Here is a 72,089-nt window from a genome sequence, read left to right as displayed (position 1 = left end):
AAGAATCAAGCAGGAATGAATTGGTGGAAACACTACCACAGAGAGCCCCCTGTCTGTTACTTTTTCTTCCCCTTTAGGCAGCTGAGTCCTACACAGCAGGACTTATATTTTACTGGTTCCTGTGTCCCAAGTACTCAGTGCATGGCTACCACTCAGGATCCAGCCATTGCTAGGCTCCTAGACCTCTGTGTGCAGATCATACACACAAAAAAGGTTTCCCTGTCTGAGTGAAATTCATCTTCATCTGTGCTTTATCATGGGTCGGATGCATCATGAAAGGCAGAATTCACACATCTGTGCGTGGTATCTCTCTGGCCTTTATAACTGCTCCTAGCTAGTGAGGCTCCGGCCTGTGACTGGGGAGAGAACTGTTATCAAAGTGCTTGCCTTGAGCTGAAGACTTCTGAGTTCCATCTACAGAACTAATTTCTGTAGTGGAAAATACCATCGTCTGCTAATACCCCTGGCACTGAGAAGCAAGCATAGAGCCTTTGTGCTCTCTGGCCAGCACTTAGCCAGCTTAGACAGTTCCAAGCTAATGAGATTATCTCAAAAAAAAAAAAATGATGGTATGCAAGGAATGACAGCTGATGGTATTCCCTGGTTTCCATATGCACAGTATGCACATGCTGGGGCTGGAGGGATGGCTCAGTGGTTAAAAACACTGGCTGCTCTTCCAGAGGACCCAAGGTCAACTCTCCACAACCACACAGCAGCTCACAGCTGTCTGTAGCTCCAGATCCAAGGGATGTGGCACCACCACACAGACAGACATGCAAGCGAAACATCAATGCACATAAAATTAAAATTAAATAAATAAAATCTTTAAAAAAAACAAAACAAGTAGACACATACCTAGACACCCGTACACACACATATGAGCGCATTTGCACATGCGCACAAGAAGAGTAGATGCGAATGACCTCAATCCCTTCTAAGGATCTGAACATTCAGTTCTCTAGTGAGTTGCTTATACTCTCTGTTGCTGAGTAGCTACCTACAGGGCTTAAGTTTCCAATGCATCTTCATTTTAAAAATGAATCCTCCAATCCTCCAATGACCTCTGGCCTTGGAAGCTTTGCTAGCCACATATACCTAGGCCTTTAATTTTTCTTACAAAGTCAAATAAAAGGTCTTCCCAACAGAGCTTGAGAACTACTGGAGGACTGTTCAGTGGGGAGATGATGGCAGATCTCAGGAAATGTGACATCAACTGGAAAAACTTTGAGAGGAGGTGTCGCTGTGCTGGAGCCCTGCGCTGTGCCAGGAGGGGAGAGGAAGCAATCTCTCAGAGCCGATTCCGCAGGGGAGGCAGCTCGAGGAGGTGTTAATGCTCCTGCAGACATTCAGGTTTCCAGCCCCCTCCTTAACAGCACCTCAATATGCATCCTGTCCCCCACCCCCTGAGAAGACTGTAGGTGCAGCATTGTGAGGCTGCTGCCTCTGCAAAGTGTCTTGGAAGGTCTATTAGTTCATCTTGGCCTGGAAAATGGAAAATTGGAGCTGCAAAAACACACCACGTGGTCCAGTTTCGTGCCTGGAATGGTATACAAGGAAAAACGTTACAGGGTCAAGATGTGGGTGGCTGTGGGCTCCAGCCAAGTGGAGGGTTCATCAGACCCCATGGGGGAAGGAAAGAGGAGATAGGAACAATTAAAGCTTCAGTAGTCATGGGTTTGGGGGAAAGATTACATTACTAGATGTAAGTGCCTTAGACTCAAATCATGGCCGTCAATGGCATAACCACCCTCGTTGTTGTTGATCAAGCCACTCATTGAGAAGATAGCTCAGTTACAAGCTTGTTCTCCTAGACACTTTTCTCACTGGACATGATGATGATACACCTCCTGTTGTTCCAACTATTAGTAGGTTAAGCCAGGAAGATCATGTATTTGAGGTCATCTTGGACTATATAATGAAACTAAAATAACCCCAATCAAAAGCCAAAGTGTTGTCTGGAGGGAATCCACAACTGGTCTTACTATCTTCAGTTTACACACCACACACTTTTCTTTAGATTCGTTTGGCACTCATCTACCATCCTAAGCTGAATGTTGCTATGGTCAGGCATGCAAATATACCCCACCACCACCACCACCTCAGGCTATTTCCCCCTGGAAATCAAGCACTGTCTCCATGCCTACCACCAAGGTTTGGAGACTCACTCCTCCAGATGTTTGTCTCCCCTTCAGTTCCCACAGCTACGATCCTCTATGTTGGTATCCAGACCTTCTCTTGCTGGTACCCATCATGTTTCACCAGTCCCTTGAAACTCATGTGGAAATCTACCTACCCAAGCTGAAACACCTGGTGGCCCCACATACAACTTAGCTGTCACCACAAATATGGCAGGGAAGTACGACTCACTACCAGACCCCATGGTTGACAAAGAATACACAGGAAGCTCTAAGCTTTAGCCAGGGGCTGCAGCTACTTTGTCTCTCTGGTTTGTACCCTTAAGGCACAGCTACTGCTATTGTCTCCCAGGAGACAGAGAACTGGGGTGCTGGGAATCAGACCAGCTGCAGCCACTCACTCTACACAGAGACACTCACTCAGCAGACATCCCAAGCTTGCTGTATCTCAGGTTCTTGGTTAAGGCATGGAGACACAAAGATGGCCAAGACAGTGTTTTCCCCAGTGTGACCTCCAAGATAAATAGATAACAGATAAATAAGTGCTTCCATGCACTAGTCTTTGTACAGACAGCATATGACCTGGGATTAAGAGATCAATAGACAAGGTAGCCCATGTGTGTACACACATTATTTCATCCATAGAGAGGCAGATTCCTAAGAATTACCAACACCACCTCTCATGTAACAATTGCATTCTTTGTATGATGCCTTCCAGAGTGGGATGAAAACATGACATCAGACTGGACCACTGAGAACACAGGAGGGAAAATCTGGCTGGAGAGTCAAAGCTGGAGCTCACAGCGCCCGAGGTCTCTGAGGAGCAAGGAATGGGCCAAGTCCCTGTTGAGTTTGGGAATAAGAGGGAAAGTCACACATGAAACAGAGGGATGGCTAGGTGTTAGGACACAGACCTGAGTGTGTACCGGGGCATGTGTACCAAGACCATGAAGTACCAGGGAGCAACTGTACCAGCTGTGGCAGGTGAGCCAAATCCTCTGTGGACTGGGGAAGTTATCCAGTCTAACCACACCATGTCCCTGGTGACCTTTGCAAGATTGTTTGGTGGAAATGTCTGGAGATGATCAACTCTGAGCACCCTTGTGAATGGGAGGAGGGTGGTGGCACTGCAGACAGGGAGCTCCCTCAGAGGAATTCTGGGTAAAGCAGAAGCAGACCCATAGCAACATGAAGTAAAAAAAAAAAAAAGCTTGGTCTACGGACTTTGTTCTAGGTTTGACCCTGTGCTGGTGGTGAATAGGAGGTAGGCTAGTTTATTGCTGGAATTTTTTTTCCAGGGTATGTCTCTGTAGCCAAGGCTGACCTTGAAATCACAAGAGTCCTCCGGACTCAGCCTTTGAAGTGACAGGATTGTAGACGTGAGCCACTTACTCCCAGTGGGTGTTTTTTAACATCTGGGTAGGATGGAGCCCAAAGAGATGGGAACTCCTCAGGAATGCAGAGGAGAGCCTGGCAGTTGAAAGGTGGGGGCACTCAAGTGATGTGGGGAAGGGCTAAGCAAGGAGCCTGGGCGGCTGCTCCACAGGAGCAGAGACTGGGATGCAGGCACAGAGGGGAGGGCAGGTGGTGGACATGCAAACGTTCCTTTCCAGGAGGAGGTCAGTTTTCCTGATACTTGACCTGGCTAGCGATACCCCCATGTCTGGTGACACATGCGTTATTTCTGTGCTCCGTATCTGAGTGTGTGTACAAGTGTTTGTGTTCTGTATATGTCAAGGAGGATGTTTAAGAATGCTTATGAGCTAGTGTGTGTGAATGTGGGTAGGGCTGGGAATGTGTGCAGTGTGTTGATATAGGTGTATTTGAGGGTGTGACTGGTTATTTGTATCTATGTTTGAGTGAGAGGGTTTAGGGTTACGTGAACATGTGAACGTATGCTTATGCAGGGATATCATGTGAATGTATGCTTATGCAGGGATATATCTATGAGTCTGAATATTTGGGTGTGTTCTGACAGTATTGACTGCATTTGTGTGTGTGTGTGTGTCTACGTGTGTGTTTCTGAGTATATGCTTGAATGTGTAGATTTATGTCTGTGTGTATGTTTGAATGTGACTGTGTGCTTATGTGTCCGAGTATATGAACAGGTCTGTTTGTGCATGTGTAACTGTCAGAGCTGGTGCAGAGGATATTCAGGGTTAGTGGAGTAGAGGGTCTGGGTATCGAGAGGTAGGAGCGTACCTCATGGAATTCTACACCTCCCACGCAACATCCGGGAGGGGCACTTAGAGCACAAACATGGGAAAGGCATAAACAGCAGGAAGGGCAGTTGCGCCTGGCACAGGAGTATCATGCAGAAGTAATGGGGCAATTAAGGAAAGGGAAGTGCAAGTTGCATTGTCCAGGAAGCTTCCTGAGCGCCTCGGCCCATGGTGGGCGTCTGCCACACCCTCATCCCAGGCCAAAGGGATGGAGAAAGAGGGATGGAGGACCTAGAGGCCACTCCCAGCCCAACCTCATCCCTGGACCTGACTGAGAAGTACTGCTCTGTGCTGTGCTGAGGCTCTGCTGGCTGGTCTGGAGAAGCAAATGACTTCCAGAAGAGGCAAATGGAGCCAAGATACCACCATCCTGCCACTGGCCAGCTAGTTCTTTACTTTGAAGGGAAAAAAATTGGACCAGATCCTGAGATGCTGCCCTGCTCGCCCCAGGAATCTAGTGGCTCATGTCTGAACATCTGTACCTCCATCTACAGTGGTCTTAAAGTACAACGCTGAATCCATCCTGCTAGATAAAGGGCAATGATAAAGTGCAGTGAATGGTTAGGCCTCCCTGCCTCTACCCTTGACACACCGTGCAAGAGAGGTCAGGCTTTAGAAGTGTTTAACATTCCCTTGATAAGTCTCTTTTTAGTTGCATAAGATAAAATAATTTTTAGGGATGAAGGCATTGCATCTATACATTTATTTACTGAGTTTTCAAGCCAGGGTCTTATCATGTAGCTCTGACTTCAGTTAGCCAGAGCTTCAGAAACACACCACAGCTTTTTCATGGCACTCCCCAGGCCATTGTCCTGATGATGCTCTATACCTCCCTCCCAGCCACCAGCCGTTAGAAACTCATCAAAGGAGAAGACGGCCATAAGCTTCATCACTCTTCATGAGAAGTGAGGGGCCACAGAAGTAGCTGCTGGGGCTCTGGGTGAGGTGTGGGTGGGAGGGTGGTGTGGTTCAACCAGTGGTGAGAATGACAAGGTTTTCCCATTAAGCAAGGTGGCTAGACCCTGGCAGAATGACCTGCTGTTGGTGAGTAAGAGTCATTATGTATAGACCAAGGAGGACTAGAGAGAGGAAGCACAGGTCTGTTCAAAGATGCATTGTGGGTATCAGTCTGAGAGTTCTCAACTTGATTATTGCAGAAAGGAAGAAGAGAAATGAAGGAAGGAAGGAAGGAAGGAAGGAAGGAAGGAAGGAAGGAAGGAAGGAAGGAAGGAAGGAAGGAAGGAAGGAAGGAAAAAGAAGGAACAGAATAGGATAGCAGGATGGTTTATATATGCTCAGCCCAGGGAGTGGCACTATTTGTGGCCTTGTTGGAGTAGGTGTGTCACTGTGGGTGTGGGCTTTAAGACACTCATCCTAGCTGCCTGGAAGCCAGTCTTCTCCTAGCAGCCTTCAGAAGAAGACGTAGAACTCTCAACTCCAGGACAGTGCCATGCTCCTACCTTGATGATAATAGACTGACCCTCTGAACTGTAAGCCAGCCTCAATTAAATGTTGCCCTTAAAAGAGTTGCCTTGGTCATGGTGTCTTCTCACAGCAGTAAAACCCTAACTAAGACAGATAGAATAAATAGAATGGAGAAGAAGAGGATATTCCTAGACTGACAAATACAGCCATGCCTCATTGGTTAGGGGCCCAAAAGGGCTAGCAGCATCTGAAGGTTTTTCAAGCTCTCTAATATGATATCAGAAAGTCCCCAGACAAAGAGGGCAGGACCCTCAAGGCTGAATCTCCCAAGATTGAGCATCTTGCTACACGATGTCCTGCAACACGAAGGCTGAGCGATTGCTCTGAGGAAGGAATGTACTAAGAAAAATGAAGAGGAGGCTGCAGTATGCTAAACCTTTGGTCAAAAGAATGAAGGATGCCAAAGGAAAATGCCAGGAACAGATCACCAAGAGACATAGGTTGTCCTTGCTGGGAGCCTCTACTTCATGCCTGAGTCAGGTCAAAATAAGGCTTTAAGAGTAAAAAATAAAAGATCAGACCTTCAAAACAAGCAACAGTCAACAGGTACTGTGTGTGCAAATGGAGGTTCAATAGGGAGGGATGGCTTAAACTATAAGGATCTGTCTACAAATGGAATATCACTGACCTTAACAAGAACAGGGAGGGTACAGACCAGCTATCCTAACACCCATAGCACTGAGAAGGCTGAGGCAAGAGGAGTCTAAAGAGGGAGGGGAATGCTAGAACATGTGTGCCCTAGTGAGATTATGCTGGTCATATAGGGGCAAAAGCTCTTCCACAGGAAAGTCCATAAGTGAACATGAAGTGTTTTGTTTTTTTCTCTGCCATAGTATGTAGGCAAAGTGTATATTTATGATGGCCAGTCCTGACTGTCCCCTTGGTTGTCTTGATGAAAGATTCATTCATGAAAGACTAAGAAAGCACAGCTTTGGGTGTGTCAAGAAGAGAAACCCCACCTTGAATATGGGTGGTGCCATCTCTGTAGGCTGGGAGTCCAGATAATCAAACCAGAAGGGAAGAAAGCTGGTAGCACCACATAGACCAGGTTACCCTAGAACTCAAGAAATCCTGAAGTGGAAACTTGGTTTCTTTAGAAAGTCAGTTATGTCAAATGATGTTTTGTTAAGGTATCCAGGTGAAAAAATGTTTTGCTAGGGTACACATGTGAAAAAAAGTTTGCTGAAGCAGATATAGGTGAAGGAATGTTTTACTAAAGCAGTCACATAAAAAAAAGTTTTGTTGAAGCAGACACAAGTGAAAAGATGCTTTGCTAATGTAGACATGTGAGAGGATGCGTGATATTTAAAAGAAATGTAAATATAACCCAATGGATAGTGAACAATGCTGGATGGTATTGATACGCCTTACCATTGTTTATTGGTCATTGTTTGTCTCAACTCCATAGAGAGAAACACAACAACAACAACAACGTTTGGTCATGTTCTGATGGCTTTCTGCCATTTCTTTGGACTCAAGGCAATTGACAGAATAAAATAGAAGTTTCTAGATATGTCAGCTAATACAGATTCAAGCAGAGTTTTACTAAGGCAGACTTACATAAAGTTTAGCTAAGACAGACTCATGTGGTGTTTTACTGAGGCAAGACCCGTGGGAGAATACATGATGTTTGGAGGGAGAACAGGACTAAATAGAGACGGCTGACTTACATAACTAGATTTACAGTGTTGGTCTCTTGTCTTCACTGATCTTCACCTAGTTGAGAGAGACATGGCAGAGTGCTTCTCCAGCATCCCTGCTGGTCCTGATAACTCCTGCTGACTCATGCCAATTCGGCAGATGTTGAGCTGTTTCTGCAGGGTCATGCCACCTCTGTTGATTCATTTTTACTGTCCTGAAACCACTAAACTAGACTACTGATACCCAGACAATTAGAGATTAAAATTGCCTCCCAATTGCCGGGCAGTGGTGGTGCACACCTGTAATCCCAGCACTCTGGGAGGCAGAGGAAGGCGGATTTCTGAGTTCGAGGCCAGCCTGGTCTACAGAGTGAGTTCCAGGACAGCCAGGGCTATACAGAGAACCCCTGTCTCAAAAAAAAAAAAAAAATTGCCTCCCAAAAACTCCTTCTAAACAACATACAACTAAGCCTTGCAACTTCTTCTAGATCAAGCTGCCAATACTATTTCATGTAAACTAAAATGCTAATATCCGGACAACACAGATTAGATTTGTGCCCCACCCCCAAAAAAACCTATTTCTAAACAGGTCCACTTCCCCCATATCCTAATAACCTTTCTTTTCCCACTACCTCTAATAGATGGTAGACTAAAAAAGGAGGTTAAAAGATTTTAAAACCCTTATTAAAAATAAATTTAAAAACAAATCTAAACGTACAGATCCACTTGCCTCTGTCTCCCCAGTTCTAAGAAGGAAGGCATTAAAGTCTGGCTTCATCATTGCCAGCCTTTGGCGCCCTATCTATCTATCTATCTATCTATCTATCTATCTATCTATCTATCTCTATCTTTTTGGTTTTCAGGAGACAGGGATTCTCTGTGTACTCCTAGCTGTCCTGCTATTCACTCTATAGACAAGGCTGGCCTCAAGCTCATAGAGATATTCCTACCTCTGCCTCCCAAGTGCTGGGATTAAAAACGTGTACCACCAGCAGCTGATTGCTTTGGTATTTATTCTTGACAACTAACATTTTCTCCTGAGATTAGCACTTCATCTCATGTACTTAATCGATGGACATAAAAAGACATTAGAATTCAAATGTTGATCAAACTCCCCCTTCTTTTCTTCTTGAAATGAAGTAAACAGTCCACTATCATAACCTTAAAACATCACTGTACTTACTGCTTGAAGACATCCTGGGTATTTTAAAAGTGAAGGCTCCTATTCAGAAAGGAAATGGTACTTTCCCAGTCTATCCACAAAACTGTGTGTATAAACACTACTACTTTAAAAATTTGGGTCTGCAAGAGCAGCTTTCCTGTAAATCCAATTAATGGCTTTTGGCAGGCAGTAGGTTTCACTACGGTCCAACAAATTTGCTACAAGCAACAGTTCATTAGACCAAAGAGGACCTTCGCTTTACTTAATTTTGTTCTTGAAAGAGTTTTTAAACACTTTTCTAAAGTAAGCCTTCTTTCCAAAAATCTGTGTTCACTCCCTAGGGCTGCCTAAACACCATATCAGACAATGTGTTTAGTGTCTCACAGTTCTAGATAGTTCAAGTCCCAAGTCAAAGTGTTGTTGGGGCCACACTCCCCTGGGGAAACTAATTAAGAATCTCTTCTTGGTCCCTGTTACCTTCTAGACACTGCCTACAAACTTGGCTTGTGGATGCTGGGCTCCCGGGCACAGTCCTCACATGGCATCCGCCTTGTGCCTTTTTCTGATCCTTGTCCCTGTACCGTGTTTGCCATGTGGATAAACTGCAACTGGGAGGTAAATTTAACTTTATTTTATGTGTGTGTGGTGCCTGTGTGTATGTAGTTACACTGCTGAAAGTCGAGTCAGAGTTGTGGGCTGCCATGTGGCTGCTGGGAATTGAACCTGGGTCCTCTGCAGGAACGACATGCCCTTGAGTTCTTTATCTTGCTAAAGGGGATTAGATTTTTTTATTTAAGTATAAAACCCTCGGTGCAATGGGGATTGCTCCTCAACAGGGTGGCCCTCTTCCATGAGCTAGATCCAGGGTTGCATAGAAAGAATGCAATGGGAAGAAAGAAGAGTACCTGAATTGTTCCTCAGTGCTCCCCGACTGCAGATACCAAGGGACCAGCTGCATCCCGATCCCGATGCTCTGCATTCCCTGACATGATTGACTGCTGCTCAAACCGTGAGCCCCAACAAAACCTCCCTTTAGGCTGATCTCCTAGGTGAACTGTCACCTTGAACAATATAGAGAAAAGACTCTCATCTGAGGGACTGCTCCTATCAGACGGGGGTTTGAACATGTCTTAGGAGGGGGCAGTCATTTTGTTCATTGATCAAGGAGGGCCCAGCAGGCTTAGAGCAGTGTCACCTCCTAGGAAGGTAATCCTGAGTTGTGAAAAGGTGAGCTTGACCCAGGCGCCAAGCAGTTCTGCCATGGTTTCTGCTTCCTGTTCCTGCTTGAGTACCTACGCTGACTGCTCTCAGTAATGGGCTGTGACCTGTGAGATTAAACTGTTTCCTCCCCCTAAACTGCGTTCATCAGGGTGTTTATCACAGCAACATAGTAAAGCTGGGCCAGTAGCTTTTGCTAAACACTGCATCCCAGACACTAGCAAAGTGACCAAGAGCCCCTCAAAGTCTCCTGTGACCCCAGATCACCAGCTGCAGTCACAGCTCTCAGAGACCCAGCTCCATGGGCAGCTTCCCATGTCTGCAGATGTCTGGAAAGCAGAGGCCAGAGGAATGCCAGCTAGAGAGACATCAAAGACAGCTAAGCCTCCAAGGCATGGCTCTGACCTCCCTGAAACCTAGCTCTCTTATTTTCAAACCTCTCTTTCCTTCCCAGGCAAGATGGTAAACGTGATGTTTTAGAGCTGGTTTCTTCAATGACTAGTATACAGAGATTCAATCTTCCACTGAATACAGAACTCGCCATTTCCAATACTTACTGTGGTGGGAATTCCCTGTCTCTGCTTCCCAGATACTGGTATTACAGGTGAGCTGCCACACCCACACAGCTTTCTTGTGAATTCTGGGGGTTGGGGGGGGGGGCGGGTGTCTGAATTCTACTTGTGTGCTAAGCTGTCTCCCCGGGCCTCCACAACTTTTTAAAGACTTTGTTGCTCAGTCTGGCTTTGGATTCCACAATTACTGTTACGGATATGCACAATGCCTGGCTTAAGATCACAGTTTGTATACAATATGTAGAACCAGGTTCTTAAAACTTTATCATGCTGCTTGTACAATGGCAAATTTCTGTTCTTCTCTAAACAACAGGACAGATAACATCAGCGGGTAGGAACCACACGGACAAGGATTCCAACGCACACTGCCATGGCTGTGGAAAATTCTAGTTGTAGGATATTGATTCTCATATTTTCATGAGGATAAACTCCTCAGGGACACAGACTAGGAAACAGCATCTGACAGTCATGAGGTGCCGAGGGTCCCCTGGTGGGGATTCCTCCACTTGCTGGGGTTTTTCCATTTGGAAGAAAACTGTCACAGAAACATGGGCTTTGGGCTGGTCAGAGGCCAGTGGGAACTGTTCTCACAGCGTCGTAGACATCACAGATGGAAAATGTGCCTCAGCCATCCCATTCAGTCCCGGGAAGGGCATTCTCTAACGGTTCTGCACACAGTCACAGAGTCCGTGCATCCACCCCGTCCCAGGAGAGCTCTCGCTTTACTCCCCCGAATTGTAAACTTCCCTTTCACTCCTTTTCTCATTACATTTCAAGAGGGTTTTTTAATGGAAAGAAAAAGAAACGTTCATGCTTTTTGTCTTGTAGAGCGCGACAGCCATCGTCCTCATCAGAGCTGATATGACGCTGGCTGGGAGACCCCCCCCCACACACCAAGATGGGGCTTGTAGACCCGTGGCATTCTATGTATCATAGAAGAAAGGGTTGGGGAGGGATCACCCCCTTCTTCCCGCTCTCCAGGCTGTCATGTGCAGTTCTATCCTAATTGTCTATAGCCTTTCCATCTCAGAGGGCATTCGTGTTTATCACATGTGGAAGTTTACTGGAAGCTTGAACCATTCAACTATGGGAGTTACTATGCATGTTGGGGCAAGTCTTTCCTGTGGTGTAGCGCTCCTCCCAATAACCCCTCATTGATCTCTGTAAGTAAGCCCAATAAACATGGGTTCCCCAAGTTGGAACAGCGCTTTGGTTTGTCATGGACAACCCCTAAGGAGGAGATGCCCAGGGAAAGAGGTCCTGAACTGCACCTAAAGATGACCCTATCCTATGCAGGGAAACACACCTGATTAAGACTTGCATTTAGTTCCTTGAACTTTTTTGAGTGGCTTACGTTGTCTTCAGATAGGAAGATGGAGAGAGAACAGATTTGCACAGAAGCCCCGAGACTCACACTCGGCTTCCTGGACATGACACATGGACTTCCTGTTTGCAGGAGACTGTCATCGCCTTCTGCAACACGCCATAACGGGCTTCGTCTCCGGGCCTCCTTAAAACCTTGCTGCATGCGGTGTTTCTCATTCTAAGGAGCTGAAAGGATTCACAGCAGGCGCCTGGATTTCTGTGAGGCGAATCTTGCATGTTTGTGGCTCCTGTACCCACCACCCACCCCCATGTGGCCGGACTCAAATGCTGGACTCTGAGATTACCCTTTTCCTTCAGTTCTTAGAAACTGCCCCCCAGCTGTGTCTCTTGTGACTCTCTTTGGTCTTGTACCCACACGGATCATATAGGCATTTTCCCCCACAAAATAATCGCTTAATCCCTGTACCGCATGTCCGTAGGAGAAGTGTAATCTTGGGTTCTCCAAAAGGCAGCCTTTGCATCTGAATTAGAAGAGCTACTCTAAGATTCTGGTGTGTGGGTGGGGAGGGGGAGATTTGTGGATGCAGATGATTCTGGTTGTAGGACCTTCTCCTCCTCGGTGGACCTCATTCCCACAGCCAGAAACACCCTAATAAGTAACAGAAAGCAAGGTTATGGTCCTCAGACATTGCCTCAGTCTTAGCAGGTGGAGCTGGGAGACTCAGATCAGGTGGGGCAAGCAGACAGGCTACCAGGGATGCGTGCACTAACCTGAGGAGTTTCTACCATCAGAAGCAGAGCTGGTGAAAAGTTAAGATTGTGTGTGTGTGTGTGTGTGTGTGTGTGTGTGTGTGGCGGGCATATACCCATGCACACATGCTCAATGGCCTAAACTACCCTGAGGGAACAAATACTACCCCTAGCTTCTTTTTTAGAAAAATGGGCCAAATTTGGTCGTAGTGGTGTATGCCTTCAATCTCAGCACTTATGAAGCACAGAAAAGAGAATTTAAAAGGTCAAGGTGAACCTGGGCTACATAACAAAACCCTGACTCAGAAAACCCAAAGTAACCAAATAAAAAACCTAAAAGAGCCTAGAGAAGGAAGAATGGCTAGATAGGCGCAGCAGCGCCCTCCACAGACGTGCCCGCCAGAAGGGAGGGCTCATTGGACATGGTGACGCGGTCACAGGGTCTGCTCTTCTCTTCCTGTGTCTTAGTTTCAGCTTTGTGTTTAAGCCTTGGGACTTGGATCCAGACTTCAAAAACTTAACTGGCAGCTTTTTTCCCTGGCCACTAGGTGGTGCCAAATCCCCGGTCGGTGTCCCACTTCAACTGGGAAACTAGAAGCAAAGCCCCCATGTAGAATAGAACTACAAAATGAACGGGATGCGGGAGAAAAATGTCCTGAACCCGAAAGTCAGTCTTGAAGTAGTCCCAAAAGGAACCCGCAGTGGAAGCCCTTGCAGAAGGGCAGCCCCTTGTCCATGGGTGCGCGTTCCACAAGAGCTCCTAGTGCAGCCCACCTCTCTGCCCTGTCTTTCCGATTTCTCTTTCTGTGTGATTGGCTGTTCTCCCACACAGGAAGTCAGAGCTGTTTACAGCTTCTACGTCCACAAAGGGGCCTTTCCCCAGAGATAGCCAAAGGTGGCTCACTCACCGTGTTTACCAGGCTGGCTGTAAATCCTTCAATACCAGCTGTCCTCTGGTGGCAGCCCCAGGGTGGCCCTGGCGCTTGGGGAGGTGGCTTCATTAACTGCCTTGGGGAAACTGAAGTTCTGGGCACGTTATCGTGAATTCTGACTGGGGTCAATGATTTGGGCTGCAGGGTGGACCTAGCGCCCCCCTCCCCCCAGGGATGTGTCACAGAACAGGCTTCTAACTGGCATCGTCAGGCTGCTGCTGTCCCAGGACACACAGTGAGCCTGGGCATGAGGGAAAAGAAACAGCGCAGCCTATTTCCCAGGGAGCTATTATGGTCTGTTTGTGAGATAGAAAACAAGTTCTGCCCATCTGCCTGATAGCACAGGACTGAGAGGTCTTACCTGCAATTTTCCCTCCTTCCCTCCCTCCCTCTGAGGAGAAAGACCTCACCAACCCAAGTGTAAATAACAAAAGACAGGCAGGTGGGAGGCTTCTCCTCACCCAGGACAAAGGGCCTGACTTACATTCCTACCACAAGGGACAGATTATAGATTGGCGAGATAAAAGCATAATAAATTTACTTAATGACAGATTTATGGATGCCAGAGCCTTAGAGAATGAATCCCCAAAGACTGCGGGGGTGGGGTGGGGGTGGTGGGTGGATCTTTTAGGTTTCTGTCTTCGGATGAGGGATGGACAGCCACACTGGGATTTGACTGAGTTGAGGTCTGAGCTAACGTGGCAGATAGAGGGAATCTTCAAAACCTACAGCATCTCTACCTTCCCATCCACCTGACAGGCAGGACACTTCCGGGTTCTAGGCTCCCTTGGGGAAAGGAGAACTAGCCTCTAGGACTTTTGAGGGGAAGGGCAGGTCAGGTGACAGGAGACAGAAAGACCGGACCCCATTGTTTTGGGAATATTTCCTGGGTCACCCTGGCTGCCCTGTTAAATGCCCAGGGAAATTCCACCACAAACCAGTCTCAGCAGGTGCTGAGTGCAGGGCTGAGAGCCCCTCCCTGCAGGAACCTCTTTTGTAAGGGGAGGGATATCACCTGCCTTCTGGTCAGCTCAGCTGTGGTCACAAAGTACCAAATGGGCAATTCTGCTAGAGACAGCTCTGCCGCCTTACAGCTCTGGAGGCTGGGACCAATAAACAAGGCCAAGTAAGTCTATGGATGACAGCCTGCAGGACACACACAGCTCTGTAGACCCTTACTTCATGTCTTAGTTAAGTGATAACCACAGCCTGGGTCAAGTTGATATTAAATAAGCCAGCACAACTGATCCCTTGACAAGTTGATACAAACATCACTGTTAAGTCACAACTTTTCCTTTCTTGTTCACAAAAGACTACACATCACATCAATGTAAATATCACAATAAAAAAATGAAGCAAACAAACCTGAGCCAGGCCGTGGTGCACACGCCTTTAATCCCAGCACTCGGGAGGCGGAGGCAGAGGCAGGCGGATTTCTGAGTTCAAGGCCAGCCTGGTTTACAGAGTGAGTTCCAGGACAGCCAGAGCTGTATAGAGAAACCCTGTCTCAGAAAAACCAAACCAAACAAACAAACAAAAATAAAAACAGATATCACAATATTAAACATTCATAAACTTAAAAAGTCTCAGTCTTTATAAATACAAAAACTTTAAAATTCACTCTGTTTGAAAGTCCCTTTTAAAACATAAAATCTCTTTTAAAATTTAGTCTCTCAACTGTGGGCACCTGGAAAAATCAAAGAGAAACACTTTCTTTCTTTGAGAAGAACCAGAGTATACTCCCAATCAGATCCAAGCATGTCACTCTCCAACTGTATAAGTAACTCGATGTCTAATGTCTGGGATTCACTCACGATATTCTGGGCCCCCTTGAAGGGCTTGCGTCCCTTCTCCAGCTCTGCCCTCTGCAGCACACACAGCCTGTCTTCTAGGTTTCTCCGGCCCCATTCCACCGCAGCTACTGTTCTTGGTGGTCGTCCTGTGGGACTGTCATCTTCAAAATGCTAGGGTCTTCTGCTGAAACTGGGCTGCACTCTCACCAATGACCTTTCCTGGTCTCTCACAATGCCATGCCCCAGCTGTTCCCTATGACTTCATGATTTCAAAACTACTGCCACCTGGGTAACTCTTACATGACCAGATTCGGCTATTGGCATGAGGTACAGCTCTGGCTGCCCCTGGAACAGAGCTTCAGTGTATTGACTCTCAGGAAACACTCCCCAGAAGATTTTGCCTCTGTGATTCCGGTCTCTTCTTAGTCCCTGCTAATTCCTCAGCTCCAGCTGACGAGCACCCATTGCTCCAGACAAGCAAAGGCTTCACTTCAGTGACTCTAGTCTCTTGTGAATCACAGCTGATTCCTCAGCTCCAGCTGACCAGAACCACAGTTTCTTTACACAAATTGCCCAGTAGAGTCTGCTTCCCTCTGAAACTTCATAAGCCAGGCCTCCATGGTCCACGCTGCCTTCACAAGCCAGCCTCATCTTCCAAGCTCCCACAGAATGGCTCGCCGAGCTCTCAACACTCAATGACTTTTCTAAGTTCCAAAGTCCTTTCACGCCCCTCCCCTAGACATGGTCAAGTCTCTCACAGCAATACCCAACTAGCCTGGCACCAATGTCTGTCTTCATTAGGGTTACTCTTACTAGGATAAAATACCATGAACACAAGCAAATTGAGGATGGAAAAGGGTTTATTCACCTTACACTTCCACATCACAGTTCATCATCGAGGGCGGCAGAACAGGAGGAACTCACACGGGGCAGGAACCTGGAGGCAAAAGCTGATGCAGAAGCCATGGAGGAGGGCTTCCTAATTGCCTTGCTCTTCTTCCTGGCTTGTTCAGCCTCTTTTATTATAGCAACCAGGACCAGGGGTGGCCTCACCCACAATAGGCTGGACCCTTCTGAATCAATCGCTAGTTAAGAAAATATCCTATAAGCTTGTGTTGGAGATGTTTCCTCAGTGAAGGCTCCCTTCCATCTGATAACTATAGTTTGTGTCAGGTTGGTGTAAAATTAGCCAGCACAGTCCTAGACCAGTGGATCTCAACTTTTGAGCAACACCTTTGGAGGCCGCATATCGGATACTTACCCTACGACTCACACCAGCAGCAAAATTACAGTTATGAAGTAGCAGTGAAATAGTTCTATGGCTGAAGGTCACCACAACTTGAGGAACCATCTTAAAGGGCTGTTGCAGCCATTAGGAAGGTTGAGAGCCTCTGGCTCCTAGATCCACCCACCCTATTTAGTTCCCAAATACACCTTCAAATATCACTGGACCAGGAGCTAGAACGTCAATATGGAAATTCTAGTGTGGATACAAGAGTTCGATCTGTGAGACTCTATCATTAGCCTAAGAAGCACAGATAAAGAAAGGGAGCCCTGGACTGGAGAGATGGCTCAGTGTTTAAGAGCACTCACTGACTGTTCTTCTGAAGGTCCTGAGTTCAAACCCCAGCAACCACATGGTGGCTCACAACCATCCATAATGAGATCTGAAGCCCTCTTCTGGTATGTCTAAAGACAGCGACAGTGTACTTACATACAATAATAAATAAATCGAAGAAGAAGAAGGAGGAAGAAGGAGGAAGGAGGAGGGAAGAGAAGGAAGGAGGAAGGAGGAGGAAGAAAGAAGAACTCCACTTAGCTTGGGAGCCTTTATGGAATGACCCTTGAGATGGATTTTGAGAGATAGATAGGGTAAGCCAAAGGGATGTGCATGAGAAGAAGCAACTGTGCCAGAGTTTAGGTAGCATCAATCTTTCTTAATTATTCAGAGTAAAACAGTAACGGTGTATCTAATGAATTAATAATTGAAAAAGAACTTAACTTGGCTCTTGCTCCCACATTGCTCCAAGAACAGCTATGCTTCTCCTATAATAGGTTTCAGATGTCTAGACAGATAGATGGATACCTAGATGCTTTTAGAATGTCAGTGGCAAGCGGCACACAGAGACCTCAGCAATCTTCAGAGGTCTGAAGGCCTCTAAGCTGTCTCCATCCGCGTCTGACTGGCACGGGGCTCCTCGTGGACTCGGCCCAGCTGTGATGATTCTGGAGCAGAAGCTAAAACAAATCACACACAGAGCCTGGTGGACAGTAAACAGAGGGGCCTCACCAGTCCCACTGGCTCCCCTCAGAGCCTTCAGAGGCAGTGGGCGTGAAGCATGTGTAGAGATGCCATGCATTTTATAGATGGCTTCCTTCTCCCAAGTGGGCATCCCTGGCGGCTGAACGTTCTCTGAGCATAGCTTGATTTCCTTTTGATCTCTGAACAGGCTTGGGCCAGTTGCCTCAAGAAAGTCCCAAAGACTGGGCCACTCAAACAGTCATTTTAGGAGTTGGGAGTCTGAGCCCAAGGCATCAGCAAGGCTGGTTTCTCCTGAGCCCTCTCCTCTCTCCTCAGCTTAGGCATAACTGCCACCTTCTCCCAAGTCTTCATTTGGGCTTCCCTCTGACCAGTCTGACTGGGCCACCCCATGACCTCATTTAACCTATGGAATAACTGCCTTGAGATGCAGTGTGTGTTGAAGGATTGGGGTATTGGAGCTTTGACATATGGGGGTGGGGTCTAGTTATACTTAGCAATCTCACTATGACAAGACAAGCCTCATCTCCTGGTCTGTGGGGTGCTGTCTGGTACATTCATTCCCTACACCAAAAGGTCTTTCCCCCTTTATTGGATGACTTCAGGGAATATGGAAGAGGGCTAACTTTTTTTGTTTTGTTTTGTTTTTTTGAGATAGGAAAGCGTGAGGATTAAGCTTAGAGGGGTAGCCTGGGCTAGAAGTTGGGCAGATTCTGAATACTATGCCAGAAGTCTTCAGAAGCTTCCAGTGGACTCTACAAGGGTCTGGGCACCATGCCTGTCCTATGCTCCACAGAAGGGAACACCCAATGATGAAGATCTCCCCTCCTTCAACTCCTTTTTATTCTGTGAACACAGATGAGTAACTGGGGATCTGCTCGGTTACGCCCATATCAGTCCCAATGACATGTCTGTCAATAAGGACAGCCTTTATGGTGCAGGAGCTTGTAGAAAGGAAGACTTCCTAGACAAAGAAAATGGCTGACAATTAATGACACATTTTTAGAAAGGTGAAAATAATTTTATTAGGCACGTATTTTTCAAAACATTACACAATTGCTGTAAATATTAATGAATGGTTTTTCATTTTTTTGTGCTTGATTTTTAAATTCTACCATGCGTTTTACACATACAGCACAGTTCACATCATCTTGACACTGTATCTCCAGAGGACTGCTGGAAAGTGCTGGTGTTTCCTGGAGTGGCTTAGGGTCTCTGGAAAGCAGCTGACCTGTAACCTGAATTACCCCAGAGCTCAGTGAAGAGGCTTACGGAGGGAGGCTAAAGACAGAAGAGGCAGATTAGACAGGAAGAACCACAACTCGGGCTTGCTGGGTAGCAGGTGGCAGACATGACTGAAGACAGTCCTAGGCTTTAGGGCCATGTAATCAAAACACTTGAGAGAAAACTACATACAAGAATGAGCTGTCATCAGCCATGTGACAAACCCCGTGTCTTAAAATGTGTAGGTTTAGAAAGCAGTGATATGCTTGATATATAGGATCCAGCCATAACCCCAGGTATCCTGACCGTCGTGACTGTGAGGCCAAGTTCAGCTTAGCTTCTAACTCCAGATGTACTAGTGACTGGAGCAGGCCAGCCATAAAATAGACCAAGAAAGAAACATATACAGCAAGTTAGATGAGCGCCAGCCAATCAGAAAGGAGGACACTAGGACTGGCTCTTGCAAGAGAACAGAAAAGAGCCAAGGGTTCTACATCCAGACGTGGACCAGATCTGTGTTGGATCTATGGTCCCATTCCCCTTGTTTCAATGTTTAGAAACAGAGAAGGGGATGACTCAGCACCACACAGGAGAATGCTAACATACACAAGGGGAGGGCAAATGCTGTTTGGGATTGATCTTTGTGTGCATGCACACGTTTTACTTCATCCCACAATGCCTGGTGTGCGGTGTCATGTGCCACATTAGACCAGCACAGAAGGCCCATAACAAAAGTATCAGGAGCAGTGGGACCTGACTGTGCATGCAGGAGGAGCATGAGTTCAAGGCTGGCCTAGGCTTTGTAAAGAAGAGTAGGCATCAAAACAAAAAGATTATGTGCTCGAGGATGAAATAAAATGTGGAAATATATGTGAGCAAAGGGGGTTGCAGCAAATCCTGGGACTGTGATCATCTTGCAGCCCAATTTCTCACTGGACTTCTTGTTAGAGCACAGAACTGCTGGATCCAACAGGTGATGCAGCTCAGAAGGGGAGGGGCAGCTACGAAGTACATCACACAGACTACTTCAATGGACCCTTACAGGAAGCCTGAACTTAGTGATACCATCAGTTTCTCCTATCTAGTTTCTAGGAAACTGAGACAGACACAGGAAGACATCTGACAGCTTTGTTTGGCTGGCTGGTGGCAAGACGGGGATCCAGCCCCGCCAACTCCAGAACCTATTTCACAGTACCTGATTCATAGTTGAGCCTCTCCAAATTGCCCTCACAAATGAGACATACTGAGAAATTGAGTGTGAGGCTGGAGAGACAGTGATTACACACACTCAATGCTCTTCCAGGGGCCCCAAGATCAGTTCCCAACATCCATTCCAGGCAGCTCACAACAGCCTGACACTCTAGAGTTGGAGGATCTGATGTCCTCTTCTGGCCGTATGGGTACCGCACTCATGTGTCGGTACTCATTTAAATCACCTAATTAAAAAAAGATGTGACCTTAATGTGCCACCATCCCCCAAAGCTTCCTTCAGTCTTCTGAAGCACCATGCTCAATGCACCTGCTGAAATCTGAACCAGGTGCATGGTAGATAAAGTTGGGTGTCTGCATACTCAGTGGTCTGTTCATGGGTCAGTAGAGGTGGCTTTCTTTCACACTAGTGAATGCTCACCAATCTTGCTTTACAGTCGGTAAAAAATGTTGGCATGTCATTATTCAGCACCTAAGCAGACCAGGCACTCCACAGACATTGGGAGGGAAACAGTTCTGGAGTGGTTGCAGAACAACAATGTGACACAGTTCTCCCACTCTTGCCTGTTTTTCTACTAAGATTAAACTTCAAGGACTATTAATTCTGTCCTGAAAGTTGCTAGTAAAAATTACTCAGAGCAAAACCAACCCAACCCAATCAGAGATGGTGACTAAAATAACGAATTTTATTCCTGTATTTTGTAGATGTGTTTCAGGACTTTGGGGCATACATTCATAGTTTACATTAGATATTAGTTTTACAAAAATTCTCATTATAGCTCTCCTTCATTGGTTTTGGAAAGTGCTCTTTAAGAACCCAATAGGCTTGGGTGTGGGGGCACACACCTTTAATCCCAGCACTCACGAGGCAGACCTCTATGAGTTCAAGGACTGCCTGGTCTCCACAGTGAGTTCTAGCACAGCCATGGATACAGAGAGACCTTGTCTCAAAAGCAAACACAGAATCCAAATAGATGTTGAAGAGTAATTTTAGATAGTTACAGTGAACTTTGGCATGGTAGGCTTGGAAGCTCAGTCAGTAAAGTGCTTGTCACAATGGTGAGAACATGAGTGTGGATGCCAGCACTCACGGGTTTTTGACTTTGTTTTTTGTTTAAAGGCGTTCACAGAACATTTCCATCCCTCAGACCTTCAATTTTTTTCAGGATGGCAAGGCTGAAGATTTCATCTGTCAGCTTCCCTTGCAGCTAAATGAAGCCTTGCACTAGGTTTCAGTCAGTCACAGTTAATAGAAACTTTAGGGACTCTCTGGAAATGCCTTGCAGGGAAACAGGCATCCTTCAGTTCTTTACTGTCCTCTTGATGACTTTAATCAGAGAGGTGCAGGGGTGGTCAGTCTGGTAGCCCTATGGACTATGATGACTTTAATCAGACAGGTGCAGGGGTGGTCAGTCTGGTAGCCCTATGGACTATGTCCTACATTTTGAGCGTGAGGTTAGCAGTACAGTCAACAGAGAATTTAGGTCCCTTATAACAAATTAATCCAGCTCTATGTTGCTTCTGGAAAATAAATCACCTGTTCAAGCCATTCATGGAGGGGCATTCAGTTCTAAACAGCTGGTTCCAATCCAACTTCATCAGGAAAGTTGTCTGCTTTTAGAAGCAGTTCCTTCAGAACTCCCCTAAGACTCCCAACTCAGTGCTCATGTGGGATTGCCGTGGTCTAAATGTCTCTCCAAAATTCAAGCATTGAAAACTTAATGTCATAGGGTTGGAAAGAAGGGCTGTTGAAAGGATTGGGCACTACATGGAGCCCTCAGGAACTTGAGACAGCTTGGTCCCTCCTGCTCTTTGGACTCCCACAGCCGAGCAATAAGGCCTTCACTATACCATGGGAACTACCTCCTTATCAGGACTTCTAACCAACCAAACTACAGTGAATTTCTCTAGGAGAAAGGAGTAGTGGGGAGATATAGTCACAGACAGACACCCCAGTTCTTCAATGCAACTTGGATGATCTCATTTCTATTATACAGAGAAAAGATGGTTGTCACACCAGTTGGTTGTTTTCTATATCAGCAAGAGCACAAAGACCATGGGAGGTCTGGGAGCAGAAGGACTTTCTCTGCTCTTTCTGCAACAGACTGAAGAGACAGTGCAGATGAGAAAACAGAAGGGGGTCTCAGCCAAACAGAAAAATGTTAGATGCCTCTAAAAATCAAAGCGACTCCTGGCCCAGACAGAAAGTTAACTGACGAAGGCATAGAACAGAAGCCAATATAGGCATGGTTTCAAAGGACAAGGAGTAATGAACATTTCTGACAATTCTGAGCTCTAATATATATCAGAAAATAATGAACAAGTGTGCCATCACACTTTTGACAAGTAGAGCAGAACTGAGTACAACTTTACATGCAGGAGCCCACACTCCATGGAGTCGCCACACTGACCTCCACACAGACTTCCACACTCCCCAGTTTAATTCTTTATACTGGATTATAAAGCACAGATAAAGGGAATCTGACAGGCATCGTCCCGAAGGTTACATCAGCACGGAGTACTTAGTCTAACATTGACCATAGTGTGGAATGCTAGGGAGGCCCCCTCAGACATTCCCACAGCTGCCACACCACCCCACTCCATCTGTGCCATCAGCATGAGTACTCAGACTCCACCCCCAGCCCTGAAGATTCAGCCTCTATCCAGCAGTAGTTGAGAGGCCATGAGACTTATAAAAGAGATTCTCTTTCTCTTGTCGTATCTCTGTACCACTTGATCTGAATCTTGAGCAAAACCTACCATCTGGAACCATAACTAGGACCATCCACTCCCACACTGCCAGGAGCCATCCTCTCACTTAGAACTCAATGCCAAAAACTCTCCATACCAGGAGCCATCCCCACCTGGCTCTCAATGCCAGGAGACCTTGATACCAGGAGTCATTCTCACTTAGATCTCCATGCCAGGAACTATTCCTACGTAAATCTCAAAACCCCCTCCTTTTGAAGTTCATCTGTAGATAGGTTACTATAGCAACCCCTTTCCACTTCACCTCCTCATGACCCCCCTTTCTCATGCCAGAATTCCAGCAGCAATAACTAGCTTTACCAGAAATTATGAGAAACTGTTTCTTAGAAATGATGCCAACCCTTTGAGATTGTTTCCCCCTTTACCCCTCCCAAACCTTGTTTTTGGGAGGGGTAAATTTGATCAGGATTAGACTTGCTGTCTGTCCCTTTTTTGTCTTGTCGCCCCATCGCCTTTCTTCTAGGTAGCTCCGGGACCCTGTTGACTGTCCTGCGGGTCGGGACACCACACCCCACTGTCTCCTTGTGAAACAGGAAAGAACTAGATGGCATCCATCACTAGACTTTATCCAAACCCGTCTGAGCTGAACGTCATCTTTGAAGACAGAGGAAGTGACCCAAGTCAGCTCTGGCTACATTCTGTCCACGCTCTGCTTCTGCTGCTGTACCTGTATTGGTTCACATGGTCTCAACAATCCTTCGTGGCTAACATCATAGCAATTAGTGTTCTACAGACACTGGGGCACACTTTATTTAAAGTTGCCCAAGGTTGGATGGCTAACCCGAGGTAGAAGGACCCAACAAGTGTGGGTGGTCTGCCAGCAGACAGGCTGGTGCCTACAAGAGGATCAGAAGCAGTACGCGTATAGTGAACACTCAGCAAATCTCAAACAAAATACACATTTGAAATAATGTAGCTTTATAGCTATTATCTGGCAATAAAACACATGTATGCACATAAAACATAAACACTTTATAAAAGAATGTAACTTTTTTGTCACCAAGTTTTAATAAAAAAAAAAATGAGGTTCTTATTTTCTCTTTGTACTGGATTATAAGGCACCAGTGATCCCCGTAACACTTTCAGAACTTATTCTGAAGCTACATATATATATAAAATATATATATATTTTAAAAAATGCAGTGTCCAAGTACTTCTTGATTACTTTGGAAGTTAATTTCTTGATCACTTCAGGCAACAGATTGTGTCAATAGCATCCCCATTTTATTTTCCATGTGAGGATTTATAAAACTGTCTCTGTTATTTATTTATTCAAATATGATAAAACACTATTCTGGGTAAAGCCCTGGCCTGTCTCATCACATAAGCATGTATTGAGTATCTGCTCTGATATCAGTTTTCTATTTGATGTAGCTCTTCCAAGGAACTTTTCTGCTTGGGGAATACCAGGTATTATCCAAGGTACATTATATGAAAGTGAGATCTCTGGCCTCTTATAAAACATATGACTCAGTTTTCCAAAAGCAGCAAATCTACCTCAGCATACAGAATATATCAAATGAAACCTTTTAAAACATTTATAATAACTTATTTTAATTTTATGCATGACGCTTTTCTGCCTGCATGTGTGTCTGTATGAAGGTCTTGGATACCCTGGAACTGTTACTTCAGTTACTGCCGGGTGGGTGCTGGGAACAGATCCCATCCTCTGAAAGAGCAAACTCTGATGCTAACTGCTGACACATCTCTCCAGCCTATTAAATGAAATCATAAAAAAAATGTTTCAACCAAATTCCAAGTGATTCTCTATATAACTTTTATTTGTGTGAGTGGTGTGAAGATCTTGGTACAGTCCTGGCTGGTCTGAAACTATACAGACCAGGCTGACTTTGTAATGTGTAGTTGTCTTCCTGCCTGGGTTTTCTGAGTGCCTGGATTGCAGCTGTGAGTCATGACTCCCAGCTGTTACCCATGATATATGAATAAAGGATTGTAAATTCAATCACATGAATACTTTACCTACATAATATCAAGTCATCTGGATATTCCAATTATTAGTTTCATCAAAGTACTGATTTTCATACTAGTGCTTAAATGTTACGTATTCGGTATATAATGCAAACTATATAGAACTGATAATATTTTAAGTCAGTCAATCTTTAGTCTTAAGACAAAAAGAAAAGGAAAAACTAGCCTGCCCATGGATATGTCAGCATTCCATAAACACGCAGTCTTCAATCTCAACACTTCAAGAGCAACTGGTGAGGTTAACGTTTATCTAGTGTTTTACATCTCACCTTACTATCTTGTGACACAATCTGTTCTTTCAAATGTGGATCTAGTACACAATTAGGAGCCAGTTTGTTTACGCCTACATTTTGGCAGATCACAATATGTAGTTTTTTTCTTAACAGCTAACCTAGTTAGGTCATTTGACTGACAAAGCATGTAATGTGACAAAGGGGAAAAATGTATATATAAGTTATAAAGAAAAACTGACACTAATCCAAGCGGAAAAAAAAAACCCACATAGAAATGAAATATGGAAGAAGCTACCAACTTCTAAGAACTGGCCAGGCTGGCACTTTCACGTACAGTGTGTTAGGTGACCCACGTCTCTTGGGCAGCGGTCACATCCTTTAAAGTAGGCAAATCAGCCTACATAGTCCAACTACTGCACTGCTTCACAATCTGGGGTATTCCAATGTATTTTTTTAAAACTTTGCTCAATATTTAAAAAATATTGTAGCTTTTTAAACACAAACTGCAGGGCTCATCACTAACCCTTTTATTTACTGGAAAACAGGTGACTCCCTGAGTTGTGAAATGTTAGAGAGCACAGACATGAGAGACAAGGAGAGATTTTATTTGTTTTCTTACTTTCATCCCAACGCCCTTTCTAAAAAACATAAAAGCATACACACTGATGGCAGTCTTAGGAAAACAATTGCAGCCCCTGAGCTGCAATTCAACAGTAATACAAATAAAATCTTAAACGGTGTGAAAGGAATCATGGACAGTTAATTTTCAGAAAATAGTGATGTCAAGTCAAAATAAACATGTTGAGTAGACACTTCTAATTTTTCAAAGATTTTGATACAACGTGTTTCTGAAAATTACCACATATGATAGGCTACTTGTGGAGAGTAGGCACAGTGCTAATTAATGTTCAAGAGACCTCTATGCCCTGTTCAAAAAGAATCAGCTATAATCCGTGTAGTTCTATCTCTTAAAATGTAAATGCACAGCACACCCATGATATTTAAAGGTGTGTGTGTGTGTGTGTGTGTGTGAAAGAGAGAGAGAGAGAGAGAGAGAGAGAGAGAGAGAGAAAGAGAGAGAGAGAGAGAAAGAGAGAGAGTGTGAGTGTGTATGTGTGTGGGGAGGGGAGGAGGATGGGTCCAATTCCATGCAGCTGGGATGCCAGCCTTCTGTGAGCTTCCATGCGGGTGCTGGGAACTGAAGCCCTTGCATGTATGTTCCTAACTGCTGAGTTGTCCCTCTAGACCTCAGCCATATTTAAAGTCTCAGAACTTGTACTTATTTTGATCTGGTCAAAATAATCTTTAATAGGACTGCTGGAAAAAAAATGTATTTAACAAAGACATGAAATGGGTCTCAACCTCACTCTGTAAATAAAAACCATTACAATTCAGCCCAGTACCATGATACACAATCCTGTGTTTAGGCCGCTATATTCTGTTTATGTGTGTATGAATATATATACACATCCATATGTGAATACATATATCCATACATGAATATACATACTAACACACAGAAAACAAGTGGCAGCACATGACTTCAAAGATGTCTGAAATGGGTCATTTTCTGGTTTTGAAAAAACAAGAAGCAAATTTTCCCCCAATTTAAAAAAATGTATTTATTGTGATTCAATTGGTCTAGTTCAACTAGATCATTGGTATTTGTGACAAAATCATTTGTGACAAAAATCCGTATGAAGTTTGCCGAAATGTTTCCTTGAATGACTAGTAGGCAATCACACTTAAATCACAACATAGAAATATGGCAAATCACACTTTAGAAAGCCTCCTCCCACAGGACACACTGTCCCACGACTCACAACAGTGTGATCTGCTCCTGGAAGGTAGCTCTGCTCACATGGGCCATGTAACAACTGTGTGGCTCCATGGAAACTAAAGAGAAATAACAAACTTATCCAATCCTGATGGTTCTTGCCATAAACAAATGCACAATACTGCCATGTAGCCAAGAGACTCACCCTCAGGAGCTAGGGAGATACCCCTCCGGGTCAGGGCAGCACTACCTGCACCCCAGCAATGAACAGCACCACTGGAGGACACAAAGCCAGAGAGCCAGGGCTGAGACAAACAGCGAGCGACCGTGAGCACCTACACTCCAGATCAGACGCAGTGCCAAAGCAGACAGGGCCAGGCAGAAGGCACGTGCTCGGACAGATAAGATGCTGGCCAACTTCCATGACCTTAGAGCTCTGTGGATGTCCATTCTGATATGAAAATAATGGGGACCCTTACATTTATGAGTTCTTAACGGCACCGGTGCTGGGAGGTACGAACAGGTAGCTCAGAAGCTGGGCTACTAAGAGCTCTGCCAAAGGAGACAGAGTCATATCAGAGCTTCAAGTCTGTTCTGACAATTTACACATTATTCTCTGTAGAATAGGGGGTATGCAAATTAATCATTTTAATAAATATTAGAAACATTCATTATTTTGCAAATATAAAGAAAATTAGCTAAATAGAGCAATATAATAAAAATATACACTAGACAGATCTTTTTTGCCATGAGTACTTCTCACCTTTTTCTTGGAACATAAAAAAAAAAGCATCATTACCATGTCTTTCATTGACTTTCAGAAATCAACAAAACAACCCAGGATCACATAGCTTCAAAATATAAAATACTTTAGTATTAAGAGTCTGAGCTGCCAAGTAGTCCAATGGAAGATAACCAAAAGAGCAAAACACACTGCAAACTAATGTTAAAATACCACCTTCTGAATTACAGACAGCATCTGATAATCTTTACAAGTGGACATTAATTCATGAAAACATAAAAAAACAAAACAAAACAAAAACAAAAACAAAAACCAGCATGAACTGCACTTAGCTTCCATGTCTCCAGCAACCCCAGCACCTGAAAAGCCACGTGTGTTTGTCCCAAATCAAATGCATGTTGGCTGTTGGCTATGGTCACAAACTCTACTTTATCCAGTATTCAATCATCAAGGCTTTAAAAAAAAAAGTATTTAATTCAGGAAACAATGGGATATAATGTGAAGCCATCACTAAGAGCCCGTGACTGCGGCCTGCTACTTGCTTATGCTTTAATGACAAACCACAGGCAGCCAAGGATGGTCCCATACAACCAGGTGCCTATATACAGTTTCCTTCCAGACTCTGTCAAGAGCATGACAGCAGTCAAACTCCCCAAGATCAACACTGACGGCAAAGTTTTCTTGACACTTAGTCTGGAATGAACACTTTTCCCGGGAAACTTGTTTCTTCTTTCCGGATCTGGTGAATCGTAGAACTCTATGAGCATCCTATGGCCAGAATAAAAAACAACAGAATTGATACTTTCAGTTTTGTACATTTTGGTGTTGAAACAACAACAACAAAACAAAAACCATCTACTAGGTATTGAGTACTTGCTGATCAAGTACAGCTCCTCAGAAAGCCTGGATGAGTGCAGAGGTGGCAGGCGGCACTGCAGGGCACTCACTCCTTACAGCATGGATATGGTATGATACCCCTTACCACATGGGAAATGAAAAGCAAAACACGGCGGGGTTTGAGACATTTGATGAAGACGCTGGAGACTTTAAGATACGTTTATGTACTTTTATGTATATGGGTGTTTTGCTAGTGTGTATGTCTGTCTACCGTGATTGTAGAGGCCAGAAGAGGGTGTCAGAGTCACTGAATATGAAGTTGCATTTACAGAGCCACCGTGTGGGTACTGGGAAATGAACCTGAGCCCTCTGGAAGAGCAGCGAGTGCTGAGTCATGACGGCCCCAGCTTCATGTTTGTAACCTTTCCTTCCGTCAGTAAGTATACCAACCCCACTCATGATGAGTGGCCTTCCGGCTTCTCTCCTTCCTCCCATAGTTCTCACCCCACAAGTCAAAGAAAAGGACTGAGGTTGCAGCTCAATGGTAGAATGCCTGCCTACCATGGATCCAATTGCACAAAAATAAGCTCTCAAATAAGTGAAAGAAGAGAAATTCTGTTTACAGCATAGGAGTTTTTCTCCAGAGGTGACATGAATTAGAAAGGCCCCCCCATTGGCTCACACATTTGAATGCTTAGTCACTTGGGCGTGGTGACTATTTGAGGAGGATGAGAAGGTGTGGCCTTGTTTGGAGGATACCTGTTATAGGGGTAGGGATATGGGGCATGGATGAGAGGCTTTGAGATTTCAAAATCCCATGACAGGTTCAGTCTGTCTCTCTCTGCCTGTGGATCAGAATGTATCTCTCAACTACTTCTCCAACATCATGTCTGCCTGAGTGCCCCCATCTCCTCACCATGATGATAATGGACTAAACCTCTGAAGCTGTAGGGAAGTAACCAAATAAATGCTTCCTCTTAGAAGAGTTGCTTTGGTCACGGTGTCTCTTCACAGCAACGAACCAGTGACAAAGACACCCACCAGAAGTTCTTATTCCCATGAAATTATAAAAGCAGACAAGAAATAAAAAGGGTAGTTCATTCATCCTCCCTCTGATTTAAACATGCAAGATTATGGTAGCAGGACCGGGCACAAAATCACAGAAGTGTTTCTACTTCCTTGTGAGCCACTTCCATAGAGGTAACAACAGTGTATGTTAACTGGCTGCAATGAAACGGGTGGGCATTAAACACTGCTCCTTTTCTGAAAACATTTCCTATTAAGATACACAGGTCTTCTTACATTGTTCCCATCATCAGTGTAATCCTGAGCTGCTGAGTTGAAAAGTTGTGTCAAGCACAAACATGTGACAACACAAGGCATAAATCTAATTGAAGCTTCATTTTCAACCCACTGTACTTGTAATAATTTCTACTAACTCAAGGAATGACACAATTTCATCATGAAAACAGCAACTCCCTTCCGTCCCACAAGCACAGTCTCTAAGCCCACAGCCTTGTGTTCCCTGTGTCGCTGCAGAGGAAAGGCTCTTTTAAATCTTACCACACAGCAGCCTACTGTGCAGAAAACACTGCAGGTAGGCCACCATGACATGATTTTTACAGTGACTCATGAAAATTTACAATGTGAGCATACAATGATGGAGTAAGATTCAACCTGGTTCATACAGAGCATTCTTAAAACAATACAGACTTCAGCTTCACGTTAGCTGTGCCGCCAACTTTAGAATAAAGCAACCCTGCTTAATGTGTTAGAGTTGTCACTGTACAACAAGGGTAATGCACCATTAAACATGTTACAGATTAAGTATGTACGGTCTTGTCAATGCAAATTTGATTAGTATCTCCTAAATAATGAAGATAAAAACACCTCTTTCACACTGGTTACGATGGTCAAATTTAGTTGAATTAAATTACGGAATTATTAAATTATTAAATTTAGTTTCTAACAGCTGGAGCAGTTGCCACTTACTTGTCTTTTATCTCAAAGCGCTTGTGAAGCCACTGTTTCATGTGTTCCGGTTCCCCTGGGACTTCCTTCCTGTCTATACGATCAAAGTGAATATGAAGCTTTGGGCACTGCTTGCAGAGAAACTCTAACAAAGGAGAAGAAAAGTTCATGTCTTACTACTTTAGAATTCATGATTATATAAAGTAACTTACAATAAAAATGAAACATTAAGACCAAACAAATTGAAAACAATAAAAGCTATGAACTTAAGATTTGCAGTATTAAGCTGAAACTAAGCACTCATTAGCACACATGCCTGGTTAACCCCATGTTAGCCATCATTGACTCCTAACAGCTGACCATGGAGAAGCAGCCATATTTCCTCTAGGTATGCAAACATCAATATGAAACCTCTCACGCTGTGTACTAACATGAAACTTCATTTTAAAAGTATTTAAAAGGGGGCTGGAGAGATGGCTCAGCGGGTAGGAGCACTGACTGCCCTTCCAAAGGTCATGAGCTCAAATCCCAGCATCCACATGGTGGTTTATAACCATCCCTAAAGAGATCTGACTCCCTCTTCTGGCGTCTGAAGACAGCTACAGTGTACTTACATATACTACTTCATGTTCCTGAAGGTTAACATGCAAATAAAGATGAGCACTAGAGAAATACTCATGACAGAAGGAATGTGTGGGGTCAGGGAGTGAAAATGTCTTTTAAACTTTAAGCCTTCATCACAATGGAGTGCAAACATTCCTTAGAACATGTCTTCTATCACGTTTTTCAGCGTGACAATATTCTTGGCCCCCCTGGGGAGCAGAGACTCACCTGAAATCTCTGGAGAGTATTTACTTACTCTCCAAGAACCTTGAGTGTGGTAACATACTGGGAGTCTCCAAGAGTAAGTGTTCGACTTGGCCGCTCTGTCCCTGCTTTGTTGCTGCTGGTGTTAAATTCAGGGCCTGGTGCACGGCAACCAAGAACTCTCACTGAGCTTCACCCCAGCTCCTGATACAGAATCTTACCAGGCTGCTCAGCCTGGCCTTGTACTCAGGATCTGCTGCCTCTTCCTCCTTAGGACTGGGATAATAAGAAACCTCTTTTCTGTCTGGCAAAACACATCTCTCTCTCCTCTGCCACACTCCTCTCTCTAAAGTGAATCCTTTCCAGGGCCAGGACCCTCCAGTCCTCCTTTTTCACCTGTCCCCATGGTCAAAAGTTGAGTCTGTGGCTACGGCTACCTGAGCTATTCCCACTCAAAACCCTCTGGTTACACGACAAAGGCAAGAGATCTGAGTCCTTAAAATCTATCATGTTGGAAAAAGGCAACATTTCTTCTTGTAAATAATGACAATTTCCTTCCCAAACATGCTCTAAAAAAGGCTCACGGCAAAAACAAAAAACATAGAAGAGGGGGTAGATGATTGGTGCTATGTCTAGTGGAGCTCGAGGCCAGCTGAGTCTACACAGCTTCACAGTGGAGCCAAACAAAGCAAAACAAACAGAGTTTATGTCTCACCTGTACCATGTACTATTTAGCTTCTAATACATGGAAATATGGACTTACCAGTCATGGACGGTGGGTTTGAGTATTTTCCTGACCCTCTCTCATTTCCTTCGTAAACCACTGTGACATCATAAATTGCATCTAAATAATTCTTCATAGAATCAAAAGCAACATGAGTGGCCTTTATTCTTGGTGTCAGCACGTGTTTTAATACTGCAAGGCCTAGGAAGCAGGTAGATTCAGTGTGGTCATAATCAGGAATACATTAAATCCAACATCTAAATTATTTATCAACTACCACAAAAAGAAAGGAGTGAAAGTTGAGTGTCATAACCTCCTAGAATGCTCTCGTACATTCCCATCTCTACTTAGGTCAACCCCACTGAACATATATCCATAAACAGCAACATGAATGAGACATCCTGCAGAAGCTGGGAGCGGGTCTTCAGGAGGCTTATGACCCACTGGGAGCCTTCTCTTTGGTAAGCTCTGGCAGGAAAGATACTACAGAAAAGCAGCAGCAATCCGCTAAGCATGCAGTCTTTCTTAGGACAGAATTCTCCTCCATTCTCTTGGCTTCTTCATCTCATAGACTCCAGCATGTACTTACAATCTCACAGGAAGCACTAGGTCCTGAGATGTGCTGTGAACAGTGACTGGGGAGAACTGGGTTTGAAGGCTGTACTGCCTCTCTCCAGGGAAAGTAGCTACATAAGGAAGAACAGCTACAGGATGGTGGGACTGTCTACAGAGGAATTTTTAAAATGCAGGGTGGTGTGGGAAAGAAAACGATTCCCACAACCACATATCTGAGTTCAGTCCCCAGGGCAGAAGAAGTGTAATTTATTCACAAACTTGTATGAAGTCTGAAAAGTCAACCGAGCTGAGAAAGTTTTCTTGTCAGCTAAGTCATTCGCCACTAGAGGCCATGTCATCTCAGGGCCTTTACAGAATCACCCTGTGAAGCTTCCATGTTACCTTAAACAGATTTTTTTTTCTTTTTTCCTCTAGGACAGACCCAAACTGACCTCAAATTTATGATCCTCCCACCTTAGATCCCAGGAGCTGGGATCATAGCTTTGCATCACCATTTCTTGCTCAACCAGTATTTTTATGAGATTATTAGGACTAGAAGCTCAAAAAGCAGGTTAGATATGTGTCAACATATGAGGACTGTATGTACCTATTCACACCTAGTCCACTAATGCCTGCTTACTATAACCACAGACACTATGCCTTTAACTAAGACCTAGCGCGTTGGTGATTGCTCAGAAGGAATTTCCATCCTCAGTCAGATGGCATGACCGCCTCTAATCTTCACATGCAGTGAACATGACCCTGACCAAGTACTTGTCAGTTCTGAAGTATGATGTGGCATTAACTATGCTGAAACTTGAAAACAATAGCTGACAGATTCTTCCTAGTGTATTTATATACTTCCTGGGTGTATACTTGAAGGACTTGTATGAAAATGATGGCCACAATGAGCCTATATTTTATGAGATAATTTTAAAAACAAGAAAACAGTATCAAAAGGGAGACAAGACACACAAGCTGCACAGTGAGTTCTGACCTTTGCAGAATGAGCAAATCCAATCTTCTTGGTCTACCTCTCAGCATTAGCCCAGCATCACTAAAAGACTTGCCTGCATTTATATATGTGCTACATATACATCCACATATGTGTATTTATGTTATACCACAAGCTTTATACTGAGTGACTACAAGAGTGTGCTCTCTTGGAACTATCATTTACTTACATTTTAACTCAATTCACAGCATGGGATATGTGCCGAAGCAAGCCCATGAATCTAACCTCTCGGACATAGCCTAATAAGAACATACCTAACTCTGTAGAAGATCAGACATTCTTTCATTTAGTTCTTACAAGAAACACATATTCACTGGGAAGACTCTAAAAGAAACAAAAGATCACTCTTCTTAAAAAGTATTTTTCTAGGGGGCTGGAGAGATGGCTCAGCGGTTAAGAGCAAAGACTGCTCTTCCACAGGTCCTGAGTTCAATTCTCAGCAAGCACATAGTGGCTCACAACCATCTGTAATGGGATCTGATGCCCTCTTCTGGTAGGTCTCAAGACAGTGACAATGTACTCATATATATAAAATAAATAAATTTTTTAAAAGTATTTTTCTGAATACAGTCAAATCTTTACTTACCCCGCTGAGCAGCAAATGCCTGACTGGCTGAAAGGAGTTTTGTGTGTGTTGCTGTATACCTTGTTCCTTCTGGGAAAATCACAAGATACATCTGTGGGTATAAAGAAACTTTAGTTTGTGTGAGTCCATTGTTGTTACCATACATTAGCAATTCCGAACTCTGTTTTTGAGGAAGCATTTCCTATGGTGAGAAAATGTATACTCATTTAAGCATTAAAATTTTATTCGCACATAGTAAGCACATACACTTGTGGAATCTGCTATATGTCTGCACGAACACAGAGTACACTATTAATAGCCAAGTTCCAGTCTTCAACCATTATAGTATCTAGCAGTACTGAAGTTAAAAGTCCATCTATTTTAAAAACTGGTTACAAATTTAGTACTTGTATTTCAAAAAGCTTACATTATTCCATTTTATAAAGTTCCCTTACTCTATTTTACATCATTTACTTTAAGCAACCCCATATTCATGATGTAAACTAAGAATATAGCATCTGTAAACAAAATGAAGTACCGAGATATTTACTAAGTCAACAATAGATATAAGTTTTTATACTTAATTTCCTGGAAAGGTTAAAATGTGAATATTAAGGCCAAGTAACAACAAAACTTGAAATCTGAGTGTTGTAAAAAAAAAAAAAAAAAGATACTTTTTAACTGGTGGCCAACCGACAAAATAAACTCATCGAGTAAACAGAATATAGAAAACAGGATAGGGATTCATGAGAAAGAACTATCCATTTACCCATGCTCAAGTGAGTCCCAGTAGTATTATTCCTACATAGCTAGTATAAAATGCAATGCTTTTATGAACAAATTTGTGGTATGAAACTCCCACTAAAGGAACCTATAGGAGAATATGTATTTATTTATGAACCAAGCTCACAAATGCCATGATTCATCTGCAGAGCTGGTATAAAGCCCAAGAGCACCCCTGCAGTTCTCTGTTTTCAGCTCCTCTGGTCTGGACTTAAACTGCTCCCCTGGGCCAGTATTGCCAACAGCTGATCCCCAGCTGGTGGCATTATGTGGGAGCTTGCAGAGTATTTAGAGTATGGGGATTCTCTGAGTCATTGAGGGGGAGGCCCTTGAGAATTACCATTTCCTGTCCCACTCAGATGAAAGCAAACAGTATCATCCTCTGGTGGCCTTGGCTGTATCAGAATGCCACCCTTACATGAGGGAATGTAGCAACAAGGCATGGGTGAGAATAAATCCTTCTCTCAAGTTGCTTCTTATTAAGAACTCAACCAGAGCTTCAGAGAAGTGGGTAACACAAAAAGTTAGCAGTGCTGTTACTGCTCTGATAAACCTGGTCCCATGGCCCTTAAGACATTTGGCCTTAGGCCTCCTTCAAAGATGCTTCTGGATGGATATGGAAGACTCTGGAGCTATTATGCAGAAACCCCTAATAACACTGCAGTCAGTGCTTGCTTGGCTGGCCACTCCAGTAGGAGCTTAGAAAATCAGGATGAGAGGCATGCAAACAGTAGGGCCAGGTTCATGATGTTTCAGCTGGGAGCTGCACTACGAGACCATGCAGCAGTGGTTGTATTACATTCTAGAAAGAATCTGGCTGCACTTTACATTATTATTATTATTATTATTATTGTTTCTTCCTCCCCCCTTTTTTAATTGAGATAGGGTTTCTTTGTGTAACCCTGGTTGTACTGGAACTCACCTTGTAGACCAGGCTGGCTTTGAACTCAAAGAGTTCCATCTGTGTCTTCCTCCTGAGTACTGGGATTAAAGGCATGAGCCACCAATGCCTGGCCCATTTCTTGAAAATATGAGTTAGGCTGAATTTAAAAGCTATGGATTAACATGTTTTGTGAAGGAAATCTCAGGACAGAATAGTACGTAGATCCTGGCATGAATATTGCTCACCGCTTTTGGTCAGATTTATGATGAGAAAGAACAGAATCATGGGGGAAATGTGTGGTTTGGGAATGAAGGGAATATGAGCAGGTTTAAAGTTGTAGAAAAGGGAGGCGTGAAGAAAGCAGGCACTGTAGAAGAGCTCAATGCTGGTACAGAAAAGCCTCCTCATACTCTGTATTGAGACAAAAGACACCACCCCCCCAAATCCATGAAAGAATCCAGTGTATAAAAAAAAAACAAACAAATTTATTTGAGAAGAGAGCGCTTGAACTGAGAAAGCCTTAGCATGGATTAGCTCCTCAAAAGCAATCACCTAGAAAAGTATTTTTTGAAGGTAAATTTCAAAAAGGGGTTCAGAAGCCATGACCAGTATAGTGCAAGGGGTCCAGGCTGTTTCTTGATATAGCCTCAGACATCGTTCAGCAGCACCATCAGGTTGGTACTGGTGTGGAGGTATGCCAGACATTAAGAGTAAAATAACAAAGTAATCAAGACGGGGATAAACGGGCTTTTATCAAGACTCCAGGAAGCCAATGAGACCAATATGTAACAGGGCTTGATTCTCTGCATAGAGCTTCTGAGTGGGCTGTATGTGAAACTATGAAGGAGAAGCACAAAGTTGTAATGGAAACTCCGAAAATATGGGATATTGACAAAGAAGAGCTGCAGGCACTCAATCGAGCCAGAGTAAGAAGAGACACTGAATGTGCATTGCAGCTAACACAGCTGGAGAGGCTCAGTGGGTCTAACCATGCCCAGCAGAGCGAGCCCACGATGGCAGACACGGAATTCTAGGGTTGGGTGCTAACACTGCTGGGTTTCAGTCTTGCTTTGATCAGCTCCTTCCTTGTGTTCCCATTTCCTTCGTTGGAATGACAATGTGTATTCTGTGCTATTGTATACTGAAGCATGTGTTTTGGTTATTTTTTTTATTTTATTTTATTTTATTTTATTTTATTTTATTTTATTTTATTTTATTTTATTTTATAGGGAATTACAAATAGGAATCGGCCTTGAGTCTCAGCAGACTTTTAAGTTTTGAAGTGTTGGAACTATAAGACCATCAGACTGAAGTTGGACTAGATGCACTGCATTATAAGATGGCTATGAACATACAGGACTAGAGATAAATTATGTCTGTTAGGTTGTAAAATATCCACCACAGGCACAGGAGTTTGAACATTTGGTTCCCAGATGGCAGGTGCTAGTTTGAGAACTGTGAAACCTTTAAGACATGGGACGTCACTGGAAGACAAGGAACTCCGTGGGATGGGTCCTGAAGTTTATAAATGATCCCAGCTTCCTGCCCGGTTCTCAGATCCACAGAGACCTGAGCTAGCAGCCTATGTTCTTGCTGCCACAGCTGCGCTGCTATGCCTTCTTAGTCATGGTACCCTCAAATCACAAATTAGGATAAATGCTTCTTCCTTTAAATTGCTTCCTGTCAGGTATTTGGGAAAATGAGAAAATACAGCACCCATGCAAATATATTTCTTTTCTCATCTAGAGAAGATTCCTTAGAATCCATTATCACTGTCAGATTTGTTGCTGTTTTAGAAAGAAGTGTTTATTTACACCTAGAATCCCAGGAGGAAAAGGAGTCCATCACGACAGGAAATTGTGGAAGCAGACAGGAGACATGGCATCAGGAAGAATGAGAGCTCATACCTCAAATTTTGAGCAGACAGTAGAGTTTGAACAAGGAATTGTGTGGGGCCTTTAAATCTCAAAGCCCTTCCCCAGTTATATAGTCTTTCCAGCAAGGTCACACTTCCTAAATGAGAGCAAGCAAGGGCTCTTTATAGGTGTGCTATGAGTTATCAGGGTAAAACTCCCTACTGTAAGGGAGAAAGGACCCACAGAGGCACGTGAGCACATGTTCCTAAGGCATTGGTGAAGGTGTAAGAAGATGTAGGTATGGGACTAGTGGCCCTTTCTGCTGAGGAGCAGTCAGTCCTTTAGTGGATGGGAAGAGTCCTCAGATGAGCAGTATCTGGTGTGTGTTTAGAAAAGGACACAGTTTTGAGGGACAGAATGATGTAGGGGAAGAACCCAGGTCACCCAGCTAGGGATAAGGTCAACTGAGTCTGCTCACAAGAGTAAGGTTAACAACACAAGCTGGGACTTCGTACCTTATGGCAGTATGCATAAGTGACATGCTGTGGTTGTTCAGTTTGAGGTTTCTGTGAGATACCTAACAGTGGAAGTAGAGGCGAAATAACAGGCTTCTAAGAAATAACAATGAAATATAACAAACTAAAATATAATAAGATAAACAAAACCCATCACACTGAAGTTGGATAAGGCAAACCAACAAAAAGAACCCAAGAGAAGAGACAAGAATCAGAGACCCTCTCATTTTCACACTCAGTCTTGCCTTATCACCACCAAATTTAAAAACCAATACACTATGTTGTATAACCTCATATTGGGCAATAACGATTGACCAGATGCTTTACGGAACTGCAGAAAAATTTGTAAAATTAAAATTCATTATCAGTTACTAAAAGAAAAAGCAGTAAGAAAAATATTTTAGCTTCCACAACTACCAAAAATCACTTCCATGAGAATGTATATTTTTTAAAGACTTATTTATTTATATGTGAGTATACTGTAGCTGTCTCCAGACATACCAGAAGAGGGCATCAGATCTCATTAAAGATGGTTGTGAGCCACCATGTGGTTGTTGGATTTGAACTCAGGACCTTCAGAAGAGCAGTCAGTGCTCTTAACCGCTGAGCCATCTCTCCAGCCCAAGAATGTACTTTTAATCAATAAAGTTTATATCTAAGCCATGAAAGCAATTATTAATGTCTATGAATTTTAGAGTCAGTCATTTATAAGGTTGATTACTCACTTTAATGATTAATAATTCATGTGGTATTATGTTCTGTATCTTAGATATTTAATCTAAATATTTTTTGATCTAATGATCAAAAAAATTGTTGTTGTTTTTTTTTTTTTTTAGAGACAGGGTCTCTCTGTGTAGCCCCGGTTGTCCTGGAACTCACTCTGTAGACCAGGCTGTCTACACTCAGAAATCTGCCTGCCTCTGTGACCTCCCCCAGCCCTTGAGGATCTGACCCATTGTTCTCAAAGAATAGCAGCCCAGCCACCTGAAGCCAGCCTCCTGCAGAACAAGCAGAACCAGTTTCCAGCCTTTGGGGGAGGGTCTGGCCCTGCCTATATATTATTTGGAGAGATTCATTAAAGTCTGAGCCTTGAGCAAGAAATCATGCCTTGACTCCATGTGTTTCCCTTGCCCCCCTGTTTTCTACCCCATCTCTTCTTCCAGGGAACCCAAGCTGTTCGCAGGTAGCTGCAGGCGGCTACCTGCCTCTGCCTCCCACGTGCTGGGATTAAAGGCATGAACCACCACTGTCCAGCTGGGTTTTTTTGTTTTTAAATTTTAATTTCTACAATAAAAATCCAAATTTACATGGAAAGCAATTACTTCTTCTAGGACTAACTCTCTTGTGAAGACTAACTCTTTGGGGCTTCGGTGTAAGGCCCAGTGAGCTCCATTCTCTACACACTAAGACACCCACCCTTGCTCCTCCTGAGTCAATATTGACAATTCCTAGGGAGAAACCTTACAATCGTCTGCAGCAAGCTTAGCTCACAGCCACGAGAACAGTTTATCTCAACAAAACCCTGAACCAGTATCATCATTCCATGTGGGGTAATAAGTCATTTTCAAAATGACTTAAGAAATAATGAATTTCTTAAACCATAAACTGTGTTGAGGAATAAAAACAGGCGCACTTACTGGTGTTCCTGCGTTCACATAGCTCTGAAGCTTGCTTCTCATTTCTTTATCATTAAATTTGGCACTTCGTTTTACATAAATCCCTCCATGCTGGTACACAGAAAAGAAAAAAGAAAAAAGAGCAATTATTCTTTAAATAACTCATCACCATAGCCATTAAGGCTACTGTACTCCCAATGAGTAAAAAAATAAAACTACATTTCAGAACTCAAGCTACAGTTAATATTTAAATACTGCCAACTATATATATATATATATATATATATATATATATATATATATATATATATATATATATATATATTATATGAAACTGAAAATTCTATTTCTATAGAACCCAAGTAAAACTCCATGATGGAAAATACGCAAACATTAAATTGTTAGCAGTTACAATATTTTTTTCTTTAAAAGATTTAGTTCAAAAGCTTTTTCTGATGGACTTTAACTCATTGATTTTCCACTATCATTATATATATCATTATCATTATATAGAGTCAGTTAAAAGTATCCTTAAAATATCTGCACTCCCAGGACTAGAGAGATGGCTCGGCAGAGCATTTTCAGAGACTGGAGTTCAGTTCCCAGTACCTACATGGTCACAATCCTCCATAATTCAGTTGTAGGTGACTCACAGTTTTCTTCTGACCTCCATGGGCCCCAGGAATACACAGATACAAAAACTCAAGCACATAAAATAATTAAAAATAATAAATAAATAAAAGAGGCCACAGGAGGTCAGGAGGGAAAGATAGAAAATTTAAAAAAAAAAAAGTCTAAACCTCTAACCTTTAAGGAATTAAAATATGGACTAAGCACCATATACATAAGGCATTCAGTTACATAAAATTAAAAAATAATAAATAAACAGGCCATTGGTCAGGAAGGAAAAACATACAAAAATAATAAAATAGTGTCTACACTCACAACCTTTAAAGAATTAAGTTATGGACTCAGCTATAGAGATTGGTGTGACATCACTATGAACTAAATTTCCCCCAAATGTCAGCTTTCACAGTGACAGTGTAGGGAGACAGGGTCATTAAGAAAATCACTGCAGTTAGGTGAAATAAGAGTACTAGCAGAGGCCCTGATAGCGGAACACACACCAAGGATGTCCACTGTAGGGAAGGCCAGCCCAAAAAGCAGGGAGAAGGCTGCAGTGTATAAGCCAAGAGAGTGGGTGGTGGGAGAAAGCAGCACCACCTACATCTCGATCTTGGGGAGCCTCTCAGCCTTCAGAACTGTGAGGAAATACATTTCTCCACACTGAACACTTCAAGTTCTGAGCGCAGAGTCTGGTTTTACCTATCTGTCACTCACTAACGACTTCTGGATCAATTTCCAAACATAACTGATTGTCAGTTCTGCGCTTGTGGCTTTCTATTGAACCCCTAGGTGTATTTCTGCTACTGCACCTAACTATATGGACAATCTAGACATCTAGAACCACATCAAGAACCACAAGTAAGAGCGGGGGTAGGGGGTGGCTTAGTCGGGAAGGCTCTTATCTCACAAGTAAGTACGAGGACCCAAGTGTGGATCCCTAGAATCCATGCAAATAGCTGGGCACAGCAGCACACACTTGTAACCTAGGTAAAGGCAGGAGGCAGAGACACCTAGATGGCTGGAGCTCATTGGGTGGCTAGCCCGGCCAACTCAGCAAAGGTCTAGGAGATCATCTCAAAGTAAAAGTGGGAGGTGTCTGAAAAGCGACACCCACAGTTGGACTGAAAATTGTCCTTTGACCTCCTATGCATCCATATGTGCACACACGACCACATATTCATGTGCACACATATAGAATTCTAAACACTTAAAATGTCTGGTCTAAGGATGTCTGTCACTCAGTAGCATACATATGGCCCCATGTTCAATCATTGGTACCATAAAACAAACAAACAAAAAAATCTTTTTTTTCATTAAATGGTGTTAAATTTGAAATAAAAGATCAAAAACAGGTTACCTGAGCAAAGTAGAACCCATACAATGGAAGCCATTTTAAGTTGTCTTTCAGCACGTAGCGCACATGTCCAAGGGCGTCCTGTCGGGCCGCCAGCATGTCTGCCACAATCCAGTCAACTGCAAGGCAGAACCAGGTCAGTACCACACTAGTCAGTCAGTTCCAGCCTTCCCCTTGCAGGAACACAACCTTCTTCACAGCACTGTCTTCCTACTATGTCCTGGGAATATGGTTATGCAGGCAGAAGGCACACAGGCTCAGAGCCAACCTGGTGTACAGAGCAGGTCCCAGGCCCACTAGGGCTACATAACAAGACCTGGTCTTAAAAAAAGCTTTTTAGTTTTTTAAAAGGAAAGTATGATTAAAATGCTTAAAACAAAGCCAACTTCAGACACATAAAAAAAATACCAAAAAAAAAAAAAATGACCAACAAACAAAAAACCCTTAAATTAAGGAGGCATGTCTTTTTCCATTTGTTTTTTTGTTTTGTTTTTTTTTTCTGTGTATGTTTTTCCTGGCTCTCCTGGAACTCACTCTGAGGACAGGCTGGCCTTGAATTTAGTAATCTACTTACCTCTGACTCCTAAATGCTGGGATTAAAGGCTTTTCTCACTTCTTAAAAGGTCAGTTTATTTCAAAGATAAAACAAAGTTACGAAATACATGGCGCTGGAGAGATTTTGTTCAGTGGCTAAGGACACTTGCTGCTCTTGCAGAGGGCACAGGTCTGGTATCCACAAGCCAGCTCTGCCTCTAACTCCACTTCCAATGGATATGAGGCCTTCCCTGAGCTCCAAGTGTGCCAGGCATATGTACAGTGTACAGGCATACACACACACACACACACACACACACACACACACACACACACGCGCGCACACGCGCGCGCGCGCGCGCGCGCGCGCTTGATGCGCAGGAACTCAAACATACACAAGAAAAACAAAAAAAGTTACAAACTACTAAGTAACCCAACAACCCAAATACTAAGTAACCATGATCAACATGTAATTAAGGCTAAAAATGCTAAGTAACCATTGATTAGCGTGTAATTGAGGCTAAAAAATAGAAATTTTTTAAAATGAAGGATGAAAAATTATAAAGAAAAAATAGCAAATGAAACAAGTGTAGCTAAATATTCCATATACACAATATCTGGCAAAAGGTACTACGTCAGGAGCTGGAGAGATGGTTCAGTGGTTAGAAGCACTGTCTGCTCTTCCAGAGGTCCTGAGTTCAATTCCTAGCAACCACATGGTGGCTCACAACTATCTCTTCTAGCACGTAGGCATATATGTGACAGGGCATATATATTAAATAAGTAAATAAATAAATCTTTAAAAAGAAAGGTATCACATTACATTTTTACTAATGACTTCCTGGATACAGTGTTGAACTCTTACAATAACCAAACAAGGGTCTCGTGTCACTTACAATCGTGCCTGGTATATATGTAGTTCTTACTTTGCAGCTTTTGGAACTGTGGGTTGCAAACCCGTAAGGGGTCACATAACTGATTTCAGTAGTCAAAAATAAAAATGTGAATAAAAGTTTTTAAATAAGCAATGAGCAAAATTTAATTCAAAATCACATCCACATGAATGTCTAAGCATCTCTCCTCATTGCTGCCGTGTGCAGTTGCCACTGCAGCCTGTTTCAAACATGCAACACATGTGCTTCTCACTGTGCATGCTGTCACATATGTAATGCCAAGCAACAGTACCAGAAATGCGACTCAGATTCAAGGCCACTAGAGTGTCATTAAGTGCAGTCCATTTAGTATATATATAGAGCTTTCTGCTGTTACAGAAATATAATAGTTTAATTACAGAAAACAGCTAATATTTCATCACTGCATGTAAGTACGAAACTGGTGTACTTTTGATTGTATTACATTAGAATGTTTGATTTTTAAAAAAACTGCTATTTAATTGTTGACTTGAGTTCCATTAAGTGAAATTTTACCTAGAATTAGACTGAAATTTCCGACAATTTCCGAAATGACACTAAACACAATTCTGCCATGGTGTACTATGTGTTTATGGAACAACATTCTTAGCACTGACATCTACAAAATCAAAATCCTGGTGAATTCTGAAAAACAGTGAAATGCTCTACATCCTATAGTATCAAATATTCAGCCAAAGTCAAGTCCCTCTGTACAAATTCATCCACCTCATAGTATGCAGAATGCCTTTCATCTTTAACAAATGCTAAAATTCTAAGTATTTAAAAATAAATCTCTCCACCATTTATTATCAGTCAGTGTTTGATTATATTGTCCTTACATACCCTGGGTCATGTAAAACTTTTATGGTGAGAAAAATAAAGAGAAATGCAGAAGTGTCCTGAGAAGCAGAAAACTTGAAGACCTGAGAACAAACGGCTGCAGGTGCCTTCCTTCCATGTGAATGTAAAATGAGAAGTCAGGAAAAGTCTGCTAGGATTTGGAGAAGAATTCAAGGGTATGAACAGGGATGCTGCTCAAGTGTATTCCGGGCCACGAAAATGACAAATGGAGATAACTAGAGGAGATAATATCTAATTTAAAACAACCACAAACTATTACAGCCAGGCTGACAGTTCAGGCCTGTAATCCCAGCTATTTGGGAGACTGAAGCAAGAGTATGAGTCCAAGCCCCACTGAGGTAACTTAGTGAGACAATGCCTCAAAATGAAAAAATAACAGAACGGGAGGTGGGGTAGCTCAGTGGTGGAGGCCACCCCAGTCATGTGCATGGCCCTGGTTCTATCCTAGCATGAGGGAGAGTTGGGGATGGGGTCGGGTGGGGACAATAAACAAACTGTAGTAAATATTATAAAGCCTGGAGTTTAAAGTTTACCAAATTGGGGCACTTTCTCACAGCTATAGTATAGTTCTTGACCATTTACAATTCTTTCAAAATGCATATACAAATGAAGTATCCTAGAATTTTATGCCTTAAGTGTAAATAATCAACTTTCTAGAAAAATCTTATTTTGTATTAGGGATTACAAAACAGTTATTTCTAGCTATATCTTAGAAATATAACCAACTCGGTGAGAAGAATAATATAAAAGGTGTCTATAGAAACAATGAGAATTTACTCTGTGAAGGCTCTATGGTAACAGTTCTCAACCTTCCTAACTCTGTGCCCCTTTAATGTAGTTCCTCTTATTGTGCTGATCCTCAACTATGAAATTATTTTGTTGCTACTTCATAACTGTAATTTTGCTACCGTTATGATTTATAATGTAAATATCTGAGATGTAGGATGTCTGACATGTAATTCCCTAAAGGGGTTGTGACCCACAGGTTGAGAGCCACTGCTCTGTAGAGTTCACTGGCCAATGAATATCCTGGCCAGTGTAAATGAGATAAATAAGTAAACAACCAAATTTGGTGTCCTTTCCCAAGACTTTTATTTTTTCAAGCTTAGGGAACAATAAATCTGTTTTTATATTTAAATAAGCAGTTATATTTTGGACTCTGGTATACTTTTTAAAACTATTAATACATAAATATTTTAAAATATGTTATGCATACAAGATAAACTGCCCTGAACCATGACCTTAAATTTGAAAATTTTAGTAAAAACACTTAAGAAGTAACTTACAAGTCAGGCATGGTGACAGGCTTGGCCTTTAATCTCAGAGTTGGGGAGGCTAAGGCAGGTGAATCTCTGTGAGTTCAAGGCCAGCCTGTCTAGATGGTAAGTTCAAGGTCTGCTGGGGTTATATTGTAGGACCATGTCCCAAATAAAAAAAGTACAGTCAAAGAACACAATGTAGATTCAATACTGTATTCTACTCAAACACACTGCTTCAGACACAACACTGGATTAAAACATAGAAGGAGATGTATTACATTCACATAAATATCTGTATTCTGTGTTCTGGCAAGAATAATTTAATTTGGTTAAGTCAGACTCTTTAGCAGTAATCTAGCCATCTGGCTAGCCATCATGCCATGTTTGCACTAACTTGAAGAGAGAATAAGAGGCAGATAAGCCTCATTTTCCTTGTCTGTATAGTTGTGTCTTGCTAGTTTATAATTAGTAGTGTTATGGTATGACACATAAGGGTTTATACCCATGAATCCAGCACTGGGTTATAGCCACCATCACTCACAGTACTGCTAACGCCACCCATATGCCAGGCACTGTACTGGGTTTATGACTGGAACTATGTGTACACTGCCTTAAAGCTTCTATCAATAGATATTATTCAGACCCAACCAACAGGCTCAGAGAGCCTGGATGCTCTGCCTGCTGGCATAGAACATACAGAGAAGCACACATGAGCAGGGGTTCCCAGAATGCAGAGTCCTCAGCTTTATGACCATCTACTCAACCGTATATTCTATTAGAAAGGAAACTGTCATCTAAACCAAATGAACAGGAATGAATTTTAAAGGCAAACAGTGTCAAAAACAGACAAGCAAGAAGGAGGGGAGGAATCCCAATTCTGGAGTTCGAAGTTTATATAAGTATAAATATAGATATAGATATAGAGACAGCAGGACACCAAGTAAAAGCAGCAACTGAGACATGTCAACTCTAACATAAACATCAACTCTACTTGAGGATCAGGCCAACAAGTACTAGGTGAGGGTGAGCGGGCTGAACCAACAGCTGTCCCCAACACTTTCTGTGAGCTACGTTTTCAGAGACTGTGATTCTTACACTCTTTTTACCTAAATATGTCAGTCCCAGGAACCAAAGCCACCCTGGGTTGCTGGCTTGAAGCCTCTGGAAGCCTAGAATTCATGCAAATTCTTCCATGAGCAGTTTTATCAGAGAAGACTCCATACTTTCTTCCATCGCATAGAGTAACATGCAATTCTGATACAGTTCAGTCTGGTATGTTCCCAAGTTGTGGGTTTCTTAAAGGCATTCAAAAATGCAGCGTTCTTAGGTTGTGTTACTTGTTTGGGGGTGGAGGTGGGGGTGTTGCACATATGTGTGCCTCAGCAGAAGAGTTCTTGTTTAACATGCAAGGGGCTCTGGGTGCTTTCTTCAAGTTGTCAAAATATAAAAAAGAGTGTTCTTAAATCCCAAAGGCTGGCTGTTATCAGACCTAGCAGGTCACTTGGAGGCAGGGTCAGGGAATGACCCTCTAAACTAAGAAAGGAACTGGCTTAGTCAGTGTGGCTTGGCTTGAATCTCTTGCTTGCCATGTTACCTTCAAATCTCAAACACCAAGTAGGAACTCTTACTGCTGCTCACTCACAGTGTGTTCCCCTAGGCCTGCTCTTAAGGAATGCAAAGCCAGCTCTGAAGACAGTAAAATGATAACCACAGCTGCGCCTTCAGCATCGCTGTTACTGCATGGCCTCCAGGAGTGCTAGAGTACATGGTGCCACATATCCTTGTAGGACTGCAGTTCCATTAAGGAAAGGGTATTTCCATAAAACTCAGAAGCAAGATGCTGATGGGAAACTCTAGTTTCTTGCAATGGGATCCACTCTGATCAACAGAACTGCCACACAGCCCATGCCCTGTCCTGGGGCCATCTAGATACTTGAGCCAGGCAAAAACCCCCCTCACCAGCAGGAGTCAAACTGTGGTGAGAAAGGTCGGCCAGTGTGTCTGGTCAAGCTGGCTAGAAGCAGACAGTCATTCTGGGCCATTTTGTGGTTCTGAAAGTCAAATGCAGAGTCTGAGCCAGCCTCACAAACAGGACCCAGGATAATGCATCTGATATCAAAATCCCTATAAAGCTTTGGCCCCTGCTCCATCAATCTGACTCAATTCACCAGTGTGCCTAACAAAGAAAACTTGTTTCAACTCCTTTACCTCTGCATTAGCTATGGTACAAGTGGTACAAGAGCTACAATCCCTACAAGGATGGGAGGAAAATGAAAGCCATCAGCACCAGTGACTTTCCATTCAGAACATCTTCACAGTCGGGTTCTTTTAGCTTTGGAATGCTAGGTACTGAACTTTTCAAAGCAATACAAATGAACCATAGAAAGTTTGCACTCAAAGTAGCTGTGGTTTAGAAAATACATGAAGTGGGATTTTGGAAGAGGTGAACTATTTGGAGAATTAAAGCACACTTTAGGCAATCATTTGGCCTCTCGGCTGGGGCCCTGCACCTGTGAGGCACCTCATGGGGAGGACCTTCATGAAGGCACTGCAGGACTAGAGGCCTAATTTTCACAACTCATTGATAATCATTCAAAAAGAGGTAGTTTTAAATATTTGATCCAATTGAAAGTAAATACAGTTCCATACTAGAAACTAGTCTTGTGCCTTCTCTGATGGAAAAAAATAGCAAGATAGAACTAAACCACCAGGATTAAAGAGGCAACAGGAGCTACAGCTAATGATAACAACACTGTGTCCAGGAAATAAGCAGTCAGACACCAGCACACCAATAAGCAGCTTAATAACCAAACATATAGAGTGGAAATGGTGGCAGCGTACAACTGTGATCTATGACTGCAGAGATGGAGGCAGGAGAATTGTGAGTGTGAGGCCAGCCTGGGCAACATAGAAAGAATATGTTTCAGAGTAAATAAAAGGCTAGGCAAGAACTAAGAACTAAAATGTATACACTTGGGTCCACCAATCCCACTTCTAGAAATATAACTTACAGACAGAAAACTAAACTAAAGAGTTATTCTGGAAAATAGGGAAAAAGAAAAGCCTTGAAACAAAACAAAACATACCTTTCACATTCTAACCTTACTCTCCCCCCCAAAAAAGTAAAATAAAATTGTAAGCCAGATTCAAAATCCACAGCAAATTCATGTTAAAAACAAAAACAAAAACAAAAAGCCACCTCACTTTGCTTAAATATATAAGATTACTATTTTAAAGGCTGGAGACAAAGCTCAGCAATTAAGAGTGCACATTTCTCTTTTAGAGCACCCCAGTTTAGTTCCCTAAACTCACAGAAGGCAGCTAACGCTCCCTGTAACTCAAGCTCCATGGGAAATCCGATGTTCTTCTTCTGGCCTCCATAGGCAAGTGTACTCACAAGCTCAAACCCACAGACAGATACATAGACACATTAACAAAACTAATTAAATAAATGACCTTAAAACATTATTTTGATGGGCTGGGGATGTAGGTCTGATGGGACAGTGCTTATCTAGCTTGTATGAAGTCTTGGATTTAATACCCAGCACCACATAAGCCAGGCATACAAAGCACCTGTAACTCCTGCACCTTGGAGATGAAGGCAGGTGTGTCACAAGCTTAAAATCATTCTCAGCTACTTAGAGAGAGTATGAGGCCATTCTGGGTCACATGAGATCCTGTCTTTAAAACATGTGTGTGTGTGTACATATTAATGCTCATTTACCGTTTCTAGAAAAACCCAAATTTCATGCAAATGAAATACAAACCTGCGCTTTGATGATTTGCTAAATATATTACATTTTCTTTATGTTTTGGCAAATCTCCATATAGCAATATCTAAAAGAGAAGACAAAAAGAATCGTTACTTTGACAATTAAAAAAAAAAGAATGTGAAAGACAACTGACAATCACACAATGTAACTACCTCCATTCATGACTAACAAACAGACTAACAAACACTGGGGTTCTCCTGGGAACCCCCCACACACACACCATGAATAGCTCCTGCTTATAAAGTTCTTAAATGGAGGACAGTGACCATAAAGTAAGGCAGAATGACTGATAGCCCCGTAAGAACAATCCATAAGAAGTTATTGATCGCTAATATATATAAAGCTCTACAGTCCAGTGGAAGGGACAGACATATACATAGTAACGTTAATGGGGCATAACACAAATATTATAAACATACTCTATATTTTAAAGATTTGTAAAATGGAGAGCTGCTGTATCCTTTGGGTATATTTTAGTAAGTGAGATGAAAGGGTTTCTGAGCATAAGACCCAATGAAAGCTGTGTGCTGGAGTCTCGTGTCAGTCCACTTGTGTATGGAACAAAACTCAGGCTAATTAGCTAGGGGACTCCAACGGAGAGGCTCGAAGGTTCCCTGTGAGCGGGAACATAAAGTCAGGGTCACTACAGCACGTGCTATACCACTGTACCTCACACACACACACAATTTAAAATGGTCTATTTAAAGTCTTTAGAGAAAGGAACTATTTTCCTTTTTTTTTCCAAGTAAATTAATTAGATGCAGACAAAGCAAATACTCTTAAAATAATTTTCTGGTTACATAGTTTTTAATTTGTTCCGCGGGCATGTAAACTACTTGAGAGATGGTGTCTCTCCCCCTCCCCGCCCCCCTTCCCTCCTCACTGGCTCATATTTGGGGTGTTTGCCGTCCAGCTGGTAGCACTGTTTTTATTTGGGGGGTGGGGGGGCAGGTGGAACCTTCAGGAAGTGGGGGGAGGCGCTAGCTGGCAGAAGTAGGTTATTAGGGCCCTGGTTCTGGCTTTGTTCTACACTTCCTGCTCATTATCATGTGAGCACACTACTGTTGCCACCCCTGAACTGCTCTGCCAGCCTTCTCTCTGTGAGGGACTAAATCACCAAGACTGGGAGGCAAAATAAACCATTTCTCCCTGTCTTGATCACTGTTTTGGTCACAGTGACACAGAAGAACTACAAAGTTTAAAGGTATGCTCTTCATTTATCCCAGTAAAGTCCACCATGTTTAGCAGGAAAAAGTTGAAATGTAATACATAGTGAGGAAAAACATCTCATTGTTCTCAAATATAAACAATGTTGTTGAAAGAGTAACTCAACCCAAAATATGCTCTTTTTGCATAAGAATGATTTTGAATAAAAACAGCAATAATTTTGAATAAAAACAGAAAATAGCAGGCACAAGAAAAGTTCTCTGTCCCGCCCCGGTCTTCGGCCTAGAGCTGGAGTATAACTTCCTATGAAAGAGGACACGAACTTCCCATTTTTAAAGCAGTTCCCTTCTTCAGCAGGCAAACCTGAGCGGCCAGTGTGAGTCTGTGTAAGCACCCTGAGGTGTGTAGCAGCTATTTCCCCACACTTACTAGCCCATGTAGTTGCTTCCTTTACCTTTACACTAGTTACTGTTTAATCCTAAGGCTTCTCATTTCTTCCAACTTCCCTCCTACCATGTGAAAACATTAGCATCAATAAAACAGAAAATTTCTCTACAGTCAATATGCCTTTGGTCATTTAATTCCCAGGCCTTGCAAACACAAGCTGAACACAAGGTTGTATGATCATCACTAAGACCACAGGCTGCAAAATCTAAGACACAGAGTAAGATTTACATTTAGACCCTAGCCCTCCATCTTACACAAGAAATGGATGTGATATGTCTGCTTTCTCTACACCTATCTCACTAACGGTAAAGTATAATATACTAAGTGCTACTCACAGGATTGCAGTGGCATAAATGAGACTACATAAGTTACTTCATATACACATGGTACACCTGAAACAGCTATCTGATAAAAATCAATGCCAGGAGTGATGGCATACAGGAGTGTGTGTGTGTGTGTGTGTGTGTGTTCAATAGTTAAATTATTTTTGTATCTAACACACTTTTCATCCAAAACTGCCATCAAGGAAAAGAAATACCCAACTAGTCCATATCCCTCCAATTACACCCAAATGCAGCTACAAGGACATTGACTGTGTGCATAATTTATTTTTTTCAAGACAAGGTTTCTCTGTGCAGTCCTGACTGTCCTAGAACTCACTCTGTAGACCAGGCTGGCCTCGAACTCAGAAATCCGCCTGCCTCTGCTTCCCAGAGTGCTGGGATTACAGGCATGCGCCACCACCGCCCAGCCTGTGTGTACAATTTAAACTCTGTGCTTGAAATCATTTGAAGTGAATTCTTTGTTTATAGGTCCATGAGACAGTCATGTGCCTTGTCTAGCCAACCATGGATAGCACATACAACTGGAGAAGTAACCCCACAAGTTTCAAAGAAGCTGAAAACTTTCCAAGGCCTGTATGGTAGCCAGCTTGAATGGGTAAATGATGATGTAAACAAACCTACTCCAGTGCCAATCACATAAAAGAATTGCATATACTATTGTACAACATTTTAAGTAATAAGAGACTTTCTAGCTTGTGTACTTACTATACTAGCTATTTTGGGGAATTCCTACATATTTAAAAAATATGCTCACACACTGCATGTATGGCTTTAAAAGGCCATGTTGACTGGTTATGCTAACTGGTATAACCACACCTCCTCCTGTTTGTTTAATAAAATCACCCAAGGACGTGTTCTAGACGTGTCCTTGTAAAGAAACACAGGATTTCCACCTACTAAGGGATTTCTACTATAATATGTACAAAACCTGTGGTCTTTTTCTGAGTCCAATTTGAAATGTTTCATTAAATAAACAATAAATTTACTAAAATACTAATTAGTAAAATTATACTTTGTAACAAGGTTAAATTAGTAAACACAATTATTTGATTAATGATGAGAATGCACAATTACCATGTGAACTGAATAGAAACTTACATATCATAAAACTCACGCTATCAGCATGCAGGTCTCTCTCAATATTTTCCTTACTTCAAAAGGGCTCATTTTTTTTTTCTCACCATCTATTACCTACTACTCTCTGAACTAAAAAATATAACATACTATCTCATTTGGTCTTTGTATTAATTATTTGTCTTATTCCTGTGTCACAGTGCCTGACAGGAGCAATTTTAAGACAGATTTATTTTAGCCAAGCCTGGTACTTATTCCTTCAGACCCAGCACTCAGGAGGCAGATGTAGATGGACCTCTGAATTCCAAGACAGCCAGGGCTACAGAGATAAATCCTGAGGGTGGGGATTTATTTTGCCTCACAGTTTAAGAAAGGATACAGTCTTTCAATGTAGAAAGGCATGGCAGCAAAAGTGTGAAGTAGTGGGCCACACTATGGCCCCAGATGGGAAACAGATTAAATTAAATAAATAAAATGTTTCGTTTTAAAGAAACTTTTTTCACTCTGAATAATAACTGTAAGAATAATAATATGCAAGAAATCCTTAAGAATAAAAAAGCTAACATAAACAATGTCTCAGGAAGGAAACAAAACATTCTATAGGTGCTCAGAGCAGTGACATTCACCACGATCCATACAAGTCACAGAGTCATCTACTAATACAAAGAACAGCTCCAACCTCACTTAAAAACAACAAAAGCAAAATTCTGGGATTCTGCAACATTATTTTTTCTTTCCAAAGTTATTTGTTTATGTATTTATTTTGGTCTTTAACTCATTACAGTTACTGTGTCTTGTTATAAACCAACTTCTTTCTATCCTAAATGACAGCCATTTTATCAATGTACATCACTGGTCCCTAGCCTGGAACTTAATATGACTCTTCTAGATGTGAACTCATTTATTTCCGATCCCTGAATTCCCATAGACATGGCCTGTGAACTACCTCTCACACGCACACAGCGACACTCAAATACCTTCCTAACACTTCTATCTGTACTTGCCTTTAATGCCACAGGAGAAACAAAGTAAACCTTGGTGTGCTCCAGTTTTAAAACTTCCAAAAACCACAGGCTTTCAAACCCTCAAACAAAGGTTTCTCTGTTTCTTGGCAGTCCTAGAATTCTTTTACACTCTCTTATTTTACCCATTTTATCATAGTCCTAGGGGTTCAATAGTCTCGGTAAATGTGAACCTCGTTAGATAAACACAACCATCTTAACAAACCATTTAAAAGCCCCCATTCCTTAAAAGTGAAATTTAACACAGGGTCACAGAACCTCTAGAACAGGATTCCCTGTGAGGTATCGGCCTTTTTGTTCAACAGGAAGGTCATTCTCCTTTTACTGACTACAATCATGGAGAGGAGACAATATACACTTTATGACATAGTAATTTCATGCCAAAATGAGGTTACTGATGTAAAAAAAGGGAATGGTGATGGCAGACAAGGACCAGCACATGTCTGAACTGCACCTGGCGTGTGTACAGGGGCATCGCCATGTGCAGATGAGTGCTTGAGAAGGCCAGAGACACTGGATCCCTCTGGAACTGGAGGCACAGGCTGTTGTGAGCTGCCTGACATGGAAGCAGTGCAGGTCATCGGGAAGCACAGTACCTGCTCTCATGCTCTGAGCCACCTCCTCAGCCCCCATATTGGTTGTTTTTAAAATAGACCTGGAAGGATTCTTTTTATTCTCGCCACATGTACTCTTTCACTACACCGACCAGCATCTCTACCTGGATTGTCCTAATGTCCTCCACACAGGTCCTTTTTCAGAGCACTTGTTCAGAGAAACTTTTCTAACCGTCTACCCTCCACCCAATAGGCTAAGCGAGACCACACAGCACAGTCAATGTAAATGGTCTTGTGACTGCGTGTCCCCCTACTCATAAGTAAGGTAGCTCCACAGTTCTCCACCCACTAGACACCAGCACAGCACTGGAAACAGTGCACACGTGAATGCTGGTCTATGGGCACACAGATGAAGACCCAAGTTCGCAGAACCCTTTTGGGAAAGTATTACATTCTCTAGCCATTACTATCAGCCACTGTCTAAGAAACAGTAACATGAAAATTCAGAAAGACTTAACTTGTAATTCCATTAAGTATCAATTCCCAAGTTCCCTCAGACCCTCAAAATTAGATCTATTTACAAAAGTTCTCTGAAGAAATCTAAAGTTTCACAGTAGACTACTTCTAGACCTAAGGAATGTATGTGTAGGGGAAGCAGTAAGGAAATGACTCCAGTGTCTCAGTGTTTGATTGCATCTGTTATTTAAAATAGAAAAATAAGGTGTTAAAAGACTACACAAGCCCCACCCAATATCACACAGCACAGGTTGGGCAGAGGACAGCCAGAGAAACCCTGCCTGCGTGGGTAGAGTGGAGGACCCCCACCAAGATGAACAAGTGTTAGAGAGATGGGAAAGAGAAGTGGAATGGTGTGTGCACATGGAAGAGAGGTGGGATCAGAGATGCTAGGGAGCTGAGGAACAGCCTGACTGAGTCGCCTGCACAGTCACTTGAGGCCATGGGGAGGTCCTGGCCCATATGACTCTGCAGCATGGGGGCAGGGAGGAGTGTTTCCTGTGTCACTGTCTATGATCCATGTTATCACCAAAGGCCGTTCAGATATCCCTTGTCTAGGCTGCTGCCTCGAGTCATGTTATGTCCGAGGACAGCTGGCCAGACCCCTCACCGGCTGTGGCACTCAGAAGAGCATGGCAGTGTGGGAAAGCTGGCCCTGAGGAAGCTGAGAGCAGGAGAGCTGGCATTGCCTCTTGTTGACTACGGCACTTCACCTCGCCTCTCGCCTGGGCAGCATAGTGGAGCTGGCCCTGGTGATATGGATGCAAGAGAACTGGCAGGCTGACCAGCTCAGCTACCACTCTGGCCTAGATCCAGGGCTCAGAGTTGGCGCACACCAACATCTACCTCACCTTATCTATGAACTGCTGGAGTGCTGAAGGGGCCTGTCCAGCAGATCCTAAGCTACATGATCTCTGTGGCACCGGGCAACCACAGAATACTGGAGAAGAATCCCACTGAGAACCCAGTATTATTAACAACAGTGTAGCAGAAGCCACAGGTCTTAAACCAAATCAATGACTCATTGCAATGAGCATTTGCAAGTAACGCTGTCTGAGCGAAAGTGTGTACTGTGGGACACACCATGACAGACCATGGCTTCCACAGACAGCTGGTTTAGGTTGTTGTTTGTTCTCTTCTTTTAATTATTATTTTTTGTTCTCATTGGCAGAGGGTGGATACAGAAGAACAGGAAGAGGAGTGGGACTGGAGCGCAGCATGTGAAACTCACAAAGAATCAATAAAAAGTAAAACAACAACAGCAACAGCAACAACAAAACTACACAGGCAGAAGATCTGGGAGAAAAAAGAATACAGACTATTCTCAAACAGGGAACCACAATGTTGTCTTATAAAAGACTTCAAAAGTGAGACATTAAATACCAAGTTTATTTATGTTTACACAAGACATAGAAACAAAATCTTTGGGGGGGGGGGCTTTTTGGATTTTGTTTTTTCAAGACAGGGTTTCTCTGTGTAGCCCTGGCTGTCCTGAAGCTCACTCACTCTGTAGACCAGGCTGGCCTCAAACTCAGAAATCCGCCTGCCTCTGCCTCCCAGAGTGCTGGGATTACAGGCGTGCACCACCACCGCCCAGCTGAAACGAAATCTTAATCATATTTTTCCGAAAACTGTCTCATAAACCTCTCAAGTTAGCCAGTTTCCTAGCCAGATTTAAGTTATGTTAGACTAGAACTACACCTGAGAAACAGTTTCCTGAATCAAAGGCTTTGCTTACTCTGCTTAAGCAAAGGCACACCCAATCCACCCAGCTCTATGGCTCCCTGCTAAACAAAGCAAGTAACTGGGGATTTGAAAGAATCACAAGGATGATAAACAAGCAAAAAGGAACAGAACTGAGCACATAAACAATTAACATGTTTTTAAAAGATCAACAATATGGATTCCAATGAATATCTGGGCAGAATGCGGAAAGAATTCAGACTTGATACAAGGGTCAGACTGGATAACCTGTGAGTCCCCTCTAAGTAAACATATTTCATCCCAGGAGTTTAGCTGCCTTCAGCAACGTTCAGATGCAAACTTGACTAGGGAAGGGTTTTGGATATTGGATAAGACCGTGCCAAAGAAAGAACAAACCAGTTTATTTGGCCACCAGGTAGAAAGTCTTTGTTCTGAGAGTCTAAAAGGAGCTTCTGTGCTTCTGTAGAAGCCCTAGAAGCTAAGCGTCTGTGCACTGTGCATCAACAGCCACACCTCAGACCTAAACACTACCTTATTCCCATACTTTCCAACTACTCTATTATGTAAGCAGGTACAATGAGACTTTTAAACTTATTTTACATAAAAGATCTCAGCCAAGGAGTGGTGGCACAGATTTCTATAATCCTAGCTACTCTGGAGACCCAGGCAGGGTCCCAAAATTAATTTGTGATCAAAAAATAACACAAGATTCTCAAATCTTATCAATACTAGGATGTGGGCCAGGGGAGATTAGCAATCAAAACCATTAATGGGAAATATATTTTAAAGTAAATTCTAATTGTTAATAACAAATTTAAGCAGTACGACGGAGGCAAAAGCATTCACCAGGCACTGAGGAGACACACATTATATCACTAGATGGCTGGTCTGCAAATACCAATAACCAGTTTTTATTGGATTTCACTGCAATGAGAAGAGAGATACTCTAATACTTGAAAACATGAATTAATTTTGGGGAGTGGGTGAGAGTGGTGTATGCACCGTGTGTGTGCCCATGCACACTCCCTGGCAGCTAGAAGGCCTCTCCCGTCCTGCTCTATCGTTCTCTGCGCTTCTCCCCTAACGAAGGGTCTCTACTAAAATTGAAGCTAGGATGGCAGCAAGCAGGCTACAGTGATCCTCCTTACCTCCACCCACCACAGTGGTGGGGCTACAAACACGCTTATAAAAAACACGCTTGGCTTTTAATGTGGTTGCTAAGGATTCGTACTCATGTCTTCATGCTTAGTAATAAACACTCTTACCCACCAAGCTATCTCTCTAACCCCATATCAACGTATCATCCAACCACCCATCCATTCATCCATCTATCCATCCATCTACCCACCCACCTACCCACCTACATACATACATATGGATCAAACTCAGGTCATCAGACTTGGTGATGGGGGTGTCCTTGACCACTGAGCCAACAGACCGGCCCATTCACATTAGCTTTTAACAACTTAAAAAAAAAAATGCTAAAAGGGCTGTGGTGATGATTCAATAAGTAAAAGAACTTGCTCTGCAAAGCATCAGGACCTGATTTTGAACCACTAGTGCCCACATCTAAGAAATTTTGAGCATGTCTGCACATGCCTGTGATTTCAAGTGAATTTAAGACAATCTGAGCTACTGAATGAGACCCTGTCTAGAAAAATATATAAACAAATAAGAAAAGAAAAAGATACTCATTCTTTATCATGACTACTATAGTCTATGTGAATATTTATCTAGAATCTTTAATTAAAGATGTGATAAATTCACTTTATCTCAACTAAAGATGGTAGCAACACGGTTGCTGTCATTTGGGGGGGGGGGTATCACATGTATAAACTTTCAACTTAAAAGATACCTTACTCTTCCTCACACCTATGATGCAGGGGCAACTGAGGCCGTCAGCCTAAGCTAGTCAACTGATACCAAGAAGGATTAGTACAATTTTATTTCCAAGGATTTTATATCTGTCATATTTTAAACATATTTTTCATTTATAAGGCTCAAAATTATTCAGTCTTTATAAAGAACCTGTCTAGAAATAATCTTTAAGTTGTGATCTGACCATATAAAAGTATGAATAAGGGCAGTGGTGGCACACGCCTGTAATCCCAGCACTCTGGGAGGCAGAGGCAGATGGATTTCTGAGTTCGAGACCAGCCTGGTCTACAGAGTGAGTTTCAGGACAGCCAGGGCTACACCGAGAAACCCTGTCTCAAAAAACCAAAAAATAAATAAGTTTTAAAAAAAAACAACAGTTATGTTGCATCTAAGGTATGAGGTCTTGTTTGAAGGATCTATCCATTTTGTTGGGTTTTGGAATACTACCAGCTATCAGGAAACAGTCATTTCAGAATCAATTAAGAATCAAAAGAGGGCAAAAGAGTTGGCTCAGCAGTTAAGAGCACTTTCAGAGGACCCAACACTTACACAGTGGCTCACAACCATCTGTAATTCTAGTCCCAGGGGATCCAATGCCCTCTCCTGGCCTCTGGAGGCAGGCACATGGTACACATACAAAGATACATACCTTCAAAACACGCATGCACATATAAAAATGATAAAATAAATAAATGTTTAAAATATTAAGAGAGTACCCAAACATGAGCAAGAAGCCAGTTGTTACTCAGAATGCAGCTTAAGGGAAAAATCAGACAGCTTAATCATATGTCTGCCTAAGGAATGCATGAGCTACATTTACAAATTCATAAATAAAAAAATGAAAGTATTATAGGAGAGTATTTAAGGTAACCAGACCAAAGGATGGCAGCCTCCTCTTATTTATGTATCAAACCAAAAACAAAAATGTCTTAGTATTTACTTATACTCAGTATGTAAATAACTAAGATGTAACAACAACATATTGAGTACTTAGAACTAACTCATTTTAGAAGACAATGGCGCTTCCAAAACTCTATATCTACATCCTAAGCCTTCAAAGCTGTGCATGTTCCCTTATTTTGAAAACATCCAGTAATGAAACCCAGCTCACTCTCAATTTCACAGTCTCCTGGGCTGGCAAGATTGCTCAGCAGGTAAAGGTACTTGCTGCCAAGCCTGACAACCTAGATTCAATCCCTAGGACTAACATAATGGAAGGCAAGAAGTGACTCCAGAATGCTGTCCTCTGGCCTCCACACCCAAACACACACCATGGAACACGGGCGCCACACGGGAAAATAAATGTTCTGTTTTGTTTTGTTTCGAACTGGTCTTGAGAATGCACTGAAGGACTTGAGATGGCAATCATCCTAGATTATCCAGGTGGGTCTCCAGGTTACAACCAATGGCAGACATTCCCACAACACAAAGGGCGATGGATGGTGGCTTGAGACAGAAAAGGGGAAACGTCACTGACTATGAGGCAGATACGCTTCTAGCCAGAGAAAGTGGCCAGCATCCAGAGAAGACCAAATCCAGGAGGGAACGCTAGCCAGCCTAAATCTTGATTTCTGACTTCTGGCCTCCCAGGTTGTGAGAATAAACTGATCTGTTTAAGCCACTAAGCCTGAAATGATATGTTGTGTTAACCTTAAGAAATGGGCTTTTCATTGCGTTAAAGAGACTTTCCTTTTCCTTTTTTTTTTAAAGATTAAAAATAGATTTGAAGTATATATACTGAGAGGTAGGGCATATAAGCACGTGAGGGCTGGTATCTATGTAGGTCAGAGGTGTCAGACCTCTACCCTAGAGCCAGACTTACAGGTAGTTAAGAAACAGCCATTGTGAGTTTTGGGAACCAAATCCAGGTCCACTGCAAGAGCAGACTGTCCTCTTAACTACTGACATCTCTTCAGTCCCTAGTCTCTCTAGTTCCTTTTTAATAAAGGAACTTTTTAATAAAGTTAGTGAAATGAGCAAAATTTACAATGATGCCATTACTTCCCCCCTAAAGATTGGAGGACACGCTGCTCACTTTCAGTACTAGTATGAGACTAATGTTGGTGTGGGCTGATGGCAGATGTAGGTAAAACACTTGTCACACAAGTCTGGGGACCCAAATTCAGAGTCTCAGAACCGATATAAGGCCAGACATCCATCTCTCTGTGACTGAGTGTTCTTACTGTGAGATGGGAAGCAGATACAGGAGAGAATCTGGAAATGTAAAAGCTAGCTAAGCTGGCACACACAGTGGTAAGTAAGAGACCTGACTCAAAGGAGAAGGTAAATATCAACACCCAAAGTTTTCCTGTGACCTCTATGCACGCATCAAGGCGCATCTGCCCCACATTCATGAATATGAATATGTATGTGCATGCCGTACATTCACACAGACACACACAAAGATTTTCCTTTTAAACTTGAAAGGATTCATGAATGACTAAGAAGTTTAGCAAAAATGAAAACAGGGAAGAACCTACATTTGCATAGAATCCAATGCATGTCCACACAATCTGCTTTTGAATAGCAAAAGAGGCCCTCATCCTTGCCCTCTTCCTCTTTAAGTGGAATTGGTTTGATACAGCAGCCTGAAGACTGTTCTCCACTGTACACATTTTCTAAAACCATTATACGTAAGATTATCCATACGGCTAGTGAACCAGGGTAGAAGACAAGCTTATGTCTTAAACTCTTGTGACCAACGCACAGCTAATTACTTTGATTTTATTTTGATCCAAATTATTATCTAACCACATTTCTTCCTTATATGCAAATTGCCCAGTACCATCAAGAATCCCTTTTAAATTTCATATAACTAAAAGAGTTTAATCCAGACACGGTGGTACATACCTTTAGTCCTAACACTCAGGAGACAGAGGCAGGCAGATCTCTGTGAACTTGAGGCCTGTGAGGTCTACATAAAGAGTTCCAGCCCACGAAGACTACAGGGTGAGATCCTAGTTTGTTTCTTTGTTTTTTTAGAGCTCGATATGGGAAAGAATAGAAGAACTCATTTTCTTCTCTTTCTCTTAATCTTAGTTTTAAGGTGTTAACTTCATTAGCCCTAAAATCACTTCTAAAGCAGCTGCTGTAGCCTGGGGGGCTATGATCCTTCCATAAGGTTTGCACTTCGGGCAGTGGTGGTGCATGCCATTAGTCCCAGCACTTGGGAGGCAGAGGCAGGTGTATTTCTGAGTTCGAGGCCAGACTGGTCTACAGAGTGAGTTCCAGGTCAGCCAGGGCTATACAGAGAAACCCTGTCTCGAAAAACCGGGAAAAAAAAAAGGTTTGCACTTGACTCCCCTCAAGTGCATGGCCTCTCTCCCAATCAATAAACTCACTAACTTTGCTTCACTCTGACTCATCCTGAATTTCTCTGCAGCAAGAACATGGGCAGCACTTGGGTAGAGGTCCCTGAGGATCTGAAGGGGCACTTGTCATGTGCAAGGTCAGCAACTTTAAGCTGCACTCCCAGATATCTTGTCCCTTCTGCTAGCAAAATTAAATACTTACCTACGATTAAACCATACATGCACTTGACAAACTTAGTAAAGTAAGATGGAGGGAGGAAACCATCAGTGTGGAGTTCCTGAAAATTCTGAATGAAATCCTATTCTAAAAGTCAATTATTCAGAAACCTTGAAGTGTAACAGTGGTTTTTCTGTTCCTAGGAAAAATACTTAAAAGATAGTAATCCAGTGAGGTCCTCAGACATAATCTCCAACTGGAGTAAAACTCAGTAAGGGATCCAGACCCCAAAGCGTTCCCCAACACAGAATGAAAAAATCCGAGAAATAAGGGGAAAGTCATAGATATATCAGGGAGAACCCAAACAGAGCTCTTCACTGAAACTAAAAATCAAAAAGGAAGTACAACTTCCTTTCCATAAGTTTTTATGAGATGTCATATAACTAATTCACATTAGGAGAGCTTTCTAGTCTTTATTGTTTCCAGAGTTCAATCTCCACGTTTGGGGAGGGGGGGAGAAGGGAGGTGGCGGAGAAGGAAAGAAACAGTAGCAGGAAGAAAGCAATCTGACAAGAAGAGATCAGCCCACACTGATGCCCAGCGAAGCTAAAGAGAACTGTAGCCACAGTGAGGCTCCCATTGTAACCAATGTATTCATTTCCTTGCTAGGCTCTCGCTTTCACCCGGGAGGAACCCCAGGCAGGAGTCGTCCTTCACAGCTGTCACTTCGGTCAGCGCCTAGCTCTGGCTAATCTGAAAGACCTCGGAAGTGCAAATGAAGCCAGCCCCAGCATCACCACCTCGGACTCAGTGCCCTACTTTGGCAGGCTCCGAGACGGGCAGTAACAGCCGGCCGGGGCTGGGGGGTGGGGCGGACCCGGGATCACACTCAGCCCCAGCTGAGTTCCAGAAGGAACCCCCCCGAAGTGAGAACCAGAAACTTCCCCCCGCGGGGGGAGGCCGTGCGCTGCGGCACGTGCTCGCCCGGCAGCGAGCGCCGCCCCGGCCGCGGGGTTCGCGCGCTGCGCGCGGCCGCGCCTCACCTGGACCCCGGTGTAGTTCTCGAAGAAGAAGAGCACCATGTTCTGGTAGACGCAGTAAAGCCGGTCGTCCACGCGCTGGTACAGGCGGGTGGGCAGCAGCGCGGACAGCACCCGCCACAGCGTCCAGGCCAGCACGTAGGTGGGCGCCGAGCCCAGCAGAAGGACGCCGGGGAGCAGGTAGCGCATAGAGTACGTGTGGAGCACCAGGGACAGCAGCATCCTCTCGGTTCGCCAGCCGCGACTCCGCCTGCGTTGCCCGCGCGGCCGCCAAGACCTCAGCCACCGCCGGCCGCCCGCCAATCACCGCGCGGGGCCGGCCGCGCCGCCGCCCTCCGCCCTGGCTCCGCCCCCAGCATGGGCCGCGGGGCCCGGGACCCGGCGGGGACAGACACGGCCTCTGCCCGCTGCCTTGGAAAGGGCACGCCTGGGCTTGCCGGGCGCGCTCGCCTCCGGCTGCTCGCTTTGCTCCGCGCGACCCGCGCCTGTCAGCAGGGAGGCGGGATGAGGCGGGACTCCCAGGTAATAAGGTGCCTTCTGATTGGCCGACGTATGGGCGTAAAACGTACTTTGATTGGTCTGGTCCCCTGCTGCGTCACGACGCATGCTCGACTGGGGATGCTGGTTGTGGATGAACTTGGGAAGATGTGAGCTGGTGGGATTTTGGCCTGTGCTGGCGTTCAAGAGAGCAGCGTGGGGGACACAAGGATGCTCCCTGCAAGACAAGCGCGAGGCGACTTGGTCGTCGTGGGGTGCAGGGGGAGTTCGATGCCGCAGGTTATGGACAACTGCAGCGTCTTTGCGCACCGGAGGGCCACCCGTGTCCCCACGTGCATAGGAAGCACTCCTTCCCTCCTGGCTGGTGCAGAATGAGGCTGGGTCCGTCTCCTATAACCTTGGTTCAGCTTTCACAGGACTGTCACCTCCTTTTATTAAATCCTTCAAAGCTTTAACTTTTGCCCTTTAATAACCTCTTTCCCTTTAACTTGTTTCTGCTGTGCTTTTTCCTAATATCCTACATTTCTTCCTCTTTTTTTTTTTTTTTTTTTGTAATGTGTAGGAAAGTATTTTCCTAAACGTTAAGTAGCAGCAAAAACTTATCCAGAGGCCAAGGTCCTTCTACTGCCCCAACTAGTGCAGATTAGGTAAACCTATACTAGCAGGTATAGAAGGAAACAGGTCAGTGTGCATGCTCAGATCTGTATAAAGTCCATTTTAAATGTGTGTGTGTGTGTGTGTGTGTGTGTGTGTTTATGTCTGTTTCTATAAGTGACCCTGAGGTCACTTACTCTGCCCCTTTGTTTCTCCCTTTCCAGACCACTGACTCAATGTGTCTCTGCTTCCTTGCCGTGGATTTCCCTTCATTTCTTTCCCATCACCGCTGAGATGCACTTCTCAAGGCATACAGATGACTTCTGTCATTAGCACACTGTGTCAGATGGACATGTTTACGTGTTTTCACTATGTCGGAATGTTACTGAATTACAATAAATTTCACAAAGTACAGTGGCTTTGGTGGCACCAAAGAGGCCCGCTTTACTTTGTAGCCCTGTAGCCCTTGCTAAGGGAAACACATGTTCTTTTATTGCAGTCTTAATTATTAATATTAACTCTCAGATCACACATATATCACTCAGTAAGTATATATAAGTATATCTCTCTATGTGTTTACATTATGTATATCTAGGTTACAGTGACTACAAAGAGTTAAAAAAAGGAAAGGAGTTTTCAAAGCCTTGGGAATCCAGAGCTGGAGAATTGGCAGGGCTGTAGAGTGTCTGTCTGGATAACACCCAGCTTTAGGGAAGAAGCTGCTGTTCTTGGGTCTCTGCGGGTCACAGATATGACCAACTGTCCAGTCTAATGCAGATGCAAAGGTGAAAGGGCAGGCAAAGGACCTGTTAAGACAGTTCGCTGTCAGTCCCAAAGAACTGAGTCCAGACAGAGGAATTGTTAGGCAGATGGACTGCAGATCCAGATTGGCAAACAAGAGTTCAGGAAGACAGGAATTGAAGTACACATCAAAAAGCAGGGACTGAGCCAACTTGAAGGTCTGTGGAAATTCAGGGGTTCTCTCTCTGTTAGCCTGTGTGACATTCTGCAGATGGTTAGATGATCCATGTGTGGGAGCATTTACTTGACAATGTTAGGAGTCAACTTTCGTTGAAAAATGAGATTTCCAGCTCACCTAAGTGCCGGAGGCCTGCTCTCCTTTCCCAACCAGAAAGATTCCATTTTCTAGGAATGTCCGTAGAAATTTCATTCATAAGGAAAGGACATGTATTAAGCCCTTTGTGTAAACACTGGCTTTTCCCTTATTAGATTATAATCCTGCCTAAAGTGTCTCTGGAACCACCTCACGTTGCTTTATCAGAAGAGAGGAGACAGTAAGATGGCTCTGAGCATTTGCTGTCAGGATTGACAAACCATAGTGATCCACAGAACCCATGTGGTGGAAGGAGAAAATGAATTGAAGATTGTCCCATGGCCTCTACAGCTGTTCATGGCATGCACCCATATACACAGATAGCTGTAAAACTAGACAAATAAGAAGGTGTTCTGGGGGCTCTCTTAGATGCACAGAGAACCACTAAGAGCTTATATGGATAATACTAACAATGTGTGCCTATGTGTGTTTTCCTACTTTAAAACAACAACAAAAAACCCTCATGCTTGAGCTTACATTAAAATATCTGTAATAAAATTCCCAGCTATGCTTCACTATAAATTCTTTTCAACATCAAATCCACTAATCCAGGTTTAGCTCGAGCTGAAGTCCCTAAAATACACGGGAACTCCTCTGGCTGCCAAACATGACGGTGTGATAGCCTTCAGAAAACCCAAGGTGAGGCTCAAAGATGATACAGTCTAGAGATCTTGATCTGGTTTGTGTTTATGGCAGCAGAGAAATCTCAAAACACGTCACAGACAGAATTAGCATTTGAAGAAAGGTGTCTTTTGGGGGGTGAGGAAACACATGGAGACTGCAGACATACAGGAAAAAAGAAAGGAAAGAAAAAGAAAGGGAAGAAGGAGAGAAGGAAGGAAAGAAAGACAGTGCATAGCAGAGACTCCAGGGCATGCTCACTTCGGCAGCACATATACTAAAATTGGAACGAGACTCAAGGGCTGGGTTGTCCAAGCCTGGGAAGAGTCTTGCTCCCCTAATTTAGGGCTGGACCACTTGAAATGTAGGACAGCAGTTTGGCCCAGAACTGTGGTGTTTATCAAAGTCCTTATCAAGCCTTATCAGTCCTTATCAGTTCAAGCCTTGAACTTAATGAACCAGTCCATCAGCTGAGGGCCTGCAGCTGGAAGACAAAAGCCAACTAGGTCTTTGTTTTAATCTGCCAAGCTTTTGTCTCAAGTTAGGAGGGCCAGGAAGAAACCAGCCATCTTTGATATTCTCCACCTTTAATACCTAGTCTTCCCCCCTTTCCCTATCCACCTACCAGGGAGTTTATCTACCTCATAGTTTCTCCAGTGAGGAGCTGTGTCTGTTTCCTCATTACTAACAGACTAACAGAGGAACTCTCTATTTGTTAGTGTGAGCCTGACACCTTCTCTGTTATCTCTGAGGAGCAGTATTTCAAAATGTACCCAAGGAAGGAAACTTAAGAACAATTAAGAGTCAGAGATTTAAAAAAAAAAAAATGTAGGCAAACCTAGCCTCTGGATTAGAGGTGAAGAAAACAGGCAGGCTTTTAGCAAAGGAAATACAAAGGAATTGAAAATGTCACAGTTTCAAGTGGCAGGCTGAGGGAAGCGCTTGTGAGGCTCAAGTGCATGTCAAGACGTGAGGTGCATCATGATCCATCCGTCTTCAAGCCATCTTCCCAAGACAGTAAAACAGAACTGTCTACTTGTAACAGGAGGTCTTTGGCTTTTTCCTGGCCAAGGGGAGCTCCTGCTGTCTGTCAAACACATCAACCACTGACCCTTTGTGAAGGGGTTTAGTGACCACCAACCATGCTATTGTGTCATTACCACACCGATACTTCTATGTCCCAAATGGGTCTCCAGACCTGGAAGGCTCCTGCTGTCAGTGTCAGGATATAGAGCATGCCACATTGACTAGAGGAAGCTCACGCAGCTTTATGCACTATGTCCCCAGTGGGGCGTAGGGGACTATTGCCAATGGCCTTTTTGATCCCCCTTCTCACTACTTAGCATCATCTATCACCAACTTGTCATAGCAACCTTTGCGATTTTGTATGATGAAATGTTTCAACATTCAACTGCCTAACTCCATGAATAATTTCTTAAATATCCCATGCATACAGGGTACATGGTTCTTCCTGGACGTCTAGCTTATATTTGTCAGTGTAACAATATGCAAAGCACCTCATCCTGAAGAAGCTATGATGAGTTCCTGACTCTTTGGTGTAATACAGATAGCATTATTTGAAAAGGCTACTGAACTGCTCTTCTTTATTCAAAGAACACATCTGAATGAGGCCAGATTTTCTTTTTTTTTAAGATTCATTTATTTATTTTATGTATATGAGTACATTGTATCTGTACTGATGCCACATTCGCTCCTACCTAAATGATTTATTTCTTGTTATATCTAAGTACACTGTAGCTGTCTTCAGACATACCAGAAGAGGGCGTCAGATATCATTACAGGTGGTTATGAGCCACCATGTGGTTGCTGTGATTTGAACTCAGGACCTTCAAAAGAGCAGTCAGTGCTCTTAACCGCTGAGCCATCTCTCCAGCCCGAGGCCAGATTTTCTTCGTTGACTTCAACCAGCTGATGAAAACTACACAACCCTCTCTTCAAAGATTATTTTTTCTGGTATCAAATCAAAGTGGCCATGGCAGGGAACGCAGATTTGGGTTACCACCAAATACCAACATGGTGACAGTTTCATGTTTTGACAGTAACTCAAAAAAAAAAATGGTCAGTCAAGTTGCTTTTTCAGATGCTTTGGTTGATACGTCAAGTAGTCAGGCTACTGCAAGATAGGTGAGTCTCTGCTGTAGGCTTCAGAGCTCATCTGATGACATTCTTAACCTTTGTGTATGGAAGCTACAGGACATGTTTGCACATTACAAAAGCATTGACCTAATAATCATGAGGATGTTAAGTCACTCACAGAGGTGGGCAACAAAAGGCTATTTAGAGAGCTAAGGATAGCTCAAGATAATTGGGCTCTCGGCCTGCAACATTCCAGTTCTTCACAGTTCAGATAAGTTCTAATCAGTCTATCAGCCTAGTAGAATGTTTAACATAAGTCTGTTCCCCTCCCAGTCTCAGTTCACAAACCAAAGAACAGCTCTGGCTAGGGGCTAACTCCAAGGATAGATATGGACATCCAGTGTCTTCTACCAACCTGGCAATCTGGAGACTGGCAGATACAGACAAACAGTACCATCCTTCCTAATAATTTTTATTGTTTTAAAAATAGTTTTTTAATATATAAAAGCCATTTTAAATTTAAATGATTTATTAGTATTTCTAAAGGAATTAATAAATGATACAACAGGCCGGGCGGTAGTGGCACACGCCTGTAATCCCAGCACTCTGGGAGGCAGAGGCAGGCAGATTTCTGAGTTCGAGGCCAGCCTGGTCTACAGAGTGAGTTCCAGGACAGCCAGGGCTACACAGAGAAACCCTGTCTCGAAAAAACCTAATACAAAAAACCACCACCCCCCAAAAAAGATACAACGGAAGCCATTTTGGAGGTTCTCTTCTTATAAGGGACTGTCACTGTGGTCCCCAGGCATGGGGACCACACTGACACACTCCTGAGCTCAGGTAGTCCCCCAGGCATGTGCTAGTGTGTCTGGATCAGAAAGTCTTTTTTTTTTTTTTTTTTTTTTTTTTTTTTAATGAAGTTGGCATCTAAAACTCAACACAAAGGGGAGAAGCAAGAAACCTTTGCTGCAGTTCTCAAGTCTGTAACATGCCTGGCAGGACCCTAACACCACAAGGAACAAAGCTACCAAATCAAGTCAACTGTGGAACCCACCCCTCTAGCTATAGGAACAAAAACAACAACAAAGTTTACTATGGTATTTGTTAACTTTGTATCAACACCCGACAAAACACCTGACCTTAAGAAGTGAGTCAGGTTTTATTTTGTTTTCTGGTTTCCAAGGATTTCAGTTCTTGGTGGTAGGGAAGACAAACTCTATTCACATTTCTGGAAGCAGAGAACAAGGTCAGAAATGGGGGCAAGGCTATACAGTCTTCAAAGACCTGTCCGTATTTGTTTTTGTTTTTGTTTTTTTGGATTTTTTTTTCCAAGACAGGGTTTCTCTGTATAGCCCTGGCTGTCACTGTGAGCCCTGGAACTCACTCTGTAGACCAGGCTGGCCTCGAACTCAGAAATGCGCCTGCCTCTGCCTCCCAGAGTGCTGGGATTACAGGCGTGCACCACCATCGCCTGGCTGACCTGTCCGTATTTAATAGAGACTTCTGCCAAGATTCAGGAGCCTCCAAGAATAGCAACCCCACCTGGCAGGCATTGCAAGCATGACCCTGTTCTGATATGCAGACTTAGGCCATAAGAGTTACTAATCTCTGAGGCAGGCTTATGTATTATCACTCATCCTGTCCTTCAAGTTAAAGCCTCCAGGTTACGCTGTGTATTCCCATGATCCCTAACCTGGTGAAAGGCAAGCTGGCACTAGAGAGAATGACGGAGTGCTTACCTGCCTGATGCTGACTTAGTCTGGTAACAGAGCCCTAGGAAGCAAAGCGGATAAAGTCTGCTTGGTGGAACATGTCAATAGTAAGAAGCAAACAGTTGAAACTTGTCAGAGCCAGTGATTTAAGACAATAGTGTGCACAGTAGAGTGAGTTAGGGGTGTCCAAACCGGTACCAAAGGATACTCAGGATAGGACGCCGAAGTTGGGAATGATATGGTAGTCGTGCAAAGATGGGAGACTTGTACTCTCAACTGAGGAATCTGCACGTACTGAGTGGGGAAGGGCCTCAGAGAGCAGCATGCCCAGCTCTTCACCCCAACCTGACAGCAAGCTCTCCTGTTCTTGTCGTCACCATACACCCTACATCCATCCCTATCTCAGTGAGCATACTTCTCAGAAACAAGTTGGGAGTTGGTCCTTATCTGTGTAATTACAACTACCTCCGAACCAGTCTCATATTTCCTGTTACACACAGTAGCAGGCAGGGGGCTGAATTGTGCACCCCACAAGTTCATGCAAAATCCTCCCTTCTGTACCTTGAAAATCGCCAATATACAGAAGATCTTCATAAGGTAGACAAGCAAAAAGGAAGTGATCAGGGGAGGAACTGGTCACCTTAACTTTTAGGCTTACTTGCTACGCTTTGGTACTGGCTGTAGAAACATTGGGATACAGACCTTCACAGCCAGAGGCCATGCAGAAACACCAAGAACAAAGCCATGTGTGAGCCAAGGAGAGAAAACAGGAACCGGCCCTCCCCTGACAGTCCCCAGAGTTCTCCTGCCTGAGTCTCACTTCCCATCATCCTCTTCTCCCAGGATGGAGACAGTAGACCTCTGTTGTTGGAGCCCAGGACGTGGTGCTTTATTACTCACACTTAAGACAACAAATAAAGGGCATGGAGGTCTTTGTTACTTCTCTGTTGGAAATACTCCTGCCTCAGTAAAATCTCAAAAGTTGTGCCTCCAGTCTGTGATGCTGAGTTCTGGATCACCTCTCTAGCTGCACAGGCTTGTGTCTTCCAGACTCTCAGGTGCACAGCATCCAGCTATTCAAGAATGAGACACCCTCCAAATATTAGTTTTTCGTGCCAGGAGTATGCTCTCCAGGAAGATCAAGGTGTTAGCAGCTCATTCATAATGTGGGTACAGGTACCACAATGGGTGAGTATGTAGGTCAGAGAACAACTTTACGGAGTCAGTTTGCCGCCATCTTCACATGGATTTCATGAATGTCTATCTGCTGAGCCATCTTTTAGCCTAGAACTAGAATTTGGGAAGCAGGGTACCATATTCATACCTTTATGATTTTTGAAGCTTAAAATTTTTTTAACTTGTTTAAATATATCCTGAGTTTTGCTTTGCTGCAGTGAAACCTAGTACCATTATAAACGCCTGTTTTCTGCCCCTGCCTTACTACATTATTTCCATGTCACACGATAGCTACAGTGAGGAACCCAAAGCAGAGCAAGGAAGCCTAAGAGACCTCATTGACTTACCAGAAGAGGAAATCTGCACTCTAGGAAGATGTGCTTTCCCAGGAGTTCATTCCTTAGGCTTCTTGGCAAACAGCTTTACCTTCTGGGAATGGAGTTCCTGGCAGAAGTTGACTCAGTCTGAGATGGTCAGTTGCTGCACACCTAAGATGCTAATCCCCACCACACTTGTCAGATATTTATGGAGTGTTTTCTCTGTCCTTGGGCCTTCTCTGGAAGGCCTTCTACAGGCATGGCCAAGGGAAGCAGCACCACAGCCAGCCTGCTGTAGAGAATCGCTCCCGTCCATCCCTGGTAACTGGATCTGAGGTGATTAAGTCCTGGGCCAGCTGAGGCACCACTGGTGACCACACACAGCTAAGCTCTGGATCTCAGTAGTGACAGACTCCAAGTCATAAATGGTGAAATGCAAACCCAGGCCACAGATGCTGCAGAGGGCCAGAACACATGAGTTTGGAGAGATAGAAACAGATACCGCTTGTGTACCTGACAGGAAGGAAGGAGAAGGCCAGTTTCTCTGAGGTGTCTTGCTCATTGCCTGCAACAATGTTCCAAGACAGTTCCTGATTCTTCATAAGGCACAACCTTCTTCCTGGTGTAATAGAGTGGTTGTAAGATCTTTCTGCTTCAATACATAGCTAACATAATACAGAAAATACAGAGGTTCCCAAATGGGGGATTTAGCAGACAAATAAGCAAGGGTCACATAAGCAGAGCATAAGCTTACCATGGTTATAACAACGTTCTGAAACAAAGGCATGGTTGCAAGGCGGTCATAGCGGCAGTCATAGCAGTCTTTTGAAGCAACGGTGTGATTGCCATCTATAACAGGAGGTCCTGAACCATTTGTAGTTAAGGTTACCAATGGAGCATAGCTTAATTCGTAAGAAATGGATTTAATCACTAACAGGAACGAACCTAGTTTGTCTTCACTATAAGATGGCTTTCAAGCCCAAGATGGAGGCTGGCTGGTTCGTCAGTGGGTACTGTCAGGCTCTTCCTTTCTAGCTCGGCGCAGGGTGCCTTCACACGATTCTTCTTCCTTGCAAGGGCGTGCCATGCTATGGTGTGTCGTCACTGCTCAGACTTCACTGCAACTGACAGGGAGAGGCTGTGGCCATCTAGGAAGCCTCCAGCCATGGCTGCTCTCAGCCACACCCGCTCCTTAGGTGGTGTTGCCTGAGTCTAATTTTTAGTCATGGATTTTTCTTTCTCTGATAACTGATGCTGACTGTCCGATATACAAATTAGTTTTCTTGAGTTGCTAACATGTTTAAAAGAAATCTTCCAGCCGGGCAGTGCTAGCACAAGCCTGTAATCCCAGGGAGGCAGAGGCAGAGGCAGGCGGATTTCTGAGTTCAAGGCCAGACTGGTCTACAGAGTGAGCTCCAGGATAGCCAGGGCTATACAGAGAAACCCTGTCTTGAAAAAACCAAATCCAAAAAAGAAAAAAAAGAAAGAAAAGAAAAGAAATCTTCCTCCTGGACATCTAAGCCTGGAAATTTTATGAGAATTGTTAATGTTTTTTAGCAGAATGTACACTATTATCTGTACCTTTACCATGTTCCCTCTCCTCCATCTCTTGCTTGATGCTTTTTTTAAACAAACAAACAGCAACCAAAAGTGACTTCTCTGGAGCTGGAGAGCCGGCTCAGAGGTACAGAGCCCTGGCTGTTCTTCCAGAGGAGCCAGGTTCACTTCCCAGCACCCACATGGCAGCTCACAACTGTGTGTTACTGAGTTCCAGGCTAGCTTCTGGCCTCTGAGGTCGCTGAGCACACAAGTGGCACACAGACATACCCACAGGCAAAGCACCTGTCTGTAAAAAAACAAAA

At 43.4% G+C, this 72,089-nt stretch overlaps 1 protein-coding gene and 1 long non-coding RNA gene across 2 annotated transcripts; one reads left to right on the top strand and one right to left on the bottom strand.

The window, feature by feature from the left end:
* Positions 1-26,523: 26,523 nt before the first annotated feature.
* Agpat5 (1-acylglycerol-3-phosphate O-acyltransferase 5) lies at positions 26,524-62,550 on the bottom strand. The gene is made up of 8 exons (XM_052161966.1): positions 62,102-62,550; positions 48,879-48,948; positions 41,550-41,665; positions 39,587-39,676; positions 33,934-34,024; positions 31,817-31,978; positions 30,268-30,391; positions 26,524-28,206 (listed from the first exon to the last, which is right to left on the bottom strand). Exons 1-8 carry the CDS (start codon positions 62,318-62,320, stop codon positions 27,981-27,983), a joined length of 1,098 nt encoding a protein of 365 aa, XP_052017926.1. The 5' UTR covers positions 62,321-62,550; the 3' UTR covers positions 26,524-27,980.
* A 37-nt stretch (positions 62,551-62,587) lies between these two features.
* Positions 62,588-63,604, top strand: LOC127668392 (uncharacterized). The gene is made up of 2 exons (XR_007974096.1): positions 62,588-62,977; positions 63,415-63,604. It is a non-coding gene; the product is annotated as an uncharacterized LOC127668392 (long non-coding RNA).
* Positions 63,605-72,089: the final 8,485 nt, after the last annotated feature.

This window comes from Apodemus sylvaticus, chromosome 18, assembly GCF_947179515.1.
Source record: "Apodemus sylvaticus chromosome 18, mApoSyl1.1, whole genome shotgun sequence".
NCBI lineage: Eukaryota > Metazoa > Chordata > Mammalia > Rodentia > Muridae > Apodemus > Apodemus sylvaticus.
Note: the sequence above shows the minus strand (reverse complement) of the source record. Positions and strands in the feature narration are given on the sequence as shown.

Bases quoted from the DNA above. Each gene is read 5' to 3' on its own strand.
- Agpat5 (XM_052161966.1), bottom strand. From the start codon at position 62,320: ATGCTGCTGTCCCTGGTGCTCCACACGTACTCTATGCGCTACCTGCTC. The intron at 31,979-33,933 runs GTAAGTAAAGAT...CCTGCTTCCTAG, and splicing joins GGCATTTGCTGCTCAGCGGG to GCCTTGCAGTATTAAAACAC. The intron at 30,392-31,816 runs GTAAGTCCATAT...CTCCTTTGTTAG, and splicing joins AAACCCACCGTCCATGACTG to AGTTTCTCTGCAAGCAGTGC.